This window comes from Cavia porcellus, unplaced genomic scaffold, assembly GCF_034190915.1.
Source record: "Cavia porcellus strain 051 isolate PalLab524CR breed Dunkin Hartley unplaced genomic scaffold, mCavPor4.1 scaffold_10, whole genome shotgun sequence".
Classification (NCBI taxonomy): Eukaryota; Metazoa; Chordata; class Mammalia; order Rodentia; family Caviidae; genus Cavia; species Cavia porcellus.
In genome coordinates this window covers 56943799-57015887 of record NW_026947493.1, presented here as the reverse complement: position 1 = coordinate 57015887, position 72089 = coordinate 56943799, and the positions used below count along the sequence as shown (strand labels likewise).

General features: G+C 33.5%; 1 long non-coding RNA gene across 1 annotated transcript; it reads left to right on the top strand.

The window, feature by feature from the left end:
• The first annotated feature begins 14846 nt into the window (after positions 1-14846).
• Positions 14847-56506, top strand: LOC134477778 (uncharacterized). Its single transcript, XR_010049966.1, has 3 exons — positions 14847-15002; positions 55608-55666; positions 56244-56506. It is a non-coding gene; the product is annotated as an uncharacterized LOC134477778 (long non-coding RNA).
• The last annotated feature ends 15583 nt before the right edge of the window (positions 56507-72089 follow it).

The following is a 72089-nucleotide window of genomic DNA, read 5'->3' as shown; positions in this document are numbered from 1 at the left end:
AAAATATTTGTACAGTTGAAAATGTTTATTCCTCTTCCTCATGTTTATAACAACCTAATTAATAATATCTAACTCTTCGAAGGATTTTATGTCCAACAACTGATGAATGAATAAAGAAAATGTGGCATTTACACACAATGGAGTATTACTCTGCCATAAGGAAAGATAAAGTATTTCTTCCTTGGAGGAAGCCTGGGAAATTAAAACACAAAATTAAAATAAAGCCTGGGAAATAAAAACACAAAATTACCAGAAAGTCCCCCTATGACAGAAAATAAGGGATTTCTTTTAAAAAGCTAGGGATCTGTCCAGATGACCAAGAAGCCACCTTAAAGAAGCCAAATAAGAGAGAGTTGGAAGAGCAGCATCAAAGAGAACATATTAAAAGTTAAATAATAGTCATAAAGGGAAGAAAAGAAAAAGCTCTTTTATGGGTAAATATCAACTAATAATGAAAAAGTATGGTGCTTAAGAGATGTTATTTTGCATTTCTTATATTGGTAAAAGAAATGCTAAAATATATATGGATTTATGCAGGACAGGATATGTAAATCTTCACAAAGATTCCAAGTAAATAAAGTTTGCTTATTATTTAACCATATAATTAAATTTCCTAAGTACATGAATAACATTGTATACCTAAAAGAACTTGTGTAAATAGATAAACATGAGAGACAATACCTTCATCATGAATATGCCATATATCACCAGTGATGGGGCAAAGCGACATCATATTCTCTATGGAAAATGTAGAACTTCTTTTTGTATTTTGCCTCCTGAAAATGTTTATCCTCAGTGAGATCATAAAAGAAAATATTAGAGTAATCCACACTAAAGTCTTTCTTCCAAGTTTTGACTTGAGCTGTAACCGTGTATTCTGAGATATTGCCAAAATGCCATCAGGGCTGCCTTCTACCTTCTTTCAAAATAATTGTAATAATTCATCTTGTGCTTTATTAACAACTAATAAATAATTAAAAGCTTATTAACAACTAAAAATAATGTATTTTTTAAGAAGTCAATTTAAAAATCTATTAAATATTCTCTTGAGACAATTGAGGAATTTGAAAATGATCTATCAGCAAACTGTGAATATGGTCTTCAGTGTTACATTTCCTGCATTATTTATTATAGAAATGTCTGACGGTGTGCTTGTGTTTTGAAGGTACATGCTAAAGTGTTTGAGTAAAACAAAGCCAATGTGACAAAATGTTATCCTTTGGTGTTTTCCTATGCTATTCTTAACTTTTAGGTAACTAAAATACCCAAATAAACAATTAAGAAAAAATAATGCAGAAAACAGATATGACTAGAGCTGTACTTTATTTTTAATTTCCTTTAAAGCAAAAGTACTTCTTATACTGAGGTTTCTTCAATTTGTGTCTTTTGGTTTTAAAAATTCATTTCTAAATTAATTGGCAAATGTATTTCTTATCCTTCAAAAGTAATTTTAAAACTCTGGAATCTCAACTCTAAAGTGATTGCTAACTAAGTCTTAGAAAAAGCTCCAAAGTTATTTTTGAGTTCTTTAAAAAAAAAAAAAAAACACTTATGCTAAAAAGATACTTTGCTACCTCACTAACAATTGAACCAAAACACTTTCGGCTTAGCATATGTTAAAACATGTATGAGAAATAATCTTTGACCAAATATAAAAATATCACTTTTAAGCATCAGCAAATCTCTCTCTTTGGTTAGCTTACATGACTCACTTAATGGATAAATTGCTCATGTCTTCTGTTTCCTGCTGATTAGAAGTTGCTGTTAGCACGATGCACATGAGAAAAATCACAAATGTTTCACAGAAACCTACAGTGCAATGTTTTTCAACTTTGCAGTACTCTGCCAAAAATATCTATCTGAACCACAGGCACCTGGAATGAATATCAGAACATATCACAAAGCTTTAAATTAAAGTCATTTCATTTTGCAATCCTTTATAAGAAATTGCACACTTGCAAAGTGGCCAGTTGAGTAGCTTAAGAACCAAGAACAGCTCAACAAAAACAATATCCGTTTGACTTGTAAGGCTTTGGGTTAAGGAAGCTTACAAAACTTGTAAATATTGTTTTCTGTTCTGCAAAAGCCACAACTGAGGGATGCAAAGACAAAAAGTTCAGCCTTAGTCTATGTTCTCACATCAGGTTTCTGTCTGTTTGGGTAAGGCTCCTTGGTTCCCATGCATAGAGATTCCGCGTTCTACTACCAGAGTAATATTGTGGAATATTGCTACATTCACAATTAATGAAATACAATTACAATAACATTTTCCTTTATAGTCCTCTTTTTGTGATAGAAGAGTATTTTTTTTTTGGTCTTTTTTTCCTTTTTATTCGTACCGGGGATCGAATTCACGACTGCCTGCTTGCAAGGCAGGCGCTTATGCCGCTGGGCTAATTCCCCAGCCCTGATAAAAGAATATTTAAGAAATAAGTTAGAAAGATTTCAAAAATAAGGAACATGATATTTATAAAAATTTGGATAACATTTATCTACCCATTCTTTTCTTTAAACCAACAAGTATTGATGATAAACTTTTGAACAAACATTATATTAGAGCTTAGAATATTTTTAGAAGGCTTATTTTGATCAGTGAAATGGCTTAGAATGACAGAAACACATATTGACAGCCAAGTATGGCATCTTAGGGAGAGAAGCTCACTATTTAGCAAAAACTTACTGAAGTAGGAAGTAACTAAAGTGTCCCTACCAATCAATACCCCTTCTTGGCTTGATTTAGCTAGTTCTTGGAAATCAACAGTTCCTTTTGTGACCATGATCTGTATTCCATCATTATGGATGCTGCCTCCAATTCAACTGCAAAAAGTTGCATTAAGCCATTTTTTGTGTTTCTTGCAGTAGATTCGACCTCAGCAGAAATTTTGATGGGGTCTGAGGAATGACATAGATATTTTTGTTCTCAAAACATTTATGTAACTATACTATGTAACAGTCACCTAATGCAAGAATGGTTTGCAAACTGAACATGAATTATTTCTCCAAACTGAATACTTTATTGTAACCCAAATTCCAGCTGGGCACTCTAGAGCTGTTGGTTAAGCACTTTCAACTCCTAAACTTGTATAACCAGGGAAGTCGGTGTCTCTTAGATGTACATAAATTTCCATGAGTTTTTTCTTCTACCTTCTGAATGTCGCTTTCCAAGAAAACTGCCTTTAAGAACAATGTCAAACATTTTTTCTCTCCTCTTAGCAGTATGTTGTGAAAAATAGGTATGATCAGTGAAATTTACTTACTGTTTCAGGTCAAGTGAAACATGACAATTTCTAGTGGTAGCTGAGTCCCTCATTCCATCACAGGAAACATTGTAGATCGACTCACCCACTCTCGATGTCTCAGCTTCTCTTCTGATGCTCTCTGAATCTCCGTCTTTTCCACCTTCTCATTCATCCTCAGCAGAATAATCTATACACAAAACTGTCTTGTTCCTTATTATGCATAATAATTAAGCATGCTCTTATTATGAAATATGATACCCAAACAAATGTATTAAAATACTTCTGCACTTACTGCTTCCACTTAACATGAAAAATAGCTGATTGAAAGTTGATTGTGACAAGAAAAATTAAAACTTTATAGAAGAGATATTAAGTCAATCTCTCTAGTCATCTCTTTTTCTAGGAGATAGACTTTTTAGTATTACATTGTTTACTGATATTATTAAGTAATAAATTATTTTAGTAGTATATTGTTTTCTAGTATTCTGGTATTATTAAGTAATAAGCTTTTTAGTAGTATATTGTTTTCTGATATTATTTTAGTAGTACATTGTTTTCTGGTATCTGGCATCATCTCTTTTTCTGGAAGATAGACTTTTTAGTAGCACATTGTTTTCAGTATTCTAATGTTATTAAGTAAACTAAACTGAATATGAGATACAACTATCCTTTCTGTACCTTAATGGACACTAAGATTGTTTCCTAATTATCTAGCTAACTATGGATTGCCTGGAATCTTGATACTGTTATGATATCTCCTTCCTGAGTTATGTTACTTTTTGATCCTTAAGTGTAACTCTTCTGTCTGGGTAAACTCAGCCATAAACTTTATTTAGGTGTTTTGGCCTTTTGTTTAGTATGTATTGTAAGTTATGTTTTCTTTGTTTTTCTGTTTCTCTGATGAGGCCACAAGCGCTCTTTCCTTAGTAAAGGAATTAAAGCTCTTATGAAAGAGGCTTCACACAACAGTCAGCTAGTTTGCCCTTCCATCTTCTGTCCAGGGAGGCTGCAGTAAGGTCTTTACTAGAGCAAATGCACATGTTGCCTTAACCTTCAACTTCACAATCTCCAGAATTGTAAGAAATAAATTTCTGTTCTACATAAATTACCAAGTGTGATGCATTCTGTTATAGAAACACAAAATGGATTAGGGTACTCTTCTGTTATTATCAGCATTATTGCATGTTTTCTTGTTTAAAAGAAAACTTTCTTTATCATTACCAACAGAAACAGGATATTTTAGTTAATATCTATGACTTATCATAATCATAAGTCTCATGATAAAGTTCAAAAAATGTAATCTATATTTTATCTACAATTTGTTAATTCAAAATTCCAGAAAATTCTATTGCTATATTAGCTTTACTGTTGTTGGACAAAATATGTGACTCTCATAATTTCAAAAAGAAAATATTTACTTCGTTTGCAGTTTCAGAAGGTCTAATCTATGGTAAGTTTGCTCCATGGCAGGAACATCATGGTAGAAGGATATGGCAGGGGAGCAAGTGTTTAGTTCATGTTGCCCAAAAGTAATATAAAGGAATAACAGTACCAAAGGAAAAGAGGCCAGGGACCATATATTATATAATACTCAAGATTACATGTCCATGATCCATTCAAATATATGCAGAAGTATGATTTACTAATCCTCTGCAAGGCAGCTCAGCCATCAAATTAACAATTAAGCTTAGCCAATGCAGTACCATCCTAGGTATTCCAAAATGACATAGAAATAGTTTTTCAGTGTCCACAGAATTCCCTAGCTTGTCCTACTAAGTAAGTGTCAAACAAAAGAAGGCAGTCAGCTATGTGTACTATTTGACCTACCATCAAAGCAAAAACGGAGAGGTGGAGAGAAAATCCAGGAAAAGGATATATTTTCCAGTTTATGCCCACAGTGGGTTATTTCCTAACTAAGATCCACCTCCCCAAGGCACATTCAACTACAAACACATCAGTGAAGTAGAGCACGGTGTCCTCATGATCCAATAATCTTTTGAGAACTCTACCTGTGAGCGTGAGACTCTGGGGACATTTTTGATCTGAACTATAACAGTGAGACTATAAATAAATGTAATAATGTTTTATGTCATTAATTGATGGATTTACATAGGCAGAATTTTGCTAACACGTGGAAAACAACAGAACTAGTTTGGAAATTCCAAACTAGAACATCATGTGTAGAGAAGGACACCAAAAAAATAATATATATATATATATATATATATATATATATATATTCACCTGACTAAATTAAATATTTGAAAGGAATATAGCAGAGAAGGAAATAATGACCACAAATTCTATAATGTTGATGTAAGTGATAGATAGTATGAAAAGCAACAAGAATACAGTCTTCAAACCTTCAAGCAGAAGGACAAAGCAAATTTTAGAAGAAGCTGTCTGAAAAGATGTGACAATGAATTTGAACCACATGATAAAGGAATGTTTTGCAAAGACAAGATTGTACATAGAATTGAAAACATACATGTTTACCATTATAGCATGAATCAAGTATTTATTTCATGATGTTTCCTAAGCAGTATAAATAGCTCAAAATTAAACCAAATTAACAACAGCAATGAAACCAAACGTAAAGACTTGTGTTAGATTGACAGTTAATGGGAAAATATTAATGAACTCTCTTTCACTTTTTTTTAATCTGACTTTCACTTTTCTGGCCTAAGCCACCCTGTCTCTATACAGAGAATATTATGTCTTACAGGAGAAATTACAAGAAAAAGACTACACTAACATTCCATTTTTGAAGCAGAATTATTTAGTAAGCTTGTGATAGTCTTGTAGGACAGCCTATTGTGTTAAGATTTTCCCTCCCAAATACCCTGTGTGACCTCCTGGAATTTTCAACTTCGGATACAAATTAACTTCTGTAGAAGAATTGTTACCTAGATCTAAGATCTATAATGCATAAAGTTTGCTGCTTGATAGTGGAAGAAGAATAACACAATGAAACTAAAAGAAAAGCTTGTGTCTGTTCTAGCCTAAGAATTAATGAGGAGAATAAGAGAATTAAAAGTGGCATCACTAATTTACCCCTCCTTGTGATTTGGGCCCAAGAGGTTTCTAGCAACAAGATAAACAAAGAATATGACTGTCTATGAAAGAACACAAGACACTGCATGAATCCTAGGATTGACAGTTCCCTCTGACATCCCAAATTATATAAATCTCTCTTATTGGCTCCTGTACCTTCATGATCTCCTACAAGGGGAAGAGAATCAAACAAAATACTTGATCAGTACATGAAAGGACTGATTCTAATATTGCAGTTGAACAATTTAAATGGATTAGGCACTCAGTTATATTTCCTCCCACCCAAAATCAAATTAGCTTAAAATTAATGAATGATATTTTTATTTACAAATATGAGTATAGTGAGCTACATTTTATGACCTAATTTCTATTGTCATTAAAATTATAAAAAAGTCATATCTGAAACACAATTAAAAAACACAACTGAGAATATAATTTTTCAAATAAAGTTTTCAGAAGATCAGCAGTAGATACTTTATTGTACTAACATTTTAATGAATATATTTATATTTATGTTTTATTGAGAGCACCAAGATATTTACCCCCTTTAGCTAATAACTTTCTTCATATTAAATAAGAAAAAGAAGTACTGACACCTAATTATGAACAAAAATTCATTTTTCCTGCCTGCAAGTATTTTTAAAAATCTCAGATTTGTTAGGCATTGTTTAATACTTTTTGCACTTGTGCTTTTTTTCACATTTGACCATTTTGTAAATGATTTGCAAATGGGAGGATTCTCTCTGTTGACACTGCAGTGTGTGATGATGTTGGAGTGGGAGGGTGGGTACCGGAGAGCCTTTTGTCCCCTTGGTGTGGTTTATGGGTTGAAATAGAAAAGGAACCTGCTGTCTAGACCAATCTCTAATTTCCTTGTTGCTTCAACATTTGAGTTCAGTGTGGCAGATGATATTAGCAATGTTCTATCCAGTCTTTTCCTTCCTGTAGTTATTTTGAAGCTTAATTACTTGAAAAACTAGCATGTATTTGTATAGGGATGTCTTCTACAGACTGTATCTGTGGGCTTTTTTTGCGTGTTTTGTGCATCTCTTTGAACTTTCTCATGACTTTAGTTAACACACTAATTTTAAAAAGCAATGATGAAATTAGAAAAAAAAATCCTATGTTTTTTTTCTAGCCCCAGGAACCGTCCTGTGCACATGACAGACAGAAACAGTTCAGTCTTGGCTAACTCAGGCATGTGGTTCCTCATGAGAGTCGCTGAGATTGATCCTCTGAACCAGGTCGCTAGGTGCATGGTTTACCACCTGCATCACAGAGTATCAGACTCACTGCTAAAGCCTTTTACTGTTCTGCTGAATTCCTGACTATCTAGCATCATCAAAATTTCTCAACTTTTCTAAGGGAAAGAAGATTTAGATAGGAGACGTGTTCCCCTCTACGCAAGAGTGACACCAAACTGTATTCATAAATATGTTTTATGAATAATTGTGAAAATACAATATCTTGCATTGTTATAGTCATCTCTTCACTCTTGGAGGCTTACAATAAGGCAAAGGATTTGCTTTGTTTCTCTAGTCTTGTAAAAACCACTGACTTATATTCTGCCTTTATTTTATTATTTTTGACTACCTTAATTTAGAATAAATAAGATGACTTATGAGAATATTGACTGATGCAAAACCATCACTATTTTTGTCAAATTATTTCAATTATGTTTTTTGTTTACATTTGTTGGTGTCTTAAACTCTGTGTCATATATAATTTCTTTTCTAATATTTACAGTACATATCTAAACATAAATAACCCTTTATTATATAATTATAATATTTTCACACTTAACAAAATTAAAAATAGTAGTTTCTTATAATTTAATACTAGTTTAGTTTCAAATTCTCCTCCTGATAAGATAAAAATGATCATTATACAGTTGAATCACAAGTCACAGTCTAAACAGTATCTATGTACAATGTATAATTTTTATGGATCTCCAGTCCTTTTTAGTCAAAACATAATCACATATACTTTGTCATAACTCCTCATGTAATAGACTTGTTAAAGATATTGAAGCCATTGTAAATTGGAAAATGCCCTATATTCTACAAACATAGTGATATGAGAAGTTAGATGTAAATACTTATATACATTCAGGTTCAAATATTTTAGGTACAGAAAAACAATCCTTCGTGGCTGGTGTCATGAACTGCATATGGCATACATCACATCCTAGACACAGTCAAGTCTCACTGTTTCACTCTCAGGAATGCTTAGATTGAATATTTTGGACATGATATTTAGTTAAAATGGCATAATTCATGTCTCTGAGAATTTATCATTAAAGAGAAGAAAGAAAATATTCTGACTTTCTAATATGAACTATGTGAAAGAGTACTCAAATAGGTTAACAGATGAGGAAGAATTATTCCCCAAAACACAAAAAATAATTAATTAGTAAGAATAGAATAGTAGTAGAGATCTTCTAAATCCCATCATCTTCATTTATAGTTATCATATTAAAATCTTATAAATGATATGATTGATTGAACTGTATATGATTACATGTTACATAATCATGTCACTTGATAATTTTTAAAAATTTTTTAACATGATATTGGCAAATACCACTGTAATAAAGCTACATGTCTTAAAAGAGAGTTTCCCAAAGTAAGCTCCAAGAGTTGCTGGGATGAGACCTCTTTGGATGAGAATTACATTTTATTGCAATTTTCCATCCTCTGTTAAAAATCAGATATAACATGATTTTCATCTTCCATACAAATTTGTCACATGAAACTATGATAGAGAATCCACTAGGATATCTAAAAATACAAAATGATACCCCGAAACAAAATAGACTTATTTCATACAAAATAATTATTAATAATATAGTTTTAAAATATTTTATTAATACATATTGGAAGTATATAATGATTATATTCACTGTGGAGAAATGTCATATGTACATAAAACATCTTAATTTTTCATCCCCTTTAACTCCCCTCCCTATATATGTTTTCTAAATATCAACAATAAATAATACACATGTATCTCTTTATGTAATTCAGTTATATATGCAAGCATTTCTTTTCTGGAATACATATCAGCAACTTTTGCTTTGCACACAATTGTTTACAGAGCAGGCCTATTATTTTTATCCCCTTATGAAATTCAGCAGCCATAGATTATATCTAAATCCCACCAGTAGGAGTAATATCTATAATAAGAGTTTATTTAGATTCATGAGAAATGCTTGAAATTCACAATTTCATACTTAGTTTATTAGCTTTCTTTCTATTCAAAACTACCATGAGTTCCCTAAGGCAGAGACTGTCTCTAACCCATCACAGAACTCAAAGGATTGGCACTAGAGAAGGACTCAATATAGATTTAAAGAATAAATGCATTTTTAAATAGAAAAATTTTGCACTTGTCTGCAAAGACTGACATTAAGTATTTGACTGTGCTTGCCTTTAGGAGACAAGAATTTAAACCAGTGTTCATTTGATTCAGTATTGTACAAGGGCAGCCTACCCAGCAAAGAACAACTTTGAATCTGACACAGTTGAATTGTCTGTCGTTAAGTCAGTTCTTAAAGGAATTAAATATGGTCTGCTTAGACGATTTGGATGAGATGATCAGAGGCTGAAACATCATTAGAGATCAGATATTCATTCTGGTTTTACTCTGCCAAAGTAAAATCAAATATTGGCTGGCATCATTTTTGTAAATTTATGAGCTTTCTATTGCTCATTGTTAATCTAGGAAAGAATGCATTGATCATTACTATTCAATAGAATAGATCAAACACTAACCCTTCTTATTTACATGTATAAGAGACTGTTATGATTCTGTCGTGTGACTTATACTTATTCATAGTTACATTCATGGAGTTGTAAACTTTTACAAATCCTGGGAATTCACTGAAATTTAGTCTCAAAACTAGAGAAAAAAATAAAGCTCCTAAAATAGAAAATATTAGTGTATGTAAAAATTTTCTTTTTAGTTGTTTTTCTTTGATGAACCTCATACTAATCAGAATAATTATAGGTTATTCAACTCAGCTCTTCTTGAAATACAAATACGCATTTATAGAAAAATCACAGAAGCAATTTTCCTTTTCATTTGACACTCTCTCCTTCTGGGGGAAGCCCTGTAATTGGCTGCCACCTTAACATCTGCAGCCCGCACCACCTTAACTCCCTCTAGGAGTTAAGTTTGGTAGTTAAGCAGCACCTCGCCTACCTAGCTTGATTGGCCTATTCAGGAATTATCTTAATCAGCCCGCCTTATGAGCCCGCAGGCGGGAAATTTGAACTGACCTATAAAACCTGGGTCTTGCCACTGTTGCTAAGTTACCTGCTGATGTCTCAGCACCCAAATCCCTCCTCCCCAGTACCCTATATATTTGTTACTCCTTCCGTGAATAAACGAGACTTGATTGGAATTCCTCAACTTGTCTCCGCTCTTTGTGTCTCTTGTTACCTTTTCATCCCCACTCTCCCTCTAGGGTCTCCGTGGACTTACCCGCAGGCCAGTCATCCTTCCACATTTCTTTCTGGATTCTCTACTGTAGAGAATTCATCTATATTTCTCATTCTTGCAATCATTGCTTTACAAGTTAAATAATGCGTGGTAGGACTTTACATTTTCCAAAAATGCATGGTGTATACACTCAGCAAATACATAACATTTCTCATAACCTATATCTTTAATATTTTTAGGATTATATTTTCTGATACATTTACTGAATACACTTGTTATATATTAGATTTGCTACTTTAATTTTATCCATATCCCAAAGATCCATTTTGTTATTTCCCCTACCATCTATTCTTTACTTTGTACTGTATTTGTATATTGTGGTTTTCACATAAGCGAAAACAGTCAATATTTAAGCTTGTGCATCTGATTTACTTTATTATTTTCGCAAGGTGCCTTCATTTTCCTACAAATTATTCAAGCTTATCCTTCTTTATGGTAGAGTACTACTCCACTGTGCATAAATACCACATTTTCTTCATCCATTCAACTGTTGATGGATATACAGGGTGTTTCCAAGATGTAGTTACTATGAATTATCCTACTATAAATAAGGGCATGCATGCATATTTGTAATATAATTTCTTGAACCCTTTCAGGAAGAGACCTAGTATCAAAAGGAATTCCTATGTTTAGTATCTTGAGGAAACTCCATAGTGCTTGACTAGTTTACATGTCCACCAACAGTGAAAATGGGTTCTTTTTCCCTGCAGTTTCTCTAGCATTTGTTATTATAAGATTGTTTGACAATATACATTCTTTCTGGAGCGTGATAAAATTTCAATACAGTTTTAATTTACATTTCTTTAATGTCCACGAGTGTTGGGCATGTGTTGATGTATCTATTGACCATTTGTATTTCTTCATCTGAGAAGTATATATTCATTTCAGATGGCTATTTTTAATTGAGTCTCTAAATTTGGGGGGGTTTAATTTGGGGATTTCTTTATATATTATATATTAGTGCTTTGTTTGAGATATAGCTGGTATCCTTTTTTGTGGATTATCTCTTCACCCTGCAGGTGATTTCATTTGCAATGCAGAAGTTTGATGTGAACCCATTAGTTTATTCTTGATTTTATTTCTTATGCAACTGGGATTCTTTTTAGAAACTGGGGTCTTTTGACACAGGAATGATATAGGACCTCCAATTGATATGAGAAAAATATTATAATTCCCAACCTGCTAGATGTCCAATACACAAAGCTCATGTTCCCAGAACCTAAGAATGAATTCTGAGGAGCAATGGGTCCAAAATCATAACGTGGACATAAGATGGGACAAAACTATGGGCAAACAATAAGTTTACAAGTATAGCTGCTGAAATGATATTGGGCCAATAGAGAAGGAAGGCACAGAGCAAGTGTACGTGGGAAGAACAAGGCTTTTTCCTGTAAAGGATGTGCTGCAAGGAATTCACCCACCCAGGTGAATAATGCCTATTTAGAATATTGGTCATTATTATTTATTCCTTGTGGAAGTATGTAGATGGAGTCATTCCATCTTTATCCCGAGGCTCAGGCCTTCAACAAATGCACCTCCAGTCACAACTTTAATGTTTTCTCATTATCTACACTGATTTATTTGAGGACCTAGCCCTGTGTGGTTGTCTAAAATACTTCTACTTACCTGTTTATAACCCTTCCATTATAACCTTTTCATTATGTTGTTTTCAGTAGATTGTTTATACTTCAATATTTTGGTCTTTGATCCATTAAGTTAGTACATGGTACGATATATGGGTCACCAGTTAATTTTTGGCCTGAGGATAGCCAGTTTTCCCAGCACCATTTTTTAGAGGCTACTTTTCTTTCAGTGAAAGTATTTGGCCCTTTTGTCAGAGAGAAGGCAGCTGAATGTGCCTAGAGTTATTTATGCATCTTCTATCCTGATTCATTGATTTGCAAGTCTATGCTTAGTTTTTTGTTTGTTTCTGTTTTTATTTTTGCCAATACCATGTTGTTTTTAATCACTACAGCTGGGTAGTATAATTTAAATCCAATTTGTGATGCCTCCTACCTTTCCATTCTTGCCCAGTATCTTAGTTACTTTTCTCATTGTTGTAACAAAATCCCTAATCACCTACAAGTTAGGAGAGATTTTAGAGGTTTCAGTTAATAATCAGCTGGCTCCAAGAAACGGTTGCATGGCAGAAGGGCATCACGGAGGAGAAATAGTCCATTGCAATCAGCAAGGCAAGTGGAACATTAGCCCTCTTTTTGTCCTTATATTTTATACAGTTTATGTGCCTTAGTGGAAGTAAAGCACTCACACTCTTAATTCCAGCCAGAACTATATTAAACCAATCAGTGGACTGATTTAATAATCACACACCGTTAACCCAGCACCACACACTCTAGCTGCAGCCATCTGTGGAAAGTTCTCTGATGTATGACTGCAAGAAGCTTTGGGGGACATCTACACACAAACCATCACACCCATAATTGCCTTTGCTATTAAAGGTTCCTTCTGGTTTCATATTAATTTTAGGTTTCTCTAGTTCTGTGATGAATGCTATTGATATTTTGATTGAGATTGCATTGCATTTAATCTGTATAATAGTTTTGAAAATATAGCTATTTTGACTATATTGATTTAGCCTATCCACAAACTGATATTATTCCATTCTCTGATATCCTCCTCCATCTTCTTTTTCAGAGTAATGTAAGTTTCATTGAAAGGATCTTTCACTTTTTTGGAATCACTTTCTTGATTCCTAGATATTTCATTTTATTTGATGTTATCGTGAAATATATTACTTCCCTAAATTCTCTTTAGTGAGTTTATTATTTGGGTACAATAATGTTATTGATTTTTGAGTGCTAACATTGTATCTTACTGTGCTACTAAATTTAGTTGTTGATTGCAGGAGATTTTGGTGAATTTTCTTAAGTCTTCTATGTAGAGAATTTTGTCATCAGAAAATAATGATAATTTAATTTCTTCCTTTTCTATGAATCTCACTTTTATTTTTTTCTCTTGCCTGATTTCTCTAGATAATCTTTCTAAAACTATATTGAACAATAAAGGTGACAGTGGATGTCCTTTTATTGTTCTTGATTTTCAGGGAAAGTATTCAGCTTCTCACCATTTAATATGATGTTTTTTATAGTCGACTTATCAAATTGAAATAAAGACATACCTATTTTGGGGGGCTTTTTATCAAGGATATATGTTGGAATTTGCCGTGTGTTTTACTGTCTCTATTGAGGCATTCATATAATTTTTTTCCTTGTTTCTGCTTATGTGGTGTGTTACATTTATTGCAAAATCTAATATTCTTAGAATCATGAGTCAGTTTTTAGCGAACATTTTTAAAATGAGAAAATGAGCAGGTGATTCATTTCATTCATTCGAATTTTTCAGTTTTCCCTAATGCAAATTTTGATAGCATAATTACAACTAGGGACCTACAAATTACAATTTTTAATTTCTTTATCATTTTTTAATTACAAATTTGTGCTTGTCTTCTTTGATTCCATTTCCTACTTCCACAATCCTCCCGGGGTGTTGAATGAAGATTTAATTCTTTTCCAATACATAGTTATTAAATAAATTTTAATATGCTGCTATTTACCTTCAGGACTAAAACTCTTCCTTCTGAAATATCTTTATTTCATGACTGCCTTTTCCTTTTCACATTAGCATACATTCTTTCTTTCTACTCAAGCCAAAGTAATTAGCCTTTTATTCTATCTTTTAGATAACATGCCTCTTCTCTCTTCGATTTCCAAACACGTTTTAATTAATTTTTTAAGTGAACAACAAATACCTCAGTCGGAAATACTGGAAAGAAAAAGTACATTCTATTTTTCTTTTGCCTTGATGTCTTGCAGTTTTCTAAAATCAGTTTGGCTGCTTAAAGTGCCATGAAATAATTAGCGAGATCACAGAAAGCTACCCCTTGCCTTGGCTGGGGAACAAAACATGTCAGCTCACCATATGCTATCCCTATACTGCAAGGCAACCTTCTGAAAACTCATAAATTTCCAACTTCAGCGTTTCTAAGCAACCACTCTAATATTTTCAGCCACAAATTGGATGAGCGCCCCAGTGAAAGCACACAAAGAAGATGAATTCATGGAAAGATCCCCAGGAAATGCTGCGGTGTGCTCCAATGAAAAGGAAGGGGGGCCTTTTTCCTCAAAGGACATCTGCTGCGGCGGGTTGCTTCTGGTCTCACAATTAGTGAAAGTTCCCCCTGCAATTGTGAGTCCTTTAAATATCAATACTTCTCAAATAAGACTTTCTGCTAAGCTTTCCTCACATCTTTTTATGCATTTCTTACTTCGGTAGATTTTAAGATTATAAATATCTTAAATATTTGGGTATAAAAGAAAAACTCGGCTCTCAGATCTGATTGGTATTTTTGAGAGATGTTACGTTATGAGCACTTAATGTTGGTTTATTCACTTACTAATGAAGGTGGTATGATTTAAACATGTTTGAATTTCATTACTTAGAAATTTAAAATCTAACAAGGAAGAGCAGATATGCAATTTCCAAGTTTTAATGTTGCAATCAAGATTTATATGCCATACAGTCCTGAATTCTTCTGATACTCAGTAAACCAGTAAAAATTGTGACATGAAGAAACTCTGGTCCTAAGATTAGTAATTGAGAATCCAGAATGTAAACAAAGGAATGTGAAATTCAGAATTAGACATGATTGATGCTTGAATTCTAGCTCACCATCTATTAGCTGTTTGATCGTTCTCAGCTCTAAAATGAAATGATCATAACTGAATTATTGAGACAATTGCAAGAAAACATACATGACATTCGAAGACACTATTAATCACTGCCATAATTAATGTACTGTTGACACACTGTCCTTCTTAATTATGGAACTGATCTGTAGAGGAAATGGTGTGAAAACATCTCATTCCTCCAGGAAATGAACAACTCTCTGCCTTTCTGAAACCGTCACTGTGAAAATCTTCAAGCAGCAAAACTTGTCAAAGCATGCCCTAACCACTTACTCTCCCATAGTCCTCTGATAGAGCCTTACATTATGCTGATATTTACTTTATTCCAATATATCAAAGGTCCTGGACCATGTCTTTCTCATCTTCCTCCCCAGAGACTCCCAGACCACACTAGTCATCACACCTATCCAGCAGAAGAGTAATGAACAGAAATGTCACATATCCCGCAGGAGTCTGTACACAGAGCCATGTCTCTTCCTTATCCTCTGCCAAATCCTGCTCCGCTGTGGACAGAGCAATGCAGTGATGCTTCTGGCCCTAGATACTTTGCCTCTAGCTCCTCTTCTTATGCATGCAATTGTTTTTTTAGAAGTATCCTCCAATGAATGTTGACTTTGCTATTATTATCCTGAGGCCAAGGGTTTATCCATTAAGAACTAGACATTGTATTGGAGATCTGCATTTATTACAACTCATTTTTGTTTTTTTAACATTGTTTTAGGGACGATAGTAATATGAAATAGTTCAGTCATGTCCGGTTTGTCTGGGATGGCATGGAACAGTCACATAGTTGAGTGTAGAAAGTTCAGAGCTTTAGAAGAAAACACTTGGACATTTCTTTTGAAGAATGTAATTTTTGAATCCTAAAATTAAGTCAGTTATTAGAGATGAAAAATTTGTTGATGCCATCGAAACATGTTGTATTTTAAATATATGTTAAACTTTACAAACTTAAAATGTGATTTTTGCATTAAAATTATTGAAGTTTTAGGTATTCCCTTAATCAGTGAAAGAAAACCCTTATTTATTACCTAGAGCAATTGTATAATTTACTGTTAATGGTATTGGCACATTGCTTAAGCGGGCTATTATATAGTATTAGAGTCCTTGCACCATACGTGTGGGGGGAAGTAGTCTCCATTCAAATAAAAGTTAATTTCTTTGAAAAAAAATAAGAATATTTTTCAGAGCTCTAATATTTTCATATATCTTAAGGCAGTATATTTTGGTAGTGAATAAAACCTAAGACTTGTTTAATATTTTTGGACTCTTAATATCTTTCACATAAGATTCATTTAGTTCTCAGAATAATCCTGTGAATTAGATTCAACAAGTACTAGTACAATCATGAAAATACGACTGAGACTTATATGACTTACCCTAAGCTACAATTGTGTGACGTCTAACTTGGAGTTTCTCTTTGAGTTTAACGTCTTTTCTAAAATGTCATAAATTTTTAAATGAAGCAGTGTTTGATCAATAATGGATAAGTTGTTTCAAAACGTGTGGAATATTTGATCTGAGTTTTGCTCAGTACATAGTTTCTAATAGTTTGACATTTTTTATAATCTCAAATTGTGTGCAAAGGCAGGAAACAGATTGTGGAGAGCATATGCTGATTTCTATTGTTTTCTTGAAAGCTATATATTATTGAAAACACTGTGATGAATAGCATTTCTTTATCTTGCTATATTTTAATAGTTTTCAGAAACCCTTTCCAATTAGTTTTTATCTGAAAATCATGGTAACACTGTAAATAATACAGAACAATCTTATTTCCATGTTTAATGAATAGTTACCAGTGAGTGATCTTACTATATTTTGTAGGAGGATGCTGATTTTTTCTATAGTGAATCTTTTATTCTTGAGATTAATTCTTCTGGCATCACATTAAAGATTCTTGCCATTCCCTAATGCTATATTTTAGCCCAAACTTTGTTGCCACCTAAATCAGGCATTTAGCATTGACTTTATTTTATGACACTATGCAACCAGCTGTACGAGGAAGAGACATGTCTGATTTCTGAGACCTAGAAATTTATGTTCTCATAATCTGTCTGTGCACTGAGGCAAGCACATTGCAGAACTACAACTTAGTAAAAATACATAGAACAATCAATTCTTGAGATATATAAATGCCAACTGGATCAGTGTCGCGTTAGTAGTAAATATTTTCCTATTGGATACTGAAGATTAGGAGACTGAAGGCCCATGATTCTTCAACAGTATTAACTAAACAAAAGAAACTGAAAGAAATTTATACTTGGATCTTGGAACCAACAGTTGTTAAATTTTAAATAATTTGGGCAGAGTTTGGAAAGAATATAAACTAGGAGCTACTTACATGTAAGAATAAAAATGACCTACTACAGTATTTCTTAAAGGAACAGTTTAAAAATCCTATTAGGATTTTTCTTGAGAAAAAAAATCTGATGACAATTATTTAAAAAAACAATCATTTAATGTCTGGAAGTGTCCTAAGGCTACATGAAAAGTGCATAAAAATTCATTCAAGGAAAACTACTAAATATGAGGGGAAAAAAAATACTAGGGAAAAGGTGGCATTTTCCAAGATCATTCTCTTGCTCACATCAATCTTATAGCTCCACATTACAAAAGCTATGCCCAAGATAGTTAGAGGCAAGAAAAAAGATCTAATTCTGCCTCGGGATGGGCAGGATCTTAACTACCTGTAGTACAGGAGTTGTGGAGGGTATTACCCCATCACCTGTGTGTGCCGCAGTACATTTGGAAGCCAGGCACACTCAAAGGACAAGCCACAATGATCAAGATCTGTCAAGCTAAGGACACGGAGTAAGAAGACTAGAAATGTCTCTGGGAAACCCACGTTTCTTCCCTTAAAGAAACGTGGTGCAGTGATGCAATGTTTCCAGCGAGGAAGAAAGGAGGCCTAAGGGTGAAGAGCCCCTTCGCTCTGCCTCAGGAAGCTGACATTATTTGTAACGGATAATAGGGAACTGTTTAAGAATATTGTCACAAACAATGAAGATCTTTTTGGAGAGCAATTACAAGAAACGTGGTTATCCTGATGCAACCAAAGTTGCAGAGAATCCAGAAACTGAACAGAATGAACCAAGGAAAGAGACAGCTGTAGAGTCTTTCTGTGACCATGATCAGCTCGCGGGTCAGAAAGGGTCTGACAATGGACTGACTGTGCTCACTCAGGGCAGCATGTGAGGAAGACCTAACAGTATTCCCACAATCACACAGAGACTTATCACCATAAAGGGAGAAGTCTGAATGGCACCAAATGATGAGGCTGAATTGTATCAGATACTTCTAGTCCCAGAAAATAGACATAAATTTAAAAAAAAAAAAGACTTGAAGTCCTTTAACTTCTATGTCATGGAAATGGATTAGGGCAAAGAAATGTTTTGACTTTGTTATCACTCACAAATCTGCCACTTGTTAATCTATGATAAGAACAGAGATAGACCCTCTGAGAGTTTTCACACATTGCCTATTAAATATTTACTGAACTAATTTTCCAACTGATCAATTAGAATAAAAGTCCTGTCAAGCAAATTTTGTTAGTTTTTCTCTTTTCACAGCCCTCCAGCTTTCATACATCATTATCCACACCAAAGATATCCTAGGTATCTCAGATAAAAAATAAACAAAAAGAAAATGGCAATCTCAACAGGGATATCAACAAATGGCACAGGCAAAAGATGGTACAGAATTTGCTAAGTCGAGTTACTAAGCATAAATATATTACCAAGCAGAAACACAAAATCATCTTCCCTACGGGCTCAGTATCCAGAGATCTTACAATATATTATTGAAAATGTCAAGTTATCAGGAAAATATTAGAAGATACTCAAGGGACTAAGAAAAAGTGACCCATGCTCAGGAAGAAAAAAAAAAAAAAACACAGGCACAGGAAACTGCCTTGAAGAAGCCCAGAAAGTGAGCTGTTCAGCAGCAAAGGCCTCCAATCATCTATTCAGAATATATTTAAAGAAATAAAATCCAAAATGTAAAACAGATATTGTGAATTGGGAAAAACTGTTCAAAAGCAAAGACAAACTGTGATGGGGGAAAAGGCAAAGGAAGAAAGGAAAAAGAAAAAATATATTTATACACAAGACAGTTATACAGCTGGTTTCTGTTCACTGAAAAGAAAGATTTGTGCTAATATAGATTGGACAAGATATCATGCATGTATCTTATACTCTGAATAACTACTATAAAGAACAATACACAAGATACTATTGTAACTCGCCTACTAACCTGTTTCAAAACTCTATTTTATTGTTATTCTTTTTCTGTAAAATAAAAAAAATAGTTTAAATATAAAAAGAAAAATGAATTAAAAAGATACACCAGGGCAATATGTCATCAAACTGAAGATACCAGTTAAGAGACTAAAATGTAAAAACAAAACAAAACCAAAAAAAAAAAAACCACACAAGGAAATTCAGGAGCTGAGAAGCATAAAGGAATGGAAACTTCTCTAGAGGTGCTTGAAATTGAACTGAACCTGACACGTGAATGAATAAATGAGGTATATGGGAATTATAAAACTGTTCAACACAGAGAAAAAATTTAGACTAAGCATAGCCTCAGAGAAATGTTGGGTGGCAGTAAATATATATGTTGATGTTTTTAAAGGTGAGAAATAAAAATAATTTGTCACTTTTCATTATTTAGTAACTGATTTCCCTGTGACCAGCCACATTCACCCTGAACAGTTTTTCTTTCCTTTAGATCCTCATCTTTTAGGGAATAAAATCTTTTGGCTTTGAAAGTTCAGATATTTTATTTCTCTCAAGTGTAAAAGATTTTATTAACAAGACAAACTCCTCTTTTCCAGAACCAGTGCCTATTATCTGTTTTTTTTTATTAACAAGAATGCCTGCAAAACATAATAAACTAAAACAAACAAAGAAAACCCAAAAGGTGTAGAACGTAAAATTAAGTCTTTTTATTTACTCCAGGTGAACTACCTTGAAGAAAGCATTTTTAATAACAGTTTTGGAAGACTTTAAAAATATAGATGAACCTAAAGACATCATAAAAATGCCACATTAGTCCCCCATCCAGGATGCAATATATATTGCTGGAATACATGCATACATATTTCATCATTCTGTGATTCTCCTCTATAGGAATTCTGGCTCCCTTTCCCAGTAGTAACCAATTACCTTCAACAGTTCCTGTGTCTCATACCCATATGAACATGCAGATATAAACATGCAGTTTTTATACTCTAAATCGTCTCAAATTTTGTTAGCTTTTGAAACTAAAACTTTCTCAGTATGTTTTACCATGTTTATCATTTTGTATTTTATTTTTATTCATATTAAAGAATACAAACAAACAATGTTTATTTACTTCATGTTTATGTACTATCTTCTCAGCTTTAAAATATTTATGAATGCTTACATATTGAAATTCTCTGTGTAGCACTCCTGGATGGCATAACACAGAACTAAATTTGTTTTCCATTTTGCATTTTTCACTCTTTTACATATAATCATTTTGGTGGATAATATTTATTTTTGCTTAGCATTGCTTTTGGTGTTATTGCTATTGAGCCTGGCTGTATAATTGCTCTTGAAATTTGCAATTTTCATTGTTTATGAAATTTTTGCTGTAATTGTGTGAAACCAGCTTATTTATTCTTACTATTTTATAGTCTTCCTATAAATATAACACAAATTACCCAACTTACTTCGGACAATTTGTTTGTGTCTAGCTTTCTGCTACTATGGAAAATGCCATTATTAATATTTCCATGTATGTATCTTTTGTATGCGTTTTGAGTTACTCTAGGATACAGCCCAAAACTGTAAATGACCTTTTAAAGATAATTGCTTAGCTATATAAGGTAATAGCATGGAAAGTGTAAAAGTTTCCATTAGTCATATCCTGACCAATGCTAGGAATTAGCTGACTTCTAAAATTGTGCTACATGATTAGTTTAAAATAATTGTTTTATTGATATGAATTAATATTTATCTGTTTATAAGCTAGCTTGGGCATCTTTTCTTCATTAACTGCTTTTTACCTCTTTAAAATATTCATTTGTGTTTTAAGCAGTTTTTCTTAAAGATTATTGATCTGTTGTACAGTCTTCAGAGTTATTTTTATTCAAATAGGAAATTCTTATTTATTTTATATGATTAAATTATCTCCTAGTTGAGCCTTGTCTTTCACTTTACATAATTTATTATGGTAAAAAATATGCCCTTAATTATAAAGTAGAAGTACTTATCCAGACCTTTTCATTTCTTTTTTGTATGTTTGGGTCACATTGAGAGCTGTAGTTTCAGGCCAGCCTCATCACAGAGGATGAGGCTGGAGGACCACTGTGAGCTCAAAGCCAGCCTAGGCTATGCAGCGAGTTTAAGGTCCGTCTGCACGATGTAGTGAGACTCTGCCTCCAAAATTAAACAAACAAACAAGCAAATAATGGACTTCCAATTATGGGATTCACTTATGTTTACTTCAAAAATCTCGTAAGATTTTCATTTTACATTTATTTTTTAGTTCATCTTAATCAAATTTTGATTTAGCAAAAACAATAACTTGCTTGCATAATCTTATACTTATTGGTAAAATTTTTATTTAAATTATATAGGATTAATAGTTTATTTTGAGGTGAACTGGGATAGACTGGCTGTATTTTCTTACTTGTCTACTGCTTGTCTTCTATTACTATTTTAATAATTTTTTTCCATTTCCCATAAAGTTTTTCTACATATTGTGTTAGATATCTGTTTGTATCAATTTTAGTGTCAGTTTTAAATTGTATTTCTAATCACTATTTTCTGGTTTTAGATAACAGTTTTGCATATTGTTATATTTAGCAACTTTGCTTAATAGTCTCACTAGCCCTACTAATTATCTCAAGAATATTTTGAATTCTCTTTGCATGTAATCATCATTAATGAATATAATTGTAACACTTTCTCATATTTTGTATTTCTTTTACATGTCATCTTACACAGATCATATTTCTATTACAGTGCTGACTAGGAATAATCGCAGTAGCCTTCCTTATGTAATTTTTATTTAAAATATATTTTCTAACATTTTTCTATTTTCCATCACATTTACTAAAATGCCAGTTTACAAAGCTGTTGATGTTCTTGAACAATAATGGAAGTCATACATTTTTTAACTTTTTTGAGACAGAATCCCACTCTGCAGTTCAACTTGGCCTTGAACTCACCTTGTAACCTCCAACTTGCAATGATCCTACTGCAACAGCCTCCCAAATGCTAAAATTACAAGCATACACCACTATGCCCTGCCACCCAATTTATTTTGTAAATAGTTCCTCCTATGCACTGAAAGTTTGTGTATCTCAGAATTCACAAGTGGAGATTTTCATCCCGAGGTAGATGGTATTTGGAGCGGAGTTATGAGTTGATTATTAATTTTGAATGAAATCCTGTACTTGGAGTCCCCACGACTGTACTGGTGATCTGATGAGATGGAAATGTATAAAGTCTCCACCTTGTGAGGCACACGGACAAAAGGCGTCCAGTACAAATAAATACTTTTGGTTATTGAGCGTCTGGAACATTACTGAACACCCTATTTATGTCCTTCAGTTATTTGAAAGAGAAATAAGTTGTTACTTTGTTTAAAAGAATATTACCCTTAGTTTGCCATCATATGTAAGTGAACCCAAACCAAAGAAACAATGCATCTTTATTAGATTAAGAAAATTAATTTAGTGAATTGATTATTAATATATTAATAATTACATTTTTTAAGTGAGACTCTGAATCTGCTGCTTGTTATTTTGCTTCCTTTTCTACAATGAAATGTTTCCTCTTGTATTTCCATAATAGTCTTTATTGTAAATTTACTTTCTCTGGAACTTTACAAGGCAATTTTGACTCTTGAAATGGTGCAATATTTCAAAGAGAATCTTCATTTGCATCTAAGAGTTTGAATGAATTACAAAACCCTGGACTCCTTTAGAATAATTTCTCAAATTTGAGGATTTTAGCCATACTGAATTTTGAAATCGAGTTCCATTGGCACATTAAGAACAGTTTATGAGGGGCTGGGGAATTAGCTCAGCGGCATAAGTGCCTGCCTTGCAAGCAGGCAGTCGTGAGTTCGATCCCTGGTACCGATAAAAACGAAAAAAAAAAAACAGTTTACGTTTAAATCTGGAGAACAAGATTCTCCCATAACCAAAGGACATAAATAGCATGCTTTGTTTGCAGGGTTGAATCTTTATTGTTTATTAACATATGAATGTTTGTCTAGTTTCATTGTTTCACTAAGAAGGTCTTATACTAAGGTTTCCTAACTAATAATTTACAGTGTTTAAGTTGCATCTTTTCCCACCTGTTCCTTGAAGAGTAAAGACACATTTGAAATGTAGCCTGTGCCCTGGATGTACCCAGTGGTGTCTGTGTTCCCTCACGTGTAGAAAGCTACGGTGTCCTCATTTGCGTCGTGTAGGATTTCCCACAACATCTTGCCTACTTTTTCTGGTATACTTGTTAAAATGCTTTAATATTTACCTAATAGTAGTTCTTGCCTAATATGTACTCATTCACCAACCACTATATTGTATTTTTTGAAATTTATACAAATATTTTCACACAGTATGACTTCTTTTATATAAAGCTTTCTCTTCTCGTATAATACACACAATTGCTAAGAATTCCTAGAACCATCCTGTTGGAAGGAATATATATATATATATATATATATATTCCACTCCCACTAAGAGAGTTTCTATTTGCTCCACATTCTCGCCAGTATTTTATTTTGCCACATAGTTTTCATGTCACTGCATTAGTGGCATCTGGTAATATCTCATTATGTTTCCAATTGGCTTTCCTAAATGGCAAGATATCTAAACATTTTTTTTCCATTAATGTTATGTTTTTTTCTTCCATTAATTGCATTTTCCCTACTTTTATATAGGATTATCTTATTTTTTGAATATTTTTATTCATTTGTTTTTCTTTTTTTTTTCTGAATATAGGTCTTCTTTACCTCTGAAAACTTGAAGGGCACAAACTAAGGCCAGAATCAAAATTTTTCATCCACTGTAGATATTAATGACATGGAAATATCTAGTGTATATGCATGTAGAAAAAAATAAAGAGATGTTAAAAGCACAAACAGGAAAAATCTGCGTGGAAAATGAAAGATTAAAGTTAAGATATGAAGGAAAGATATGCAAACGATCACCTTGTATCTCGAAGCTCACGTGGAAAGAAACTAAGAGTAGCCTAGAATTGGAAAAAGAAAAAAGATACTATAATCCTACAGAATAAATTTTTTTCCCTACAAAACAAGTGAGGAATTTAAGAAGCAATGTAACAACAAAAGAGATGGCAACAAGCAAATTATCCTTAAAGGAACACAATTTGACTCTCAACGCAAGGTTACATTAGAATAATATTCTTGAAGTTTCAAAGAAAAGTATATCTGGACTAAAATGTTAATGTCTGCCTAGACTTCATTCAAAAATACAACAAAAGAAATACGTTCTCAGACAAGATAGATTCAATTTTAAAAATGTTTCAAAACACTTAAAAGAATATAGAAGGAAATAATATGCAATAGCCACCATAGTAATACGTTTAAATTAAATTTCAGAGCCATGTATTAATACACAGAACAACAACAACAAAAAAAAAAAACCCAAGTCTTCAACAGATGTATGCATATGCATAACTAGAAAATAAACATTTTAGAAAGGCAATGTATGTTAGGTGCAGGGATAGATATAAAAGTGGGAATGGGAAGTGAAGAGGAAAACATACATAAAATTAATTTTTAAAAATGGTTGCATGCATCTAGCACCATATTATTATGCAAGTATAAACTGTTGGCCTTGGTGTGCCTTTATGTGTGTATCTGAAACTCTCCCATCCATTCTCCATATAATGTAAAGCAAAGCTCTTGCAATAGTGCTACCTAAACAAACTAAAGGTACCTTTGAATCATAAAATTATAATGGATTATTTTACCACATTACATTCAGAAATAATAAAGTGAACATAAAACAAAAATATTTGAATAAGCTGATTAATAATTATAAACAAATAAACATTTAAAAGCTGAACATAAACTACGTATCATTTTCAGTCATTTAAAGAAGTCACAAAAATTTGGCTACATTGAAATGAGCATTTCCATTCAATAAAAATGTTTATGGAGTTAACAGACATTTCCAGATGGTAACTAGAGTTTGCAGTTCTAATTATTAAATAATTAATACCAGGAATAAATAAGGTCTTAATTATAATACACAGCAATTGAAAAATCTAGAAGAACAATGAGCAAAGGCTATAAACAGCTGGCTGGCCAGCATACAAAATGAAAATTTCTGACTTAGAAATACATAAAAGTATGTTTAGCCTCAGAGGTAACCAGAAAATAATTAAAACAAAATACTTTTAAAGCTGCAAATCTGCTAATCATATAATAATCAGATAATTCTATGAATTCTAATATATGTAAAAAGTATGCTTCTTTATTCTTCGTTAATCAGAGGCTAGGCTGACAGGTGTGAGTATGGTCGAAATCATGTAGGAACAAATTTTTGGATTGGTTTCTACACATGCAAAGCAATGTACAGAACTTCACATGCAATACATTCCTTGCCCTCACATGTTCATGGCCTGTCGCCTTTATCTTTTCTTTTCAGCACTACTAGATTGATAAGAGCAGAATGCTAGTGCTTCATGATTAAGATTTATTTCTGTTTAGAGTGGATTAATCATGATTAAAATCTGTACCATTTTCCTCATCATTATTTTCTGTATTTCTACCTAGTAAGTCAAAGTTATAAGTAGACTAAGAAAGTGGTCACAGAATCTCAAACTCAGCAAGTAGGAGATATTAGACATTTCAAAGAATTATCAGTTGAGCTTTATGTAAAATTTGTTCTGCCAAAACTTTCACATTGTGAAGAGTAGCCCAGGTAGTTACTCTTCATAGAAATATTCAGAGCCAGCAGCAGCAGCAGCATCACGCCTGGTTCATGTAAAGTAATCTTGCCCTTGAACTGTCTTAAAATATAGCAAAGCGTAGATTATATGTGAAGACAAGAATCTAGTTATCCGTGCTAGTTTTTCCATGGCTAACCCCATACAGATATCAGAAATACAGTTTCAACTGAGCCAAAACTATTAATATCTCAAATTATTTCATTGAACTGCTTTTATTATACAGTTGTAAAGTTATCATATATTTGGCAAGAGATCACTATATCTCTCCCTAAAGATCCTATAATATGTATCACTTATTCTCATTTAAATTTTTTGTTTTGTTTTGTTTTGTTTTGTTTTGTCTTTAGATGTTTCTTTTTTGTTTTGCTTTGGTTGGTTGTTTGTGATTAAGTTTTGATATATAGCCCAAACTGGCCTTGAACTCAGTATGGAGCTCAAGCTGGCCTTGAATTCACAGAGATCATTGTGCTTCAGCCTCTCCTGTGCTAGAATTAAGTTTTATTACTTCTTCCTGTAATTCTTCTCCACTAATTCTGGTTTTCCCCTCCAGAGCCTCACACAATATATTTAATTCAATATATGATTGACAGCATAAGATTTCTAATGACAAGTTTGTTAGATGCATTTTTGTTTCCAGACAAACCAAGAACAATCTAAGAACAAAACTAATCAGCCACTGAGTGAAGGTTTTCTGCTTTATAATTATCTGTTCAAAAATGATGTGATATTTTTGAAAAACATAGTGACAGTATCAACAAAATTATTTCTGTCACACCAAAAAATAGCAAGGGGCTGTTCAATAAATGCAGGATAAACATTCTAGTAGATTTATGAAAAATGTCTGAAAAATGAGATCTAATAAATCATTTTTAAAAGGCTTTAAAGTAGAAGACACTAATGGTAGGAAGTAACAGACAAAGAGGTGTGACTTTTCAGTTTTGCTTCAAAGAGCACTGAAAATGTCCATAATTTCTAGCATAATGAGAATTCTAAGAAATAGCTGATTTGGAAGTTTGTGACAGATGTTACTACAAAAGAAATTTCAAATCTATGCTTTAGTCAAGAGAACGAGTAGCAGAAAAATGATTATGATCTTTCCTTACAGCATTTGGGGATACATGTCTTGGTGACTTTCAAGAGATAAGAAGGGAGGTTAAGGACAATAACTAACAGACAAATATTGCATCAATGGTAGCAAAAGAAATAGGGAGAGAAATTATAAGCCAAGGGGATACTTTTATAAAAGTTGATTGCTTGAATGACTATGTTCTCAACTTCGAATTTTAGTGTCCTGAAAGTGCACAAATAAAAGACGATCAGTGGCAGTGTTATGTAAAAAACAAAATTTAGAGACCTCAAAAGAAAATATATATGCATGGATCACGGTGGCACAGTTGTAGCACTGTGGGAAAAGGAAAAGAATAGGGCAGTGTAGCCCAAGATGGGCAACTTGATAATTTAGAAAGATCCTGCCTCAAAAATAAATAGTCTGCATGTAGCTCAGTGTGAAAACCCTGAGTTCAATACCCAGTACTGATAAAAAAAAATAAAAAATAAAAAAGTTATCTGACAACAACAAAGTTAACAGGAAGAAAACACATCAATATTATACAAATATTATCATAATATCTCAGTACTTGGTCAGGTAGTAAGCTTGTCTTTGTTTGTTTGTTTTTTTTTTTTTTTCTTTAATTTCGAGTTGCCTTCTGCTTCATCATTCTGGAAAAGGAAATTAGTTTTGTCCTACGAAATAACTTAAATGTAAGATTCTACCCAGGGTACCAGATATGCTCCCAAAACGTGATAGAGCAGTGCTACTTATTAGTATTCAAATGATTTACTTCAATTCAAATAAATTATACAAGCATACAAATGCCAGTATAATTGTTGCTAGAATTACAAAATAGTAAATATGACCATTGTATATATCCACGCTCACACACACATACACAACACACACACACACACACACACACATGCTCCAGTTCTATCACTTGTGGCCTGACACACGTGCCTAGGTCTTCTTAAAACTCATTTTCTTTTCTCTGAAATGGAGACAGTCAAGAGTGCCCAAAAAGTTTCAGAGGAGAATATTTTATAGTACATGTACACATTGCCTAGCTCATATGAGGTAATAAACTTTATTTATTATATTTTTCCATTATTAAATAGTGTTGTTTAAGTAAAACTTCTGGAATCACTTTATTTCCAAGCTCACTTACTTATCAGCTTCATTATATTGTTCATATAATTTGGGTACTCAAGATAATGAACTATCACCAATACCTAAAATATAGCGCATATCTCTTTATCTCAAGATTCTTTTACTTCAATTTGCATTTATTTTTGCATAACTTTTGAGCCTAATTTGACTTCTTGCTTCTGCATAAATAGATCTTGAACTTGAACCTTTAAATAATTCGGAATTGTTGAAGTATTTCATACAATGAGGTCAAACACAACCCTATTTGCATTTTGAAAGATTAGACTGTTGGGCAAAACATAGAATTAAAGTGGCAATTTTGAAGCAATATAATACTGAAAAACATTTTAAAAATAGGCTTCAGAATCAGACCAACTCAAGTTTGAATCATGCTTTGATTTAAATCCTGGTACTATCACAAACATTATCGCAAAGACCCGAGGCCAACAGCACAAGTCTGAGGAGCAGTCCCTCAGTTTCTCAGTGACCTCTAAGAAGTTCCTTAGCCTCACTGGTCATAGTGTCATTGTCCTGGATTAATTTTTTCCCTCAGTTCAATGGTTTTAATTCAACTAAATCATTTTTGTTAAGTTTAAATATAATAAAGACAACTTCCCTAGGATATTGCCTAAAACATTGTAGGCAACTTCTGCTAACATATGTTTTGCTAAATATTTATTCACAATAAAATATGTTTCTTTGAAAGTGGAATAAGGGTTAGGGACATAGCTCGATGGCACAGTGCTTGACTGGCAAGCTCCAGGCCTGAGTTTGACTCCAAAAAGTTTAAAAGTGCAATAATTATTATATAATAAATGCTTGAAGAATGACCAGAAGAGAGAATGATACCATCACAATTACCCAATAAAGAACTATTTCTAACCTGTTAGTAACAGCAATAACAAGTGTACAGCAGAATATACATTCCATATCTGCAAACTACTAGAAAATGATTATTTCTCCAAATTTATTTTACATTTTGCTAATTCTTCAATACAGGATTATTGATTTCATGTAATTTCAGATCTCTTAGAGTAATTATATTGTAAAAATAGACATTTGTATAGAAACTATTGACTGGAGGAATTACAAATAAGTTGTAAATACACACATATAATGTAAATACATAATACATATGTCCAATATGATTTAATAATATTTAATAATAAGATGTCACATACCACACCCCTTAGGTCAACTCTACCACGGTTAGAATTGCAGTGGTTGACTCTTACTGTACTAGATGCTTCCCATCTCAAGCTCCCAGGGCATCCTTCTCTATCATATGATTTGGATGTGCCATAGTTAAATGTCTTCAGAAGCAAGTTCAATTAGTGAAAACTAAGTATGAGTGGGTAGGTGCCCAGACTCACGTTCTCCAGTGAAACTATTCTGAGGCTTCCCAAGAGGTCCTTAGGAGAACTGAGCCAGGAGTGCTAGAGTAATAGCATATTGTTTATTGGTTTTTCCCTCTACTTCATCTTATTTTCCTCCCCCTACATGCTAGTGTTCTAATGTTCTGACAATAAGCTATCTATTGCTAAATCAGAATTTAGCAATGTCCTTTTGGAGAATTTAGTGATGTCAAATTATGACAGTAATATCATTACATAAAAATTTTACCGTGTTTGTAATAGATTTTAAAAACATGTTTAATAAACATACCAATGATCTCTGTGTATAGATTTATGACTGCCATTTCTTATAACCAGAATCATGCTAATACCAAAATAATTACATGTGCCATATAATTTCTATCACATCTGATTCTTTTAACAATTAAAAATTGTAGACTATATTATACAAACTAAAAATTATAGACTATATTATACATTAAATAATAGATTACATGGCATCTATTAAATTGCTTGATTATATAAAAGGGCTTAATATTAAGAATAGCAAAAATTTTCTAATGTCAGTGAAGTGTATCTCAATAACAACATAGCTATTTAATGTTGGGAACATGACCTCCTCATCTTTCCATGCCCTTTATTGCCAATCAGTAAATCTCACACAATAATTTGCTTAAGATTTATTTGCACCAATATATATTTCTTGAAAAATATTGTTCATTTTCTTTCTCTGTCAGATTGACTGTTGACACGCTAGTGAATTGTTTATAAAATGGATGCTGTATCTTGCTTTCAGCTGTCAGGCCTCTGTGGTTTGCTGTTTATTAGCTTTGTTTGTTGTGACTTAAAATCCAGGATTTATTTTCTCCAGTGTTGTTGTGTATGTTTTTTCTTAGTGAGCTGGAGGAAGATAAACAGAACGCTCTCATTTACAAGTCACAAGTGAGATGTCCTTCAAACCCGCTTTGAATTTCGTTTAATGCTACTTTGAATTTCCACTCTACATTCCTCAAATCTTAGAAATGTAAAAGAATCTCATATGCAACTTAAGATAATTTTTTTAGCCCTTTGTGTTGAAGTTTTAAAATACAGAAATTTATTTCCAGTGTCAAGGAAGGCATGTCATTGAAATATCTTTAAATCATTGGCTTTAATGACATATTCAAAGTGATTATTTTTAAAAATAGGCATATTTCTGTCATTCATTTCTCCACCCATTCATCTACCCATTCATCAAATTTGTATAAACATCTGATATGGTGGGCCCCGAGAAAAATGCCAGCAATAGCAGAAACAAATAGCTCTACTCCTGCATTCAATAACCTTAATCTAGTTGGGTATACAAACATGTAAAAACAAAAGATTTGAGCTCTACATGACAGGTGTTTTAATAAAGATATTCTCTAGGGAATGCAAGATCATAACAAAGAATCCTAGCATTCCCTAAGGAAATTTTCATAGAAGTAGTACAAGAGATGAGCCTTGAAGGGTAAGGTAGGCAGATAAGTAGACAAGACAGGCATTTCAGGGATATGAAAAGGAAACAATAAATAGCATGCAATTTTTATCATTTTGTGTTGTCTTGCTCAGATTTTTCTAAATAATGTAACTGTGTTGACCTACCACATGACAGAAAGGAATAGAAAAGTATCTATGCTGGAAGGAAGGTAAAGTCTTTGCTAACTTTGGAGCAATTTAGTTTGGGCATTAAAGGTAAATGGTGTCATTCAATAGATTTCAGCACTTGTCAGCGATGTTTGATTTCGTGCTGGAAAAGAGTAACAAGAGCCACTGCGGGAATGACGATGAGGCAGGGTGAGAGGAGAGAGGACCTCTGAGAATATTTTTGGTTCCTACTCATCTTCCTTTTAACACTGCCTTGTGAGAGGCTGGACAGTGACTAAGCTCACCCTAAACCCTTGGTAATGGTTTCTTAGCATATGCAGCATTGTGTGATGGAATGGAAAAAGAGATATTGAAGGACTATTCTCAGGCCAGGGATATAGCTCAACAGCATACGCGTGCATGGCAACCACAAGGTCCTGAGTGAGATTCCTGGTACCAAAAAGAAAATTATTTTCAATACAAAATAAATGTTCAATGATAATTTTAAAGAAAAATGTAAAACTAATTTAAAAATATGTAAATGCATTTCTACATGAAAATACATTCCAGTTTTCTATATAAAAGCAATAATTAGATTGAGGCAATGATTAATACATTATATTCTTGATATGTACACAAAAAACAAGAAAAGAAAGCATACAATGGATTGAAAGAAGGTTAACATTAAAATGAAAGAAAATAAGAATTCTAAAATTGAGAAAATCCTGAAATTTCTATTTACAAAACTAGCTTATATTTCTATTAATTAGGACTTACATTGGAATACATCAGAATTTGGAGGGAAATCCTAGGTCTAAACCAAAATAGAAGGCTGTATATAACCTGGATTTGTGACATGGTATGCTTTAGATATCCCCAGAATACTGAAATATACACATCCAGGAAAACAGCTGAGAAATAAGTACGTGTGTATATGTGTGTGTATGTCTTTCTTTTTAGGGGGGCTCTTAGAGTGGTAGAAAGTAAGAACGGCAAACTAGAAGCCCCGTCTCTTCATTAATGTTGAGGCCAGAGGAATCCTTATAGATTTCCCTCCAGGAGAATGAAGGTCCCAGGTAGCATCTGCAGACTTTGAGTATGCACCCATCAGAGTCCAGAATAAATGTATTAAGGGCTCAAAACATGCACACTCTTATGTAATAGATGGCTTATTTGATAAAATTGTGTGAGTTTGTGTAAATATATACAAAAATATATGATATAAAAGGACTAAATGACATATATGTGAAAATCTGGTTAAGACATATGGGTATAATAGCTAATAATGTCTGTTAAAGGTAACAATGTATGGACATTTTTGCACTACTTAATTTTCCAATCTACAAATTCTGGGTATCTTTCCTTTCATTTATACCCAGTGACCCTTCTGCTGAATATCCAAATGATATTACATCTGACCTTGTAGTAGAATATGCATCTTCATATTTACTGAACCATTACTCAAAATATTAAGAAATGTAAGTAAGTAATCATCAGCAGGTGAAAGAATAAAAAAACTGATCCACACACACATACATACACATGCTCAACGGAAACTAATGATGTATGCTAAAGAGAGAAAAATACTGCATAATTTCACTTATGTGCATAATCTGAAGAAAGACAAATACATTGAAATAGAATAAAAAAAGTGATTACCAGGGATGGGGACAGTGAGGAAATAGGAAGAATTATTTCAAAAGGTATAAACTTGTTATCTAGAATGAATAAGTCTAGGAATGCTATTTACAGCATGGAAGCCACAGCTTATAATATAGTATTGTGTACAGAAAATTTGCAAAGAATATATTTTAGGAGCTCTTAACATACACATGTACTCAAAAAGTATGGACAGTCCTGGAATAACTTACCTGACTGTGCTAATCAATTCAATACTTAAATATATGTATGCAAATATAAACACATCATACTATGTGACTTAAATATATATGATTTTTGAAAGACCAAAACAATAAAAAGAGCTCAAGATTATAGGAATTCAGTAAAGAACAGTAAGATGACAGCAACAAAAAAATCATAAAAGATGGCTGGAAGAAAGCAGTAAGTCTGGACACTAAAGTTTAAACTAAGCATTTACTGTTTTGTTTAGTTTTCTCAATGTCATCTAGAAAATAGAGAACTCAGGGCCAGGTTCCTGTTCACCACAGTGGATTCCATAAAATGGCTTTCACTCTCTTACTTTACTGGTATAAAAGATTTAAGAAATAAGAGCAGAGTTCTCAATTTTATATTCTGATCACAAAAAGGTTGAGCCAGCAGTTTACACAGGCTGTATTTTTTCTGTCTGCAAAGCGGCTTATGAGCCCATTTCTGCTCTACAGACAGCTTTAGATCATCACTGGGTTATTTTAACCTTGACTCCAATTTGGGAGACAGGAATCCATGGCCAGTAAGCTCCCCTTCTAATTCCCACTCCATCCAATTATATTAGTGCTGCGTTTTGTAAAAATGATATCATTTGTTCTCCCAGAATAAATGAGACCATAAACAAAAGCTAAAGAGAGAGGACATATTTTGTGGCATTACTTTCATTTTTCGGCCTCCTCATGCTTGTTTGCTGGAGTGCTCACTCTGAGAAGGCCAGGCTCCCAAATTATAGACATCAAGAGAAAAAGCAGATTCTCTACCTAAACTCTGTGATCTAGAAAGAGAAAAGGCAACAAGCATTCTCCGATACTTCACCCAGCTGCCTCACAACCTTCCTTGCCCAGGCACTGCTGAACTTCCTGTGCAGGTTTAGGATTTAAATTTCTAATGTAATGCAGTATTTCCAAATTCTAGGGGAAATCAAAAAGATATGAGGTAATCTTATGCTTCTGTAGAAAGGATGCTAAAATCAAAACTCAAATCCTATAACTCAAATGAAGACACTTTATGCTAAATATGTAAGGGAAAATATTTCTAATAGAACACAATGTTTAAGCAGTTTTATCAAAATGATCTTATCATTGTGATCGCAGTACCTCTCCTGCACCAAATCCTACAAATTACTCATGCAGAAATCTGATTTTTAAATGGTTTTTGGTAGAATACTAGCAGTCCTACCCCAGAATTATGGCGTTTCCATAAAGTTCCAGTCTTCATCTTTCTCTGTACTGTTCTAGTCAGCAAAAATAGGAAACAAAACTAAGATCAAGATGATTTAGGTTATCAGTAATAGCAAAAGTGGAGGATAAATAAAAATGAACACATAAGAGACATGAATTTCACTAGACATAATTTAATTCTATACTCATTTATGTAAAAAACCGGAATTTTTCTTTTACTTTTTTTATTGATACTAAAGAACAAAATAATTTTAACAAAATGAGAAACAAAATTCATTTTTATAAATTTAAATAGTGGTATGTAAAGGGAATTTAATTAAGTAAGGATAAATATAGATATTAATATAATATACTGCAATTGTGATATATATATATATATATCAGGGATAAATTATTCAGATATTATCTGGATTTATTTCATGAGCATTCAGAGTGAACCACTTTTGGGAGTATGTGTAATTTACATTGAAGAGAAATGCATATTGGAAATAACAATTGATGAGTCATCTTTTACATACATAGGTTTTCATCACATTTTGCCACTGTATAGTTCTGATATTTATTTAAATCCAGAAAAGAAGCTTTGTTCTATCTTTGAAAGATAGGGAAGTGATAGCTGCCTGAAGCAGAGGATTATTAACAGATTACTCAATTCTCAAGTCCAGCATCCACTTATTTAGTGATGGTTTTGTAAAGTAAGATAAGATTCCATTAATTCATGTTTATTCTGGGAAAAAATCTGATAAAACATAGGCTAGAAATGTTAACTTTCCTGCCCAGGGCATCTATCCACATGTGCCTAAATACATGGCCAGTTTGATATTTAGATAGCATTTTTTAAAATTTTATTTAAAGAAAGACTGAACAAAACAGAAAATGGGTAGAAATAATACATACATTCAGAGAAAAAATAAACTGTAAGAAATCACTAGTTAATGTTTACATACTGTCCTTTTATAAATAGTTGTTCAACATACAAAAGTGGAACATATAAAGTAGGGATTCAAACAGTGAGACTGCAACCCGTTCTGTTCAACTATCCAACCAAAACTTAGAAATATGGTTCTCAATCCTATACACTTAAACATACATGCAATTATCCATATCCTCATTTACTGCTTGTTTCTTTGTTATTTTTTAAAAAGTTTTCCCTTTCACTCTCACATTGCAAACTATCCTCCAGTTTCGATAATCTATCCTTAGTTTCTTTCAAGCAGATTTTCCATCTTTCCATAGAGTTTTTAATTTCCTGGTAATCTCTTTGAATCTGCTTCATGTATTCTATATTTTCTTTATATTTTTCATCAAATGGTTCTCTCCTTTGAGTTCCTCCCTTCTTCTGTCTGTGTCTGCTTGAGAGATGCTTAGCTTCTCTTCTATTAATCTTCCTATATCTTGCTTTACTTGGCTAAATATTTCACTTTTGAACTCATCTATGAGGTCCCGAAGATATCTCTTTATGTCCACGGGTGCCATGTCTGATATTGTTTGCTGTTCTCATTCTCCTTTGTATTTACCTGTCCTGGGTCAGTGTTCTCAGGGTTGGGGCCTGGGCACTTTTCCTTGTTGCTTCCTCTTTCCATCTTTTTTGTTTCTTACAGGAGGCCCCAGTTTCTTTCCTTGCTCCTTACAATCCTTATGAAGCATGCTGGCTAGGAGACCTTTCTCACTGCAGTGTGCTAGTGAGTTTCAGACAGGGGCAGCATATGCTGGTCTCTCCCCTCTGGATCAGTCAAGCTGCTGAAGCCTGCACTTTATTACTTTACGCCACCTCCCCGCCAGGTTAGTCAAACTTCTGAGGCTTCACTGCGTTAGTGTGCGCCGCTGCCATACAGAATTGATTTCGGATAGCTTATTGGGTCTCAGCGAGGTCTCATGACCCAGGCCTAGCTCACTCCACCAATCCCATCTGAGAAGGGAACAACTGACTGAAGTCACTGCTGCCCCTTGTACTTGCCAGTCCTGCCTGGTCCAAGAATGTCATCCACCAGAATCCCCATTTCTGTGGAATGGCTCCACTCCATTACTCACCACAGATCGATGCAGGCTCCCCACCAGCTCAGCTCTTTATTCAGCTGGCCGACCCCTGACCTCAGTGTGACCGCACCTCCAGTGTGTCGAAGCAGCAGGACCTTGGATGGCTCGGCAAGCCGCCCGCTGCAGCAGGAGCACTGATTCTTTAGCTGTTCCAGTAATGGCACCAGGACTGTATGTTTGATTGGTTTTTCTCACCTTAGTTTCTTCTTGGGCTGAGAGAATTCATCTCCCTCTGTTCAGGGCTCCTCACACTGTATTATGTTGAATTCTAAGTTGACTGTCTCAGGGAGCCTCTGTAGCCAGCTGCTATCCCTCCGCCATCTTTGCCCCCTACATTTATTTTTAATGTTTCTTTGCATCTGAAATTTCTTTTGAAAATTTGCACAACAATGCCGATTGTTAAAGTAGTAAGGAATATATTTCATGATTTACATTATATACATATAGCAATGTACTTACTAGTCCATAACATGAAGTGGACAAAGTTTTCATTTCTTTCTAGGTTTTTGTGCCCTTGCCCGTTGCATCTGGAGAATTCATCTCATGTAAAGCTGTGAGCACCAGTAGGGGCTCAGCATGTTGCTTCTTCCAGAAGGCAACTTACTTTTTTTATTAGCACATGTTTGCCATACAAAATGATCACAATAATTCTGGGAATTTTCACCCAAACATAATTATTTTTTTTATTATTTTCCCATTCCCTTCCCTTATCTTCAATCTTTCCTTCTCTCTCCATTTACAAAAGTTTTGTTTTCTTTTTTCCCTTCATTCTCTTTTTTTAAATTCCCTTTCCTCCACCTCCTTCTCCCTGGTTCTCCTACCACTAGAACAAGTTCTTCCTATTCTCCAGTACCTGACCTCTGTTTTATTTTTATTTACCTCATGGGTTTTTCAATGTGCTATTTAAACTTGTGTGTCTGATTTATTTCACTTAAAATTATGGTCTTGAGGTGTATTCACTTAAGAATGTATCAAGTTTATCCTTCCTGGCATAGTAGTACTTTGTTGTATATACATACCACATTTGCTTAATCTTCTCTACCTAATGAAATAAGCCTAATTGCACTTGCAGAATCATAGAAATCATTCTGTAGTGCAGAACCCGGTGTCTGGAGTGAGACAATGTCTGTTTCTGCCTCTCACTAGTGAGGTGTACTTAAGCGAGGTATGTAACTCCTGTGAACCATTGTTTCCTAGTATGCACTAGAATCATAATAACTTCTTTTTAGTATCACAGGGAAAGAGTAACTGGGGGAGAACAGTGAATCCTACCACTTAATGGAGGACAGCAGACAGTAGGAGCAGGATACTCCATCTCATCTTAGCCCGCCCTCAGCTTGGAGCATACCCCACTGTTTCTCCTGATTCTCTGCCTTCAGATGCTACTATTACACTCCTGGCTTTCCAATATCTTCAGGTCATAGGGAGCAGACAGTAGGACTTTACATTGTGTAAGTCAATTCCTCTAACTCTACATATCTATTTTTTCATGTGTGTATGCCACAATCATACTTTAAATCACAACAAAAGGAACATTGCTCTAGAAAATCAAGAATGGACAAAGAATTGAGGTGATGAAATAGCATGTAAAGATGTGCGGTTTTCTTTTCCTAAACTCATCAACTCAGAGTTGCTAGTTCAGTTGTGTAAAATGTATTTAATCCAAGAGAATATAATGGTTTTGCTGAAAGAGCAGGATGAGACATGAACACTTTGGGTGATAACTGATGTGTGCAGTTACTTACAAAAGGCATCTTTCTATTCAACTATTTAGTGGACCACTCACGACAGCTTCAGTGCTCTTCAACCACCGATATAATATCTGGAACAGCAAGAGGCTTTCATTTTGTACGTATCTTTTTATTTTTATTTATCAGTACATGTTTTCTGTACATAATATTTATATTCCTTGTGTGGAGTTGGCATATGTACATACCACATCTTTATTCCTTTACTAATCTGCTTTCTCTTCTTCTTCCTTCTCTCCTCTTCTTCTCTCCATCTCTTCATCTTCTTCCAATCTGAAAAATGTCTATCTCTCTACTTCCTATTATCTATCTTTTGTTTTGCTCTTTATTTATAATTTGGATTTATCATATAAGAGAAGCCATGTGGTACTTAAGCTAGCGTGTCTGATTTATTTCACTTACCATTATCATAAAAATAACTTATTTGTCTCTCTTTATGGCAGACTACTACAGCAATAAGTGTAAATACCACATATTCTTTATCCATTCAGTTGTTAATGTATATATACATTGCTTCCAAGATTTAGCTATTATGAATTATGCTGTTACAAATATGGGAACGTGCATATCTCTATGATGTGATGTGTTTAACTTTGGAGGGAAGATACCTAAAATAAAAATTTCAAATGAAATTCCTAGTTTTAGTTTTATGAGGAATATTCATACTGATTTCCAGAGGTTGTACTAGTTACATTCCTATCAACAGAGCAAAAGGTTTCCTTTTTACTCTGTAATCTCAGCCATGTTTGTTATTATTTGATTCATTGATGAGAACCATTCTTTCTGAAATAAGATGGAATCGCAGTATTGTTTATATTTCTCTGATATCCAATAGTGTCAAACATTTCTTCATGTGTTTATTGGCTATTTATAATTCTATTCACTTCACTTGCCCATGTTTTGACTAATCAAGCTAAGTGTTTATTTGGAGGTGTCTAAATATTTTTAATTCTTTATGTATTCTGAACACTAGTCCTCCATCTGAAGAATAGTTGTGAAAATCTTTTTCCCATTTGGTGGGTTGTTTCTTTCACTGTAATTTTTTTTTCTTTTGCTGAGCAAGCTTTTTCACATTGTATAATCACACTTGTTGATTCTTGCTATTATTCCCTTTGCAACATAGAAAATAGAAAATAAAACATGAAAATGGTTGGAAAGAGGAAAAGAAAAGAAATAAGTGAAAAGACAAGAATTAAAAACCTCAACCCTCCATAAAAGGTAAAGGAAGGAAAAAAGTAATTAAAAATAGAAAAACTTAAGAAGATTTAGTCTGAGAAAAAATTTCCCTCTATTTTTGAGAGATTGATGTCTTCCCAGTATTTTCATGCTTGCAATCTAACTGGATATATTTTCTCTACCAGCTTTAGGACTTATATGTTTTTGAGGTGCCCTCCCTGCATCTGAGGCTACTCTGTCTATTTTATCCCAAGCTGCATCCAGGCCAAGGCACATTACTGATCACACTGATAGATAGTCTTTGCTGGATAAAGACTATACAGTAAAGATTTAAGTCAACTACTGCAATTTATGTTGATTATTCTGAGGTCTGGTTGCTCCCTTTAGAAGTCAGGTACTTTGCCCTTCCCAGGCACTTTGTCCCTCCTCTCAGGGTGATCTCCCGTCTCTGCAGAATTCTCTGAGGTTGTCTTTCACCCATTCACTTTGGAAGGTGAACACTGGAGTCCCTGAAGCCATTGATCACATCAACACTTTCTCTCTGGGTCTTCTGGCTTTCTAGACTGCATTCTCTCCCTGAGTATTGTCCTTGCTCAACACACTGTGGATTAGCCTGAACCTCTCTTGCTCACTGCCAAGGCAAAATAACATAGAGGGGCTTGGAGTTGATAGATGATTGCATCAGATGACTGCCCTAGACCTGCTTTGTGTGCTAGGGATGTTTCATGCTACAAATCTTAATAGATTTATGATGAAACAAAGCAGTCGCTACTTTCCTGCCACACTTTTCAGCCCACTTCTATGCATTTGAACACACTGGGGCCGAAGAACAGAAAGCCCACCAACTGTGAACTACTGCCTAGAATGCCCATGTTTTGTCCCATGATTGGTTTGATGAGCAAAGACACAAATTTTCAACACCAGTTTTGGTCATCTTATTAGTAAGTCATGTTTCTATGCTCTGTGTCACTTTGTTATGTGTGACAATCAACAGAATTTATCTTCTTGGTGACTGACTAAATTTGAGATCACAAGAGTTTCTTGTTAACATTAGTTGCTCCCCTCAAAAGCAAAAGAAAAGAAAAACCTTGAACTCTTTTATTCAACAATAAATCTATCTTCTTGTCTCTCTGTCCCCTTCATAGACTACACTTTTTCTTGCTACTTATACAACAGTAGATCTGTGATGAAGGTAATGGCTTCCATTGTAAAGCTATGCAAATGAACTGCAAGTGTGCTGTCAAACGATGAAAGGAAAAATGATGACAATTTTATTCTACTTGTTCTAGAGTAAACATTGGTAAACTAATTACATGATACACCTTCACTGAATATCTATGAATGGAGGAAGAGTTTCTGATTACTGGTTTTGTCTTTATTTCTATTTGATAAATTACATGTAATTAGGTAACACCTTTAGCATTAAAGAAAAAAATAAGCCATGTAATAAGGTATAATTTCTGAGAACAGCATAATTCTAATGATTGTAAATAAAGAGAACACATGATAACTCTGTGAATTCATTAAAACAGTTTGGTTTATATTTTTTTAAGATTCCTTGGCATATTGTGGAATTTTATTCAGTGTATCAATTCTACAATTCTTTATGAGAAACAAACTGAAGAAAGTAATCTTACATGCAAATGTATTTCACAATAGATGAAATCTACCCACTAAATAAAACCTTGGAAAGTTCAAAAATTATTCACCAAGTTGTCTTCAGTAACTGAAGCAACAACTAATTAAATCAAGCACATACCTAGTTAATCACAATTTAACAGTAAATGTCAAAGACTTTTCAGTTGATATTTAGCCAAGGATTGCCAGTCTCATCAGCACCTTCATAACACCCCACTTTCTTCCTGCGTTTCATCCAAAGTTGAGAGACTGAGAAATCCTTTTCAATGAAGTACATTTCCTCAAGGATGTTTTAATATGTCTTTTGATCCAAATGTAAGAAAATAGCAATGATGATTTATGTTTACAACTCACCAAAAAATCCCTTTTTCCTTAATCACTGATACATGAAAAGTACATTTGCTCCATGTCAAGATATATTTGGGGGCCACTTTCAAAATTTCCAGAATCCATCAAGAATTATATCATCTTTAACAAATCTTGGCATAAATATTCTAGGAATTATTTCCCTTTGTGTCCTGCCTCTAAAAAGCATGTAAATTTAGCACATCAAATTTTATCTTTTAAATTTCATTATTCTATGTTTATCAGAGAATCTCCACTGAAAAATGCCATTTAAACTCTATTTGCCTCTATCATTTGGAATGTTTTCCTTATTATTGGAAGGATTTGGATCATAGTTTCATTCTACACTCTTGTGCTGGTCTCCAATGATCCCACAATAGTGTTGGTAACAGATAGCACACCTATCTTGCGTTACTACCTCATGGTATTTAAGATCACCATTTTGTCCCATCTAATAACTCCTTTTGGAATATATAGATATTGTAATCTTTCAACATTTCTCAATGTTGAAATACAAAGTTCAGAAACCAATCTCTCTGACCATATCTTCCAATCCTACCATCTCATTTCCTAAACTGCATCTCTATATCCATTTTCCTCCTAATTCACTAACACCTCCACTTACTTCTTACTAACCAGTCCCTCTTTTACCAATACTATTCCCATTTTAAAAAAAGATGGCATGTCATGGTGGTTTTTCCTGTTTAAACTAGATACTGACTCAAATGTTTCCAGCTGCTGGGGAAAGTTTTCAGGGCAAGGAGCATAACAAAAACAATGACAAAACATGGATTTGAGTTCATCATCTTGTACACATTTGACACTGAAATTCTCTATCAAAGCTATCTGGAGAAGAAAGAATGAAGATGAAACCTTTGTGTTGAAGAGAAATATTCATGAAAGGAATTTTGAACTTTGATTTTATTAGCTATTTGCTCCCAGTGAGATTACTTTTCACAAATAGGATATCAAGTTATAGTAAATTGGAAAAATAATTGTGCTTTACTACTCTGATTAGATGGAAGGTCCACATCAATGTGACATCAGAAATTAAGTTCTATTACATATATTCATTTTGAATTCACTGTGTATTATTCTAGTCTACCATGGGGAATTGGTAGCCAATTACTTTAGTCATTCTTCTACTAATAATCTAAACATAATTCCCTTCATTGTTCTTCAGTTATGACTTTGGCATCACCCTAAACCAATGAATATACAGCCATGGTCCTCCCTGTGCTCAAGGTAAGAGGAAAGTTACACACTTGTGGAGATTAAAGCCATTACATGAACCTCACCCATGCCCAGGCATCCTGATGAGTTTCTCTTGCTTCTTTTGCATCTTTCTCATCTCTTGCCATCTCTGTGTCTGCTGAGAAACAAGTTCACTGCTTGATTCTCACAAAGAGTATAGACATCTTCAGAAGAAAAAGTCATCTCAATTTTGCACCATATCTATGTACTTGCCTGAAATGACTTCCTTCTTCTCCATCTTTCCACTATCACAGTGGATGAGGTATCCTTGATCCTATAAGAAAGAAACATGGAAACCACAATGTTAATCGAAATGATCCAGACACAGAAAGACGAAGACCACATGGTGATCTTGTAGAACAGAATGAAATGGTTTAACTAGAGACTGGGAAGTACAAGGTTTGGGGAATGGAAAAAAGTTCAGTGAACAGCACCAAAATACAGGTAGGAGGGCTAAGTTTTAGTTTTTCTGAAGCACAGCAGAATAACTATTGCTTAAAATAATCTATGATATATTTCCAAATGACTAGAAAAGAAGCATATGGACTTTCCAACACATAAAAATGATTCCTGTTTGAAAAGGTGAAAATGCTTAGTATATTGACTGAATTAGTATACATTATATACATGTATAAAATTACCCTATGTATCCCCTAGACCTATGCAAACTGCTTTATCTCAATAAAAACTTTAAAATAAAAAATTAAAATTTTTTGTTTTATGTGGTTTGCTTTTGTTGAGATAAAGTGTTCCTATGCAGTTCAGGCTAGACTTTTGAACTCACTATGTAGTTCAGGCTGGCCTTGAATTCACAGTTGTCCTCCTGCCTCAGTCTCCTGAGTGCTGAGATTACAGACATGCACCACCATACCCAGCTAGGATTAAAAATGTTTAAAAAGAAATACATCCTTGACTGCAAATAAATTCCTCAAACTCTCTTCATAGGAAAAGCTTTTCCTTTTCTTTTCTTTTTTTCTTTTCTCTTCTTTTCTCTCTCTCTCTCTCTCTCTCTCTCTCTCTCTCTGTTCTCTCTCTCTCTCTCTGTTCTCTCTCTGACTCTCTGTCTGCCTCTGTCTCTCTCTGTGTCTCTGTCTCTGTCTCTGTCTCTGTCTCTGTCTCTGTCTGTCTCTCTCTCTCTCCCCAAAGTCTCTTTATATACCTCAGGCCAGCCTCAAACTAAGACTCCTGCTACCTGAACTTCCCAAATGCTGGGCTTACAGGGGCATGTCGCCTGTCACCACACCCAGTTTATCAATTTAGAAAAAGCTCTTTTAGGTGATTTCTATATGTAACCATCTTCATGTCTTTGTCTTTATCTCTTCAGTTCACTGTCAGTTAAAAAATCTACTCTATTAAACAATTGAAATCTTTCCTGTGTTCCTGCAATTCAAGGACCAGGTTCAAGCCAACTAAGAAAATTATCAACTTCTACTTTATTTCCCGACAGCTGCCACATCATACAAGGGAAACTTTCCAATTTGAAGAGCAGAACAGAGAGTAGTGGATTCGTCCCTGCTGCAAAAGGACAGCTTCTCCACCTTGCACTTCTCCATCTTCATCCCTCCATCACCCCTTCACCCATCCCCCAACTCCCACATTGTGCTGTTAGAAGGTCTTTCCTTCTTTATTGTTACCTTCATTGTGTTGTGGCTTTTCTATGTATATCCTTTCAGTAATGGAAAACTTAAGGTTTTCAGTCTGATATTTATGGCCTTACACTTAGCCATACCGCATAATTTTGATAGGCTTTTATTAGAACAGGAGAATTCTATCTTAAAACATGGTATCATGTTAATTTTATCTCATTATGGATTATATATTGATTAAGTCAGACATTTCCCACTACAGACATTATCTCTCACTGAGATTGCCACTGATAAGGTAGTTCCGAGTCCAGAGGGAACTATGATGCCTTCCTTGATTTTCTGGTGGCACTTGGAAAGGCTGATTATCGTGTCTATATGGTTGTTATTTCTCTCAGTCCATTCCTTTTAGGTTCCTTTTCCCGGTCTTCCTCTTCAATTTGACTGTTAAATATTAGAATTACACATGGCTCCAAACTAAGTCATGCTTTCTTTTTATTCTATCTTTTCTTCCTAGGTGACATCATTCAACATGTAAGCTTTCATTTTTTTTAATCTCTTCATTGATTTCTCCTAAACATTCTATCAGCAGCCCTGATAATTCTGAGATCAGATCCACACTGAGTCATCTAAACTCCCTTATATCCAAAACATAACTTATCACCTCCCACTGCTTCAAATTATTCACCACTGCTCTTTGCCTTCATATTTAGCACTGTCAATTGTGAAATCAGAAATCTTAAAAGTGCTATTTTATAAATGCATATGAAGTATATGATAGCAACAGATATCTCTTAATAAAGCAGATAACTCAGAAAATGTATGAAAGTCAAAGTCAGTACATAAGTTGCTAAGGAAAGAAGCTGAGACAGTAACTGTTCTAAAATATTAGCAATAAACCACTATTCTTAATTCATCATTGTCTTTCACTGATTTCCATCATCCTACCCAATTACCAAATCCTTTTTCTATATGTCCTATAAAGTCATCTAGGCCACTTAATGTCCTCCAACCTTCCAGTGCTAACCTATTATAAACTATTATAAAACAACAGTCTTTTAATTGTTCTTCTGAATTCCATTGTTCTCACTCCTCAAATTTTTCTAGACTTTGCCTTTGAGAAGACCTCTTCATGAAGTCAATCTTATCATATCCCCCTCCAACAATAAAACTATTGAACAACTTCATTATTAATAAGGTACATATGACTTTCTACCACATGCATATAGGTTTCACTCATCTTTTTCTTTTATGATGTCTCTCAGTTACTTTTCTCATTGTTGAGGCAAAATACTTGACACCCAAAATTAAGAGAGGAAAGATTTCTTTAGCTCACAGTTTGCAGAGGCTGCAGTCCAGAAATGGCTGGTTGATATCTGGCATTGCAGAGAAACGGTTCAGAAACAGTGGGCAGAAGGTAGCAAAAACAAGAGACAACTACAGGTATTTCTATCCCTTAATTATTATACAGGCTACTATGGCACTACTGTGACAAGTGGCACTTGTACCCTTAATCTTAGTGCCCTCAATCTTAGCATTGCATCATGAAAAAACATGTCACACACTCTAGATCCAGCCACTTCTGAAAAGGTCCCACTTATAACCCCACGAGGCTTTGAGGGGACATTTAAACAAAAACCATGGCAGCCTCTATGCACCACTGCACTGTCCCTACTGTTAGCTTGTGAATTCAACAAAATCCTTTCTGCTTCCAGAATTTACGTATTATTTTTTTAAATCTGGAACACAATTTCTCACCATTCCTTATCCCTACTTTTTGTCTAACTACTTTCTAATTACGTTTTTGTTCTAGCTAAAAGTTTATATTATTCCAGAAGCTTTGCCTGATATCTTTCAATTATCAGTTTTCAACAATTTGTCAGGAAACATCATGGGTCATGAAATCTGTTCAACTTTTTAAAAAGCACAGTGAATGTTATGGCCTGGCATAAAATGAAGTGGAATGGAATGAAGCAGAGCAGACTAGAACACGCAGCACACAGAGTTTCAATTCAGTACTCTAAACTGTGTGTATGTTTGCATGTGTGCTGCTGATTAAAAAAAAGCACAGTTTTCCTACTGTTGGTCCTGTTCAGTTTTGAAAACCTGAGTTTGAAAATCTCCTGAAGTGATGTTCACTATTTGTCTTTTCATAACACCAGCATTGTGTTTTTATTTTGAAAATTATCATATTTTTATGAATATCAACCTCAGAAATATGCATCTTCCATAAGTTAGGAAATAAAGTAAGCTAAGGCTTAATTGTCTTTAAATAATGTATCAAAACATAACATTAAATAATGGTTAATTTTCTAAATTTGGGCTCACATGATCAAGGACTCCCTTCTTCCTCACCCACCACGGAACCATAAGGAGTGCAGTCCTGGATTACTATGGTCGTTGCTACCTCTGCCGATTTTGAATTCAGCAGCCGTATGAACAGACGCCTAACTGGGCAGGTGTGTCTGAGGTCTAATTCCTTCTCTACTGATTGTCAGTTTAAAATTTTTTTCAAGTTACATAAATCTTTAAGTTTCTTTTTTTCTCTCCAGATCTAAAGATGACATTTCTACTTTGCTAGATTATGTATTTTAAATATGACAACATGTACTTAATATAATGTCATTGAAGCAGTAGTTGTTCAATAAAATTGGATCCCTTCATTTTCTTTATTTCTTTTCTTCCTTCATCAGATGTACATGTACTTCTTCTCCTAAATACAATATGCATAATAAGATGCTTAGGTTGGTCTCTTCACAGAGATTTTTCCAGCATATAATACCTGAATACATTTTATACTTAGTATACTTATAATCAAATCAATTTAAAAATCAGGATAAGCTGAATTAATGAAATCATGATTTTTTTCTTAATTTGTTTCTTCTGTTCTATTTATAGCTGAGCCTGCAACCTCTTTGAACTAATCTCTGTCAGGAAAGCAACAATGCATACTCAAATATTCCAAATTAGATTTGGAAATCTGGAATCTCTTCTGTATAAATGGAACTGTTTTTTATCCACTATAAATATGCTTTCAGACTCTTGCAGATTATTTGTAATCAGGTTGAAAATAAAGTATGAGTCAAAAGGAATGTGACATTAAGATTTAATCAAAATATGTCCTATGAAATAACTGAAATGATTACCATGATTCAGTAGATCTAAAAGATGTACTATTGTACTGTACCTCGATTCAAGATTAAAGAGTCTATCATCACCAACTCTTTCTTTTTATCACTTTGTCTTTTTGAGACAGAGTCTCACTATGCAGTTCAGGCTGGCCTTGAGCGCCCTTCGTAGCCCAGGCTGGTCTTGAACTCCAATGATCCTCCTGCCTCAGCTTCCTGTGTGGGATTACAGGTGTGCACCACAGTGCCTGGCTCAATTTTTTATGTAGCAGATTTTTCATGTTCCACTTAAGAAATGAGATGAGGATAATAAAGTAATTAAAGATTAAACAACTCAAGGAAATTTGTAAAACAAGAAGCATTTCCAATGTCAGAAAAGTCTTATTATTCTAAAAAGAAAAGAATAAGATTTGTACATGTACCTTTGTTCTCTAAATGGTTTCATTAATTTCACCTGTCTCTCAAGGTGAGCGATCTCTACAAGAAATAAAAAAAAAAGTGAACTAACCAATTCCCAAAATAGTCCTGGGAGTTCAAATCAAAGCACTAAGTGTCTACACTAATCTTTGTTTTTCTTACCTTCTCTAGGCATGTCTTTTGACCAGACATGTTTTTTTCTGCATGTGAAAGAGAAAAAGAAGTTTGAGCATCATAGTTTAAAAAGACATAACTTTGAAAATAGCATCACTTTTTGAGCAAGCTAGTCCTGAATTTGGAACAGCCCTGATTTTCTACATGTGGGCATTTCATAGCATGTAAAACATTACTCAAATCTGGTAACCATATTTCTCTGAGTGTATTAAACAGTTTATTGTTGAACAATGTCATACATTTTTGTATATAGTATACACATAAGTAAAAATCACAATTTCTTTTTATGTTAAGCATATTTATAAATAATACTTCAAAATTTACACTATTTTATTTAACAATTTTTGTAATACTTTATGAACAAGTCCTGTGGGGTCTAGCACCCTCATCTAACTCATGAGTAAGAAGGAATGTTATTTGTATGACTTTCCTCAGACAAAAGACAAACCAGTTTCATTTCTCTAGGTATATACTAACTAAGCAGATTTTTCTTCTGTAAAGTGAGTATAAAACTCAGGAATATAAAAACAGAAAGATTTTTTTAATTATAAAAAGTATAGCATTTTCCTGGTATTATTATTTAGTTTTTTCTAAAGTCATTATTGTAAAGCAGCATTTGACTGATTTTCTATATATTTTATTTCAACTGAGTTGTCATATGCCATATTCTCCAATAGAAATCAGAAAGACACATCAGAATCATAATTCCAGACAGGAGTTAGAAAAAAATTTCCTTCAGTACAAATGTTGAATTTGCATATACATATTCTGTTTTTGATGCAACCCTAAAAACTGAGTAATTGCTGAAAAAGCCCTTAATATCCCACCTCATTACAAAAAACTTACTATTGGTTTTGGTATATTTTTAATTAAATGTTCTCTATGAGAAACTAAACTAATGAAAAGTAAATTCCATTAATGATTTTTGGTACTAGTATTTATTTGGGAATAAAAATTACATCTCAGAAATTTCTACTTTTAAAAAATGTGATTTGTTTGAAAACTAATGTCCAAGCAATATTTTCTCTTTTTTGCCAATTCATCTTTTATTTTTTACTACACACATCATTATTTTACAGAAAAAAGAACTCCATAACATTAAAATGTGATTAATTATATTTGATTTTTTTAATGTGGAAACTAAATTTTTATACAATTATAATCAATAAACATAATTCATATTCTAATTAACATTTTGGTTCTAAGTATTCTTGCATACAACTTTACACATAGCAACATTATACCTGGGAAAATATTTAAAGAAAATCTACTTGTGCAAGTTTTGTTTTTTAAAGCCCATCAGTTGAGAAATGGACAAGCAATATTTTCTTAATACTCCTGTTGGATAACTTTGCTCATCTAGCCTTGAATTTATCTGCTTTGTACCGTCTTTAAACAAGACAAAAAATTTTTCAATATTTCCTATAGATTAGTCACTAAAGACTATTAAAAATGGGAAATGTAAGAGCATGATTTGAGTTTATAACTATGGTAAGAATATTATCCAAGGAACTTTATATTACTTGTACCAATACCATAGTGTAACATGTGACAAAAATAAGTTTTAAACTGACTGTAGGTGCTGATCTTACTTTTTAAATATTTTTGAAGAAATAATTTCACCCTATAATTCTGAAATAAAGCTTCAGCATATTTTCTCTCAGTGATGATATGCTTTTGTGTTGTCCCAAGTCATATTCGGTAATACTTAAATCTGTATAATTTAAGTTAAATATATTTCAATTAATTTTAATTCGTGGCTTCTTTTCTATCACAAAATTAATTAACTTGAGAAGATACCAAAACAAGATTATGTGAAAGCCTATTTCTAAGACCACATAAGAAATAAAATGTCATCTGTCATTTTAATTTACTGTACCCTTATCACTTAACTATCAAATGATGTCATTCTGACATTTAGAAGAAAGATGATATGCATAATAAATGTCAAGACTTTTTTTCTCCAAATACAACTTACTTCTCAAAAGCATAATGACAAAAGTGCAGGTATCATGAAATTTGTTCTCTTTTCACACAATAAGCTTTGCCTAGAAACACATCAGCCAAACATGATGTCTGTTGCCTAGCAACTATCTGACAATTGTACACTTTAGATGACCTGGATATATATCTGACTGTTAACACTTATTCAACTGACTTAATTAAATATTTAGAAATGCTTAGGATTTTTACACAAAAGAATATTGAAGTAGAATTTAATTTTAACCTTGAATAAGTAAAGAAGTCAATTTTCTTATTAAAGGAATTGAGGAATCAGACAAAAGCATGGTAAGACATTTTTTAAAATAGTGATAAATTATTAAAAAGGAACAATGGCCTGGATTTTTTCGTATAGTAGACTTAATAAAAAGAAGAAGCACACTGAGCAATTCATGTAATTGCAACTTCAGCCTCTAATATGTATGTATGAATATTTTCTCAAATTTTCAATGTCACAAAAATTTCTGAAAAATAAGATCACTGACATTAGCTCAGTTTTGTCAGTGACCGATTTCTCCAGCGCTTTAAGTAAAAATCATAAAACTAAACAATCAGATGTTTAGACAAATACTCAGGCAAACATGTTAAGCACTAATGTAAATATGGAGCAATAAAATTAAGGATTACATCTGTTGAAAACTGTTACACTTCCAGAAAATATATATACTGAGTATATTACACAAGCACCCACAGATGAAGGCTAAAAGGATAAGGAAGAGAGAAACAAGAAGACTCTACAAAACAGTGACTTTCTTTTTTATTAATTTTATCTTATTTTTTATAAAGGTAAAACAGAATAAAGCAGATCAGAAGAAAAAAATTTAAGTGACACAGATTTCAAAATAAGACAACAGGAAATCTACAGTGGCTACCATAAAGTCTCTTGTTTTCTTCTAAATAGTTGTCTATATCTTCACACACAAGGAATTCATACAAAACAAAATAGTATAAAACTGATCAGAATAGTGTAATGAAGGCATAACAGGACTTCAAAACCAGACAATATGAAAATTAAAAATGGCTGCCATAAAATCGCTTGTTCTCTTCAAAATAGCTGTCTGTACCTTCATGTGTGTTGAAATTAAACAATACAAAACAGACTAAAACCAGTCTGAACAAAAAAAAAAGTATTATTGGATTTCACAGCACGATGATGTGAAATCAGCAGGGGATACCATAATGTGTGTTGTTTCTTCAAAATAGCTGATCATTTCATCACACGTAATATAATTGATTCTCATAAACTGTTTAGAAGTTCTAGGCATGTATAAGTCTCTACATGTATACCTATACTTTCTGTATTAGAGCGAAAAACAAAACAAAACATTACTGGAAAAATAAAAAACAAAAAAGACAAATAACAATAGCAAAGAGCCCAAAACAATAATGATACAAGCCTTCAAAACACGGTGATAGGAACAGAACTAAGGTTAATATTTTGCATAGTGACTTTCAAGAGTTCCTCAGGTCACCTGATACACATATGCAATATTGTTCCAGTTCTATGAATAGTAACTGTGTTCTACAAACTTATAGAATTTGTAGCACAATCATCTTAGCTCTCCTGTGTGTTTATACAAATTTAGATATTTTCCCTTTCTTTTTCTTTTTCCTGCTTTGCCCTGAGATATTATTTTTTCCTCTTTGAGAATGTTGTTTCTCTTTCACTGTATTTAGTGAGGATTTTGTATCGTATGTACTCTTACCATTTCTTATACTAGAGAGACAATATGGTATTTACCCATGTGAGTTTGATTTATTTCACTTATGAGTATGCTCTCAAGTTGTATCCACTTATTTATAAATATCTCAGTGTGATCATTCTTTATACCTGAGTAGTACTCCATTGTATAAGATTACCCCATCTTTTTTATCCATTCCTCAGTAATGGGCATTTAGGTTGTTTCCAAGGTCTGGTTATTACAAATTGTGCTGCTATAAACATGGGTGTTCATATATCACTGTGATATGATGTTTCCAATTCTTCTGGGAATATGCCCAGAAGTGGAATAGCTGGGTCAAATGGGACTTTCAATCCCAACTTTTTGAGAAATCTCCAGATTAAACTCTGCGGTGGTTGTACCAATCTGCACTCCAACCAACAGGTCACAAGAGTTCCTTTTTCCCCACAACCTCTCCAGCATGTGTTGTTGGCAGTTTCCTTTATCCTGGCCATTCTTTCTGGAGTGAGATGGAATCTCAGTGTGGTTTTAATTTGCATTTCTCTAATGACAAATGATGCTGAATATTTTTTCATGTATTTATTTGCCATTTGCATTTCTTTATTTGAGAACTGTGTATTCATCTCAGATGCATAATTTTGGATTGGGTCTTTGAATTTTGTGGGTCTGATTTTTTTTTTAATTCTTTGTATGTTCTAGACAGAAGTTCTTTGAAGGACAGTTGATTAATATTTTTTCAAAATTCATGGGTGTCCTTTTTACTCTGTTGTAAACTTCTTTGACATGCAAAAAATTTTTTAATTAGATATGATCTCAGTTATTGATTCTGGGAAATATTTCCCAGGCAGTTTGATTTTTGTTCATGAATTCTTTACCTACCCTTATGTCTTCAAGATTTCTACCTACTTTGTCTTCCAACAGGTTTAGTGTTTCTGTTTTAATATTTAGATCTTTGAAAGCTGTGGTATTTTTATACAATGGAGTACTACTCAGCTATAAAGAATGATCACATTGATATATTTATCAATAAATGGACACAACTTGAAACCAGTATGTATCATAAGTGAAATAAATCAAACTCACAGGTATGAATACTGTATAGTCTCCCTAGTATAAGAAATGGTAAGAGTACATAAGAGTTTATGGTAATCATGATTCCCCATTACATTGCTCTGAAGCCTTATAATGTCTGCATTCATTAGTTGTAATGGTTTTATCCTAGTTTGTTTGATTTTATTATCTGTGATAGTATAAACAGCTATTTTAAAGAAAACAAGACATTAGAATAGCCAATGCTGATTTGGTATCATCTTACTCTGAAATCCTACTATGTTTTTGTTTTTTCTGTTTCCTTTGGTTCTATCCTGTTATATCTTATTGGATATTATTATGTGTGATAGTATAAACAAATATTCTATGGAAAATGAGATAACATAGTAACCATTGTTCATTCTCTGCTATTTGGTTCTGAAAACCCTGTAAATGCTTTCATTCTCTTGAATGGTTTTATATTGTTTTGTTATGTTTGCTACTATCATATATGAAGCTATAATCAACTATTTCAAAGAAAGAGACTTTATGTTAATTAATGTTAATTAATTAATGTTAATTAACTTTATGTTAATTTACTGTTAATTATGGGTTGTCTTGTGGTAAAATCCTGTGTTACTTGCATTGTTCTCTCGGGATCTGCTTTGTTTTGTCCTCTTTTGTCTTAATCTCTTTAAAATAAAAAATAAAAAAAATATATTTAGATCTTTGATCCATTTTGATTTTTATTTTAGCACATGGTGATAAGTATGGGCCTAGTTTTAGTTTTCAGCATACAGAGAGCCAGTTTTTTCAGCACCATTTATAAAGAGACTATCTTTCTTTCAGTGAACATGTTGGCCCCTTTGTCAAAGATAAGATGGCTGAGTGTGTTCGTAGTTGTAGCTGTATCTTCTAATCTTTTCCATGAATCTTCAGGTCTGTTTTTATTCCAGTGCCTTGCGATTTCATTACAGTATCTGTGTAGTTTAACTTCAAGTCACGAATTGTGATGCCTCCTCCCTCGCCTTTGTTGTTCAGAACTGCCTTTGCTATTCTAGGTCTTTTCTGATTCCAGATGAATTTTAGGAGTGATTTCTCTAGGTCTGTAAGTTATACTAGTTGTATTTTGATAGGAATTGCATTAAATCTGTATAACTATTTTGGGAGAATGGACATTTTCACAATGTTTGTTATTCCTATCCATGAACAGGGAATGTCTTTCCATTTTCTGAGATCCTCTTCAATTTCTTCTTTCAGGGTATTATGATTTTCCTGAATAGATCTTTTATTTCTTTGTTAGATTAATTCCTAAGCATTTCATTTTTTTGGATGCCATTATGAAGGGTGTGGCTGTTCTTATTTCTCAGTGATTGTTGTTTGTGTATAGGAATGCTATAAATTTTGAGTGTTGACTTTCTATCCAGCTTCATTACTGAATTTATTTATTATACCTAGAAATCTTTCAATGGAGTTTTGGGGGTCTTCTATGTAGAGTATCATGTCATCTGCAAATAATGATAATTTAACTACTTCCTTTCCTATCCTCACTCCTGTTATTTCTCTCTTCTCTAATAGCTCTGGCTAGTATTCCCATCACTATGTTGAACAGGAGTGGTGAAAATGGACATCCTTGTCTTGCTCCTTATTTTAGAGTAAAGGTTTTCAGTTTGGGGCCATTTAATATGATGCTGGCTATTGCTTTGTCAAAGATGGCTTTTCTCATATTGAGGTAAAGACCATTTATTCCGGTTTTCTGAAATGTTCTTACCATTAAGGTTCTTACCATCAGTGTTCAACCTTATCAAAAGCTTTTTCTGCATCTATCGAAATGATCATGTAATTCTTATTTTTGGCTCTATTGATAGATTGGATTACATTTATTGATTTGCCTATGATGAACCATCTCTACATTCCTGGGGTGAATCCCACTTGATCATGCTGTGTAATCTTCTTGGTGATTTGGTGCATTCTGTTTGCCAATATGTTATTGAGAATTTTCGCATCTATGTTATTAGGGAGATTGTTCTGTAGTTCTCTTTTTTGTTGCATTCTTCTGGTTTTGGTATTAGAATAATACTTGCTTCCAGAAATGAGTTAGGGAGAATTGCTTCCCTTTCGATTTCACTGAAGGCTTTGAGGAGTGTTGGCATTAAGTCTTCTTTGAATTTCTTGTGAAATTCTGCAGTGAATCCATCTGAACCTAGGCTTTTCTTTGTTGGTAAGGTTTTAGTTACATGTTCAGTTTCATTAATCGAAGTTGGTTATTCAGAAGTTTTACATCTTCTTGATCCAGCTTTGGTAATTCATGTTTCTAGGGATGTGTTCATTTCTTCTGTGTTATTAAGCCTATGAGAGTAGAGGGTTTTGAAACAGGTATTGATGATTTTTTGTATTTCCACAGGGTCTGTAATGATTTCACCCTTTTCATTCCTTATTGCATGAATTTGAGTTTTTTCTTTCCTTTTTTAAATAAGGTTGGCTAGGGGCTTATCAACTTTATTTATTCTTTCAAACAATAACTCTTTGATTTATTGATTCTTTGGATTGTTTTCTTAGTCTCTATTGATTTCTGCTCTGGCCTTTATAATTTCCTCCCTTCTTTTTGGCTTTGGGGTAGGCTTGTTCTTCTTTTTCTAGATATTTGAGGTATAACATCAGATTGTTTATTTGTGTTTATTCTGTTTTCCTGATATAGGAATTCAGCGGCATAAATTTTCCTCTGAGGACTGCTTTCATTGCATCCCATGGATTCTGGTAAGTTTTATTAGTATTTTCATTTGCTTGTAGGTATTTTTTAATTTTCCCTGTGACCTAATCATTGTTCAAGAGTGTATTATTCAATTTCCAGTGTTTCTGGGGTTTTTGCAGTTTCTTTTATCATTAATTTCTAGTTTCATGTTGCTGTGATCTGATAGCATGCATGGGATAATTTCAGTTCTTTTGCATTTATTTAAATATGTTCTGTGGGCTAGTATATGGTCTATTTTAGAGAATGTCCCATGTACTGCTGAGAAGAATGTATATTCTGATGTTGTTGGATGGGATACTCTGTATATGTCGATCATCTCCTTTTGTTCATAAGTGTGATTCAGTTCTGTTATTTCTGTGCTGATTTTCCACCTAGTTGATCTGTCTCTTTGTGTCAATGGGAAGTTAAGGTATCCCATTATAATTGTGTTATTGCTCATTTGAATTTTTATTTCCATTAATGTTTGTTTGTATAGCTGGGTGCTCCCAAATTTGGTGCATACATATTTAAGATTGTTATCTCTTCCATCTCTTCCTCTTCAAATCTAATTATTATTTGTTGTTACTTTTTTTTTTTTTTTAGTGCTGGAAATTGAACTCAGGACCTTGTGATTGCCACGTAAGCACTGTGCTGCTGAGCTGTATCACCAGCCCTAAAATCTGATTGTTTAATCATTAAGATTCTATGTACAATCAGTCTTTCGAAGCACTTTAAACACTTGGTTTTCACAAGAGGAAATTAACATTTTTAAGGAAAATATTTCACAGAGTCCAGTAAAGCATTTGGTTATGCTTTATCCTCAAGGAACGGAAAACTTTATTTATTTAAAGTCACTGTTACATTTCATATGGCTTAAAGTAAAAAAAAATATGAATACATGTCTATGTGTTTGTTTATGTATACAGTAATTAAGAACAAGTAACTAACCACCTGGGTATTCATATACTTAAATTTTTAATTTACTAATTTTTATTAGGAATATATTTCCAATATAATTTAATAAATTTATGATGAATATCAATTTATCAAACCATAAGTGAAAAAATAAGACTGACTTATAAATAGGCTAAAGATTTAAAATACTAAAAGATAGACCCTACTAACTGCAGAGGAAACTTTGATTCTCCAGAAATAAAAATAATATAGTTGATTATAAATAATTCTTTGAATATATCAAATATCCATTTAAAAATAATAAAATCAGTGTTTAGTATTCATTTTATTTATAAAGTTTTAAATTCAATTCAATAAACAGTTTTTAAGTCAATAAAATGATCAATGAAACTCTAATAATTTTACTAGAATTCTTTCAGAAAAAATTGCAGAACTTGGAAGGCAATAAGGGAAAAATTAAGATAGCCATAACGGTAAACATTTTGTATAAAATGGAAAAAGAAATCATGGTAACTAAGGTAAAATCAGAGTCAAGTCAGAATGTTTATTGTTTTTTATTATAAGGGAAAAAGAATATTGTGCAAGGTGGAAAGTAAAATAAAAACAGAATCACACCCAAGAAGAAAGCACTTTTGAAAGAAAAACAGGACAGGAATTGAGAAAAGGCAGGCAAGTTTCCACAATGCAGATGTAAGAGCATCTTCTGATATTAGAACTGAGGAGTGAGGGAGATCGTGAACACTCAGTTTGTATGCTGTGGTGAACACCGGGCAGAGAGCAGTGTAAAGCAAGTTGCCTTGTTGTTTTTTCTCTTTCACTGTATGTAGCTATGTGGATCTTTTCTTCTCTTCTTTTCAAAGATGAAGAAAGACAAACAACATTCCCATCCAGGAAAGTTCAAAGTCTATCCAGGGAAGACCTCCTTGATGGCAGCTAAGCCTGGGTTCCAGCTCTCCCCTGGGACAGAATGGCCAGCTGTGAGACGCAGCTGATTGCTGAGAAATAGCCAAGAGCAGCTTGAGCAAGCATTTCCACACATGGGTAGCAAAATGTCCTTTGATTGTCCCAGTCCTATGTCTTGAAGTGCCACATCCTCTGTAGATGAGAAGCACAAAGAGCATAGGACAGAAGAATGCTCACCCTGTAGGATAAAAATAGGAAAGAAATTAACTTTTCATTCACAGAGACATTTTTCCATGTTCCAGAAATTGTACACAGTTACTACCATTGGAGTTTGGTGTCAGATACACTCAGAAAACAGCTTAGGCTTTGCAATGTGAAAACCATGTTACTTTGAGCAAGTTAACGAAGCATCAAGAGATTAACTTTTCTTCAGGAGAGCAATGCCTTATTAAATGAAATAAAATTATGTATGTGAAACACTTAGCATACCGCCTTCCAAAGAGAAGTTGGTAAAAAGTAAAAGACTAAATGTGCTTGCAAAATAGAAACAAGTGTTTTTCACTTTTAAACATATGCAAGTTTAAAATAGTGTTATGAAAATAAGGAAAATAATAGACTTTAAATTTTGCATCCACTCTTTATTACATTTGAGTGTGCTAACTTATAGTCTAAAAAAAAGTTCTGCAAAGTAAACACAGTTATCCTCACTGAATGAAAATAGTCAATAACTTTTGTAACTTAATCAAATTTCATTCATCTAGCCATTTTTATAATCCTTTTTGCACCATATAATTTTCTAGTTGGTCAGGATTTAAAAGTCAATAACTAAGGCAGAGCAAATGTGATGACCACAAGTCTCTTAATATGGGCCACATTTATTCCAAAGCCTCCTTTCCTTTTATATGATACTTTCTAATTTGAAACAGCTAAATTGAATGCACTTTTCCCTCATGGTAAGTAACAAAGAGAATTCTAACAAGGTAGCCACAGTTTAATCAGCATAATATATCTAAACCAGAAATTGAGCAGGTTTAGTATATAAATCTCAGAGGAAAGTTAATGAAACCAGAATGTTGATATTGTTACACATACATTCAGCCATAATTGGCCAGAAGCAAATGTTGGCTTTATATAAGCAATCAAGCTAAAATAATTGTATTGCTTTAATGTTAGTAAAGATTCAAGTTAAAGGTTAATGGAACAGCTCATGCATTCAACAAACATTTATTTAACACCTCCTAAGTGCCAAAGTAGAATTCCTAAATTAGGAATTACAGAGGTAAGAATCAGCAAGACTAATGTGTAGACTCTTTTGTGGATATAAGTAACAATAGGTTCTGTGATGTGGTCAACACATCATGTGGGGACAGACAAAATCACAATGCAATCTATCTCCAGGAACTGGAAATGTGAAAATGTTTCTGAAGAAAGATGGGAGTCCTAAAGGTAGAAAGCTGCAGTAGTTAGTTGCACATGTTACACTGATTATACTTTGGACTCCCTAGATGTTTATTCAATGTTGGGTCTGGATGGTTCCATACATGTACTTTTGGATTACATGAATTTAAATTTGACTTGAATTTGTAGACAAGGTAAAGCAAATTGACTTCACCAATGTGATCTCACACAACTAATAAAATAAAATGGTAGCATAAGGAAGTATACAATCTGCCCATTTTCCTGCTGGGATATTAGTTTCCTACTGGCTTTTTTTTTTAACTGGAGTTGAACTCAACCTCACACTTGTTAATACACTGTGCTGCCTAGCTACAGTTCCGGCCCTCCCACTGACTATTGACCTGAACTTGGACTGGATGTTGTGCCAGAGTCTGTTCTACTTGCGACCTGCAAATTTGAACTGAAAATGCACCATCAGCTTCTTGGTTTTCCAGCTTTCCTGCTGTGGATCTTGGTATTTGCCAGTCTTCATAATAACATAAACCAAAACTTTGTAATACATTTGCTTCTGTACACATGTATATGTATCCCATTGGTCTTGTTTCTCTGGAGGGCTCTAACAAAAATGGAGACATTTCAAGTCAGAAAATGGTAGGACAAAAATCTCTGAAGTAATTCTATTAGTAACCTATTCCAGATACTAGAAAATGTTCAGTGGAGCTATTGCAGATAATGCTGAAATAAAAAGAGAACAGGCAACTGGAACATTTAATGAAGATAATTATAACTCCTGGCTCTTGGTTTAGTTTCTATACACCTATAGCAGTACTGCAGATGAGGTAAAAGAGAAATCTAGTTCTTCCAATTCTGGAGGCCATACAAGGTGAAAGGGCCACATCCAGTTAGGGCCTTCTCAATGCTTCATAATATGACCAAAGACACATATAATCATGAAAGCATCATGATATAATTAAGTCTTTGTCTACATTTGCACCTATGCAAGAATCAGGTGAGCCAAATAAGGTGAGCCAAATACCCCATGGTATCTGGGTATTGCAGTTGGATATTAAATGTCCACAAAAGATCAACATATTAAAGGCACCAGCAGATGATGCTATGGTGAGATTGTGGAAAATTTAGGAGATGTGACTTACTAAAAGAAAATTAGGTCTCTGGGGTATTCTAAAGGGGACATTTGCATTTGGACTCTGGCCTCTCTCTCTCTCTGTCTGTCTGTCTGTCTCTCTCTCTCTCTCTCTCTCTCTCTCTCTCTCTCTCTCTCTCTGTGTGTGTGTGTCTCTCTCTCTGTCTCTTTCTCTCTCTCTGTCTCTGTCTCTGTCTCTCTCTCTGTCTCTGTCTCTTTCTCTCTCTGTCTCTCTGTCTCTCTCCGTCTCTGTCCCCCTCCACCTTGCTTCCATACTCTCATGAGAAAAATAGCTTTGCTCTGCTCCTCTCTGCTTCCAAACTCTCATGAGGAAGCCAGCTTTCTTTCCACCACACTCTCCCTGCAATGGTGCCCTGTCTTGCTACAGGACAAGAAACACTAGAACCAACTTACCATGGAATGCAACTGTGATCTTAAAAAAGCCTTTTCATATTTAACAATTTATCTCAAGCATTTTTTCACAACAGTGGAAATCTAGCTAACACACTGCCTTAGTTATGATGATAACTAAGATCTGAGGGCAGCAAGCAGGAGGTGGAATAAAGAGGTAGAATTCAGAAGACACAGTGACTGACCGGGTTGGGGTGAGCTGCTTATGAAGAAAGAGGGATTTGGAGGATTCCTGGTAAGAAAACATGCAAGTGTATGAGTGGCAGTGTTCTTCTGCACTAAAATTTAGACAGAGGAAAAATAAAGTCCATCTCTTTATAACTGTAGTTTAAATGTCTATAACAATGAACATTCAAGATAATGTTGATGTGAAATTCAGGGGAAAGACTCGGTTCGACTGTGGAGAAATCATTAGAAGATTGCAATTGTCTTCCTCTGAGAAAAGAGATACCCACAAGGAAGACACACTGACTGCCCTCCTACAGAATACACTGAGTGCTAACCACGTGTGGAGGAGTCAGTGATTCACCTCATACACCTACTTTCTATTATTAAGATATTTCTGAGAAGGAGGAGATTTTGTGGTAAATTGGAATCAAATGCTAGAAATTCCCTTGTAACAATAACTCATATAGAAAACAGTAGTAGGGAAAGAAACAGCCCCCACAGTCATAAAAGGATAGAAGTAAATATTATAACTAATACTAGTCACAGCAGATATTTGAAAGTATTGATATCAAATAAGATCTATTTTCAGAGTATCAACTTGTTAAGTTCAGATACAAAATGAAAGTCAAATGACCGTGGCTTGTCTATTTTCTTCAAATCCGTTTCCATGTAAGTAAATAGATGAATCTTGAGGCCATAATAGTCAGTGAAGTAAGTCAGATATCCAACCTTAAATGTCGCATGCATTATCTCATATAAGAAACTCACACAGCAAAATACAAGATAGATAAATAGGCAGAAGAGAGATCTTTCACAAATGGATGAGGGAATAAGAGGTAGAAGGATGAGGATGGAAAAAAATTGAAGAAAAAAATGATATAGGTGCTTTTTGAAATGAGAAGGGGACCCAAAAATGGAAGGAGCAGAAAGGGTAAGGAGAGACAGGGGACAAAAAAGGGTTATGATGTGCTACGTGCTTGTAACAACTTCTTATAATAAATGTAATCATTTACAGTATGTACTGTAAACATACACTAATAACAAATAATAATTTTATAATGATATTTGGATAATGTGTTGCATCTACCCCAACTAGAAATATCATGCCTGTTATCTCAAGGTGAGATCTGAGTTCTCACTTTAAAAATAGTTCATATCATTCATGAAATAAAATTGTATATTATGGTAATTACACACCAGATTTCATGCATCACGTTGCATTCAATTATTGTTAGATTGGTTAAACACCAGTACACACTAGTCAAAAGGCTAGATAGTGAATCTAAAAATATCAGTGCCATAGCAATTCATTAGAGAATTCACTCTTGCTCTTCAAAACTACCTTTTTCAAATGCTCTCCAAATACACAAATGTAACTTCATTTTTCCCTTCCAACTGTTTCTTATTATTTGAAGAGATTGTTTTATTTTATCTCCACAAGATTTTTTTCTCTTTCTTACACCTGTAGGAACTTTGTGTCCTGAAATTCCACGAAAGCTAGTTTCTGCATAAGAATGCTTTCAGTAAATATTTAGAAGAGAGCAATGAGCGTATTTTCTATCTAAAATATAAAGAACAGCCTGATAAATAGAATAAGGAAAGATGGGTTGAAATGTGAGAGTAATATTTTACTAACTACATTATTATTATTATTATTATATTATGTGTAATAGACACATTTGCAAATGTAATGTGGCACAGATGAAATGATGGGCAGAAATAAAGAGAAAGGAAAAAACATTTGCTGAAAACAAGCATTTGCTAAAATCTTTGCATGCATTACTAAATTTATTCTCAACAGTGAAACTAAAATTACATGACAAATCTGCTTTGCCAACAAATTATAATACTTTCCTCCAAATTATGCTGCTTTTTTACCCACATCTGCAGCCTCATACAAGCAAGAGAAACCCTGGTCCTAACAAAGCTTAAAATCAAATTGCTAAAGAAAAATATCTTTTAAAAATGGTTTGGAATTTATAAAGTGAGTGTTATAAAGTGAGTGTTTTTAGGATATGACAACTATTTCAGAATTGATTGCTTGCTGAATAAAAGAAAACAAAAAGATCATAGTGATGCAGCTAATAAATATCCAAATTAATAACTGATTAGTAATTTTCAATAATGAGAAATGAGGGGCTATTACTTTAAAGAAAAGACCAAATGTGCTCATGTAACTTAGGGTATTAAGAGTCATTTTCTGGAGGAAATCAAGCTCTGAAAAGCACCTTGAATACACATTCCTAGATGGCCATATTCTCAAGGAGTCAAATGCAGATACCATTAGGAAATACTGAGACTTTCAACAAAATCTTCCATATTTTTAATGGTTTGGTTTTAGTTTGAAACACGATATATAAGGGCACCTACTTTTAGTTGCATTTTAAGAATCAATTTTTAATGAATTTAGCATAAATATATAAATTTAAGTTGGGTTTTGTCTTACACACTCTAAACAGTGAAGCATATGGCTAAAATTCCAAGGTTCCTGAGAAACAATTCAAACAGGTCACTAAGAGCCACTCCTGTTTCAGATATCAGGAAAAAAATCTTGATATTCACCATGTCATAGATTATTTTTTCATAGAAAACAATTCTATTACAACTGTAATTAATATCATTGAGTTTTTTAAGAGGTTTTATAGTATAAAAGTAGAAAAAGACCAGAACCTCTCACATAATGTGAATAAAGATATTATTGTAAGCAACAGTGGTACCAAAAAGAAAAAAGTCAGCATTTCACATTAAGGTTAGCTATGAAAATCTGAGATTTTAGACAAGGTATGTCACTGAAAAGATGATAGATAAAACATAGAGGCTTTAATGAGTCTCTATCCTTGTAAATTGCAATACTAAACTACGTATCTCTTATTGTAAGCAAAATAGATTTGCACTGGTATTTAATTTCAGAGGAACAGAAGCTGACAGATCAAAGTACAAAATGAGAAAATTTTCCTGACCCTGGTAGTGTTGTAAGCTGGAGCACAGTGTTGAAGGAGAAGCAAAACACAGGACTAATTTTAGCTGGTTCTATCCACCGACTTGTTAGCAAATACAAAAATTATATCTGCATGGTGGTCTTTCATCACACCATTAATTTTCCTTAAATCTGTAAGAATTTAATTCAGTTATCCTTAAACTTACAAACTTAATGAATACCAAAGACTTTTAAAAGGCAAAAATAAAACATCAATTTTGTCAAGGTAACTATATAGAGTTTTCTGAAATAACAAAGCACAAAGGATGAAATTATTCAAAACAGAAAATAATCTCAATAAGTGTACCTATCTACATTTGAAAATACCCAGACCTGCATATAGTTTATATGACGAATTGATATTCAGCCAGCTGTCTCTTATTTTAATGTCTCTTATTTTCATGTTTCTTCCCTATCAACTAGTTCAAATGTCTAGAGTTTTGCTGTTTTGTAGAAAAAATCTCTAGATATCGTTCATTTGACTAAATGGGATACAGAACACTCACCTATTCCCCTCAAAAGTCAACGAATATGAAATCATAAAATCAAACACAGTTAAAATTTTAACACAACTAAATAACACAGTTAAATTTGATAATTTCAAAATTTAAACTCCATGGAATTTTGTGTTCCTTAGATGGTTTAACTTTGTAAACTATAGCATGTTCGGGTTTCTTTCTTCCTTTTATTTTTTATCGGTAATGGGGATTGAACTCATGACCACGTAAGGCAGGCACTTAAGCCACTGAGCTAAATCCCCAGCCCTTTGGTTTCTTTCTTGATTATAAAAGCTTTTGAACATATAAAAGTGTAGAGAAAATAATATAATGGATATACACCTGATGTATTACTTATTTAACAATATAAACAATTTACTATTCTCAGCATATCTTTTAAGTTATATGTCCTTATAAAGTAAAATAAACCAAGTTATGACATAATTAATACTACTATATTTTACCTTATAATTTATGCTTAAACTATGTCCAATAAACCTGAGTCTAATGAAAGGAAAATTAGATAGATAGATAGATAGATAGATATGAATGTACATATATGTGCATGTACATATTTATTTATTTATTTATTTGGTACCAGGAAATGGAACTCAGAACCTTGTGCTTACCAGATAGGTGTGGTGCCACTGAGCTACATCCCCAACCCTGCATATACATTATATGTGAATACATTTGAACATACTAGATGCAGGGGAAATACATATATATATATATATATATATATATATACATATATATATATATATCTCCTAAAGGATAAAATGCTTAGTGGTTGCAAACTTCTGATGAGAAAACACATTACCAGAGTTCTAGTTCTGAGTTCACACATATTATCATTTACACATTTAAAAATTTCCTCTTAAAATACTGATTTGTTTAAGTGTCAAATATTTAAATTGCTCAAATGTTAGAATGTATATTAAACTAAAGGTAAAAATTAAGTGATAACCAGAAATATACTGCATACTTCATCAGAAATTCATGCTTCTTTTAATGTCCATGTGATATGAAAAGGATTTCTCAAAAATATAGTATAAATTACTAATGGCTTTTCCTTCTCAGTCTTATGGAACTGGAAATGGGTGAGTGACCAGATTTGAGATCCATGACATGAAACAAAACACTGAGTTTCCCCAAGGTAAGACAGTAATAGAATTTTTCCCTGATTAAAATAAATAACTTCAACTTGAAAATTCCACTAGAGTTCAAAACTAGATAAGAATTTATTTGCTTTATTAAAATATCTAAATATTTAGAATTTCAAGCAACACAATTTCCTAACTCTGCAAATGGGAAGACTGACATACATCTCACAGGATTAAAAAGTCTGTAGCACTGCCTTCCTTTGTTCAGGCTCCAGAGGACTGGTGGCAAACCTATGGCAGCTCAAACCAACAGAAACAGTCAAGAGATAAGAAACAATCAAGGTTTTCATATTGTAGACTGTGTTGGTGTATACTTTCTCTCATGTCTTCTTACAGTTTCTTTGTAAGTCACAACATGTATAATATAACATGTATAATAATAGAATTGGGTTTATTTTATGTAAATCTAAAGTAGATTACCATAAAAACTATATGGTCTCAGGAAAAACAATAAAGAATAAAAGAGTAAACAAAAAACCAGCAAAGGACTTAAAAAGTTACACTTAATATATTTAATTCCAAAGAATCTAATACAAAATGAATGGAAGAAAAGTCAAAAATAAGATAAAAAGAAAAGATGAAATATCATACACAAAGCTAAGGGTACAAAAATGCATTAAATAGGAATAGATTTAAATATCCAGTCAGTAGGGAAAGATAATTAAATAAATGAGAAAATGAATAAAAATCTATACAATCTATAGAACACAGATTTAAATTTAAAGAAATGGAATGAAAGTAAACACTGAAATATATATATTTTAATACATATGAAATCTGGAGTGGTTATGGTAGTGTCAGACAAAATAAATTTAAAGACAAAAATAATTCTATGCCACACCTGTGCCCCAGGTCTCCCCACCTGCTGGCCCCAGGATAACTGCTACATCCCACTCTGGCTCAGGCTACCTTCACACCTGGGACTCAGCATGCTTCTCCCATGTGCCAACACAGAGGACCATGGCACCCACGCCAGTCAGCCCACTGCCCTCAGCTATCCTCCCCCTCTCTTAGAGCAAGCACTGCTGTGAATGTTTGGCTCCCACTCTCCCTCCCAGAACCTTGAACTGCAGTGGATTGGCTGTGCTGGTTTGATGGGTGACTTGGTAGGCCCTCACCCAGATGGAGGAGCCCAGCAGGTTCTAGTCACTGTGTACCCAACAATAAGGCAGACATCAACCAAACAGTAGGACCCTGGGAGACACACTGCAGGCAGTTATGACTATTGGGATTGAATAACCAGATACTGGCCCAGAATTTGAAAAAGACAAAATGAAAAAGCAAAATGCAATCTCAAACATATAGTCCATTAGGTCCAAGAACAGGTCCTTAAAACTGGACACTAGAAATCTCTGAAAAGATATCAAATGAAGTAAAGAAACAAATCAATGAAGCAATAGAGGAAATCAATTTGGAAATAATATCCTAAGTAAAGACAGAAATAGCAACCTTAGTAAACGAGTTGCTCAACATAGCTAAAGAAGAAATAGATAAAAAAAAAATACAGGAACTTGGGAAATTTACTGAAACTTTGAATGAACAATGTAGAAAACAAGCAGAATCTGTGAAACAAATTCAAAGAGATATCCAAGAAACAAAAATTCTATTGAAAGCTGACAAAGTCATTTAAATGAAGCTGAGAATAGGATTTCAGACCTTGAGGACAGGATCACAGATAGTGATCATGAAAGTGTAGAACTTATGAAAACAACAAAGCAGCATGGAAATGACAATCCAACAGCTTCAAGATGAGGCCAAGAAAAACAATGTTCAACTAATAGGCATCAGTGAAGATGCAGGAGACAACACAAAGGATACAACTAAACTATTCACAGAAGTAATAACAAAGAATTTCCCAAACATGGAGAAAAATCTGATATACAAATAAGTGAGTCATATAGAATGCCAAACAGTCACAAACAACATAAATCTACACCCAGACATATAATAATTAAGATTCCAAACATACAACATAAAAACAAAATACTAAAATCTCTTAGAGGAAAGACACAACTCACCTATCAAGGAAAATCCATTAGAATCATGGCAGACTTTTCAGCACAAACCCTGAAGTCAAGAAAAACTTGGAGTGAGGTGTTTCAACCCTTGAAACAAAGCAACTTTCAATCCAGAGTGATGCATCCAGAAAAACTTTCTTTCAGATTTAATGGAGAAACAAGATACTCCCAGGACATGAAGAAATTCATGTCCACCAAACCAATCCTAGAAAGATTATTGAAAGACATGCTAGATAGAGATAAAAATGACCACAATCTCCAAAACAACCACAGAAAGAAACCACCAAGTCAGACAAGAAATTAAACATAGGAGAAAAGCAGGAAACCAACAACAGGAACACAATATGGCAAAGTTAAGCCAGTACGTATCAGTGATATCCATAAATGTAAATGGGCTCAGTTCACCTGTCAAAAGATACAGGTTGACAGAATGAATCAAGAAACAGGACCTCACAATATGTTGTATATAAGAAACACATCTGACTCAAAAAGAAGCTCATAGATTAAAAGTCAAAGGATGGAAAACAGTATTCCATGCAACAGGAACCCAGAAAAAAGAAGGGGTAGCTATTCTGTTTGCAGACAAAGAGAACTTCAAGAATAAAATGATTAAAAGAGATAAAGAAGACCACTACATACTTGTAAATGGAAAACTACAAGAGGAAGAATTAACAACTACAAATACATGTGCACCAAATACAGGAGCACCCAACTATATAAGACAAATACTAATGGACATGAAAAACCAAATACACAAGAACACAGTTGTGATAGAAGACCTTAACACCCCACTATCACAAAGATATAGATCAACTAGAAAAAAGTCAGCAAAGAAATAACAGAACTGAGTCATACCTGTGAGTGAATGGGCTTAGTGGAAGTTTACAGAGTGTTCCACTGAACCACATCAGATTATTCAGTCTTCTCAGCTGCACATGGGACATTCTCTAAAATAGACCATATGTTAACTCATAAAGCATTCCTAACTAAATGCAAAGGGAGCAAAATTATCCCATGCATAACATCTGACCATAGTGCACTAAATTTGGAAAGCAATGGCAAAAAACCCTGAAAATCTGCATAAATACAAGGAAATTAAATAACAATTCTAAACAACCAGTGGGTTACAGATGAAATTAAAGAGGAAATACAGCAATACCTACAATACAATGAAAATGCAGAATCAACATACCATAACCTAAGGGATGCAGTGAAAGCAGTCCTAAGAGGGAAACATATAGCAATAAATAGTCATATCAAGAAAATGGAATGAGCACAAATAAATAATTTAATGGTATATCTCAAGCTTCTAGAAGAGGAAGTGCAAGTCAAACCCAAAGCTCATAGAAGACAGCAAATTGTAAAGACTAGAGCAGAAATTTATGCAATTGAAACTAAAGAAAACAATACAAAGAATTAATGAATCAAAAAACTAGCTTTTTGCGAAAATAAACAAAATTGATAAACCCCTAGCTAACCTTATCAAGAAAAAGGAAGAAAAAACTCAAATCCATGCACTAAGGACAGAAAACAGGGAAATTCCTACAGATCCTATGAAATTCAAAAGATCATGAACACTTACTCTACTCACAGAGTAGAGATGGAAAACAGATGAAGTGGACAGATTTCTAGAAACATGAACTATCAAAGCTCAATCAAGAAGATACAACAGTTTTGAATAGGCAAATATCAGCTACTGAAATCAAAAATATGGTTAAAAACTTAGCAAAAAAAGAAAAGCCTAGGTCCTGATAGATTCATGGCTGAATTCTATAAACAATTTAGAGATTTAATGTCAATATTCCTTAAACATTTCAATGAAATTGAAAGAGAAGCAGTCCTCCCTAAATCATTCTTGGAGGCAAGTGTCACTCTGATACCAAAACCAGAAAGACCTAACCAAAAGGGATACAATAGACCAATCTCACTAATGAACATGGATGCAAACATTCTCAATAAAATATTGGCAAATAGAATGCAGCAAATCATCACGAAGATTATATACCATGAACAAGGGGGACTTATTCCAGGAATGCAGGGATGGTTCAACATACACAAATCAATAAATGTAATACACTACATCAACAAAGCCAAAAATAAAAATCACATGATCATTTCCATAGATGCAAAAAAAAGCTTTTGATAAAGTCCAACACCTGTTCATGACTAAAAAAAACCCTATAAAAAGTTGGAATGGGGGGCTGGGGATTTAGCTCAGCAACATAAGCACCTGCCTTGCAAGCAGGTGATCGTGAGTTCGATCCCCGGTACCGATAAAAAATAAAAAAATTTTTAAAAAAGAAAGTTGGAATGAATGGTATTTACCTCAATCTCGTAAAGGCTGTTTATGACAACAAACAGCCAACATTATACTAAATGGACAAAAACTGAAAGCCTTCAGGAACAAAACAAGGATCTCCACTATCACCACTCCTATTCAATATGGTTCTGGAAAATATTAGCCAGATCAATCAGACAAGAGAGTGAAATAAAAGGACTATAAATGGGAAAAAAGAATTAAATTATCACTTTTTGCAGACGACATGATACTGTATATAGAAGACACCAAAAACTCCATTAAAAGAATACTAGAAGTAACAAACAAATTCAGTACCATAGCTGGATACAGAGTCAGTGCTCAAAAATCAATAGCATTCCTGTACACAAACAAAAAACTCACAGAGAGAGAAATTATAGAAATATCGCCTTTCACAATAGCATCTAATAAATGAGATACTTATGAATCAAACTAACCAAGAATGTAAAAGACCTATATGCTGAAATTTATACTACTCTAAAAAAAGAGATTGAAGAAGATGTTAGAAAATGGAAGCATTCTTGGTTAGGAAGACTAACATTGGGTAAATGGCCATACTGCCAAAACTGTTATACAGAATCAATGCAATCCCAATCAAACTACCACTAACCTTACAGATCAAGAGAAAATATTCCTAAAATTCATTTGGAAACAGAAGAAACCTAGAATAGCAAAGGCGATTCTGGGCAACAAAGGCAAGACAGGGGGCATCTCAATTCCTGACTTGAAACTATACTACAAAGCCACAGTAATAAAACAGCATGGCACTGGCAAAGAAAAAGATCGAAGGACCAGTGGAACAGATTAGAAGATGCAAACTCTACTGCAAAGACACTCAACCATCTTATATTTGACAAAGGGTCTAAACATGTCCACTGGAAAAAAGATAGCCTCTTTAATAAATGGTGTTGGAAAAATTGGATTTCCACATGCTGAAGACTGGAATAGTCTCATGCCTATCCTCATACACTAAACTAAAGTCAAAATGGCTCAAGGATCTAAATATTAAAACAGAAACACTAAATTTACTGGAGGACAAGGTATGTGGAAATCTTGGAGATATATGGGTAGACAGAGAATTCATGAATAAAACAAAAATTGTATGGGAAATACTTCAAAGAATCAACAACTGGGATCTCATATTACTGAAAGTTTCTCCACTTCAAAAGAAATCACCAATAAAGTGAAAAGAAAACCCACAAAATGGGAAAGAATTTTAGCGAACAATCCCTCAGACAAAAGGACTTATATACAGAATGTATAAAGAACTGAAAATACCTAGTATATCAAACCCCTCAAATTCAAAGACCTTCTCCAAAACTGGGCATCAGAGATAGACACACATTTCTCATATGAAGATATACAAATGGAAAATAAATATATGATGAAATTTTCACCATCACTGGTCATTCAAGAAATGCAAGTTAAAATAGCATTGAGATTTCATCTTGCCCTGGAAAGAATGTCCACCATCAAGAAAACAACTGAAAACAACTGTTGGTGAGGATGTGGGGACAAGGGAACAAGCTGATGAGAGTGCAGACTCGTGCAACCACTGTGGCAATCAGTATGAAAGTTTCCCAAAAACCTAGGTTTAAAAGTTCCATTCAATCCAGCTATTCTCCTCCTGGGTATTTTCCCAGAAAAATTGAAAAAGCCATGTCACAGTGATATATGTGCACCCATGTTCATAGCAGCACAGTTTGTGATAGCTAAATCTTGGAAACAACCAAAATGTCCATCAACCACAGAGTGGATGAAAAAAAAAGTGGTATTTTTATGCAATGGAATACTACTCAACTATAAAAAGGATGACCTTGAGGACTTTATAGGTAAATGGAGGCAACTTGACAATATCTTAATAAATGAAATAAACAAGACTCACATTAGTAAATATCACACTGTCTCTCCAATGTAAAAAATAATAAAAACTGAGAGGGTAATGGAATCCAAAAAGTATAGTAGTTATTCTAAAAGTGAAAGGGAAGGAAAGTGCTCTAAAAGATATTATGGTTGTATAATATGTAAGATAGATGACCATATTACTGAATTTCTGTTGGATTATTGAACAGAAAAGCTTGTACTGACAATGTTTGAGTGTCTAGTCATTTTTTGTGCTTTGATTTTGTGACTTTGGCAACTATTTTTAAGATGACTCTATTTTTTTTAATTCTACTTTGCTTTATCTTTTTTCTTTTTTTATATTTTGCTTTTTAAAAATTTCTTTATTTCTTTAAAAAAAAGATAATATGCAATATAACCACCATTGTTAAATTTCTTTTATTCTGTTTTGAAAGCCTAATAACAATATTTGTTATTGTTTCAGGTTTGTTGTTGTTTCTTTTTCTTTTTGTTTTTCTTTTCTGACTTTTTTCTTTTTAAAATGAACAATTAATTAAAAAGACAAAAAATACTAGAATTTAATGGAGAAATTTTAAATTGCGAGAATCATTAATTCATCAAGACATAGAAAAATATTTATATTAAACACCTAATAACAATATATCAATATAACAGTGACATTAAATCTAAAGC